Below are 72,089 nucleotides of genomic sequence, written 5' to 3' on the forward strand. Positions count from 1 at the left end.
AGTGAGAGAATATGGATTGAAAAATTATACAACATACACATTTCTCCAACCACAGTGAAAAGACAGCTGTTTCCCCAGCAGTGGTACCATGATTGATAATGTGCTTGGAAAAAAAAATAATAATAAACTTAGACCCTACCTTACTCTATGTATAAAATAAATACTAAGTGGATTTAAATGCAATAAAAAAGAAAATTTAGAATTTGGGATTATTTTAGAGTTATGAAAAACATTCTTAAGATAAAAACCCTGAAGCAATTTTTTAAAAAAAATAATAAGAGGCCTATTTGACTAGATAAGTATTTCAAAATCTTTTGGGAGGGGGAGGCGGGTACCGGAGTTGATGTCAGGGCTACTCCACCACTGAGCCACATCCCCAGCCCTATTTTGTATTTTATTTAGAGACAGGGTCTCACTGAGTTGCTTAGTGCCTCGCTGTTGCTGAGGCTGGCTTTGAACTTGTGATTCTCCTGCCTCAGCCGACTGATCCACTGGGATTATAGCTGTGTGCCACCACGCCCGGCAAATATTTCAAAATCTTATATTTTAAAAATCCACAAAAGATATGGTCACTTAACGGTGCCAATAATTAGTTAAATAACCATGTTAACTAAATTCAGACAAAGGTAATCATTCAAAATGGCAATAAGGAACCTGGTGTTCTGACTCTGACTATGAAGTAAATGTTACTGTAGTCTATACACCTGGTCCATGGTTCCCTGAGCTCTGGCCACCTGTCTCAGGATTTCTCACCCATGAGTTTTGAGGACAGCTATTCCAACAGACATGGGGTTCACTGGAAGCTACCGAGTCACATACCTCTCAGTCTACCTGTTAACATTCTCAAAGGTTGTCAGAATATAATGAGAATGTGACTGTGAATTCTTTGTACAGTGAAGAAGAGGGAGGAAGGAGCAATCAGCCTCCAAACAGAAGTTCTCATCCTCAAAATGGTTGTGATAATAGTATACCACTATATTTTTTTACTATGAATACGTTTATTGGTTTATAAAGTATATAAATATTTTGCAGAGATATTCTTTATAAGAAGAATAAAGGAACAAGTAAAAATGGAAAACAATCACGTTAGGTCTAATTCCTCCTCCTTCATTTTAGCAATGAGATAAATGATAGGGTGGTATATGTGACCTTGCAAAAGAATTCCTTCAAGTGTTTCAATTTTTTTTAATAAAATGACGTCAGTTGCCAAAAGCATCACATCCTTTGTTATGCTACATAATACTGATACAAAATGTGAAAAGTACAAAGATTGTTATATATAATATAAGGTTTTAATATATTACATTTGTTCTACATAACAGACTATAAATATATGTGCCATAGCATGTTTTATAGTCATTGTTCCCAGCATCTCACACTATGGTACCAAATGAAAAAATACATTTTCTTTCTGTCTTTTCTTTTCTTTTTTAAAGGAAAAAAAAACAAGGGCAAAAACCAGTAGAAATAGCTTTATGTGTTAAAAGTCTAAATAATACAATAGATTTTGTTAAAACTTTGGCTATAAGGTCATTTTGAAATCTGGCTAATAATCATTCAATGAGTGAACAAACCCAACCAGGCTATCTGGAGTGTAGAGAAGCCAAGTAACTAAAATACTGAAGGGTTGGGGATGAGGATGGGGGAACAAAGGGAAAAACCCTTCCTGCAGCTTTGCCACCGCAGCTGGACACTGAACCCACGGCACTCAGTCTTGGACACATCCCATCAGGACACATATGTGGGCATTCATCCAGATGAAACCAGAAATTGGTTGGTGCAGTTGGAGTCCGTCAGCATGACACGGAGCCTCGGGCTGAATGTCCCTTCTTTGTGGCGCTCTGACTAAAGGATCGGCCTGGGAGACAAGGAGCCAGAGCCTCATCATTTCCTTCCTGGGGCTCAGCCAGGAGACACATAAGGGTCCGGAAGGAACTCTCATCAGGAGTAGGAAACAGCACCAGGAACTCGCCTTTAGCCCAACTGGGAAGCGCACGCAACCTTCTAAAACCAGAACAGAAACCTTTCTGAACCCTTTACATTTCCCAAGGGATCACGCACCACTTCCCCAGAGCCACACAGCGCATCCGCAGGCTCCGATGCTCTCTCCATAGCAAGCTCAGTCTTCCATTCCTTCAGTCCACATCCTACACGTGAGGTGGACTCGCAGCCCGTGTGCTCAACCAAGCCTCCTAGGTAGACTCGGCCCTGCAAACCGGTCCCATCTCCAACACCTAAGGCACCTACACTGCTTGGTTATCTTCTAGTTTTTAAGTTGTGCCCGCTCCCCAAGTATTGCCACTTCTTTAGGAGGGCTGTTCCTAGAACTAGTCTCTTGTTCTAATCCATGGTGAGACCCACCGCAGGGAACATTATACACGCTTTTTAAATGAATGAAAAAGAGAATACGGTCAACACTGGGAGAAGACACAAACACATTCTTAGGTCACAAGCAACCTCTCAGGAAATGCCTAGAGGACTAGCCCTGCTGTCCGAGGTCCTTTTCTGAAATGAAAATCAAATGCGGCTACTTCCGGGTGGTGGAAAGAACAACACTTGACAATCTGAGCAGCACCTCTCATGTGATTTACAGGAGTGGGGGGGGAGCACGGGCACCTCCTTTTAAACAGGAGGACAGCTCAACGTGGTCCCCGTATCAGGCTGGAGAATCTGGGCTGTGCTGCCACCTTGCACTCCAACCTCCACCAGCTTTAAGAGTTCTGCCTCCTCGCTGGAGTACACAGTGGTGTCCGTGTCATCGGAGTGATACCCAGACTGGTAGCCGCTGGTCTGGTTTGAGCCTTCAGATGCCACCGACTCCCTGCTCTTGCTGGGCATCATTCCACTGTGGAAGAAATGGCAAGCAAGTGAGTTGGAAGACACAGGACAGTTCTTTGGCTTTTCACCCTAACCCCACTCCCAGCTCCACGTGGGCCATAATCTCCCTGGAGACACCAGCTCCCTATCTCTCTCACTTGCTAATCGGCATATCATGTTTGCTCAGACAAGGTCTATTTTCAGGTACTAGCATGAACTAGTAGATGCAGATAAGTCCTCTTGATCGGGTCCAAGTCTTTCAAGCCCAGGATGAGATGAAAGGCAGTTCTGTTGAGTTGTGCACAGGCTCCAACCAATGGAAGATTTTTATGGTCTTGCAGACTGACGAGTTTGTATACAATGATAACAGCCAAAGGGCCTCTTTCATGATGTTAAAGGAAACTGGGACGTTCTATAAGTTCACTTGTGCTTTCCCCATTCTGTCAATTAGAGGACCACAAGGCATGGGTAGGGTGTTAATAAAGTTCTTGAGCAACTTTAAACTTTACTAACTTCAAGCGTGTGTGCAATCAAGCCAGACATGTCAAAAACTGCTCTTTGCTCATCAAAACCACATTCCTTGGATGGACTGAGGCCCCGATCACTCAGCAGCAACTGGATAATGTGCTCAATGGCATAGTTAACAAGGTCAAAGCTTAGAAATACAGGCTGTGTGGATCCAAAACTCAGGATTTACCCTTTCTCAAGCCATTCTAAGATGTCTTTTCTCCTTAATAGACATTCTGCTTAAATTATTCATTTTCACAACTTCATAAAATGGGTTTTGTTAACTCTGTGTTCACTTATGATTTAAAAGTTATTTCAAAGAACTACAAATACAATTTTTCTTTCAATCCAATTCACAGTAAAACTAGTTTAAGTGTCTCAAGCAATGGTATGGTGCCTGGCACATAGGAGCTGCTCAATAAATATTTTAAATCAATATGTGAAGTATATAATTGGCTCTCACAATTTCTTATTAGGCACTAAATAAAACAATAAAATCACACAATGACATTTGTTATTATTACTATTATTGCAATAAGCATCACTCAAAAATCCATGGGTGTTCCCATTTTATACAGCAGTTATGGAGATTAAAATCACTTTCTGTTCTTACATAGAGTGAACCCTCTAGCAAATGAATAACTACTCTTATTCTATTACTTTTACAAATATAGGTTTTCATAAATATTTTATGCTAAAAGCAGGTACACCTATTAAACAACAATAAATTCCTACTGAACCATATGGGGGAGATTATATTCAAAGTCAAATTTAATACTTTTCTCACAGTTAAATACTTAATAATTCAGACAACAGCATTTAAGCATATTAATTAAATAGATATGTATCTATTGACATACCATATTCTTAAGAACAGATGCATTCATTTATATGCCAGTTTGAAAATTCTTCAGAGTCCACAAAGATTTTAATCATATCTCAGGGGTCACATCCAATGACCCTTTTGTTATTTAGCCAATACCATACAAACTACTGGCCATAGTAAGCATACTCAGAAATTCCCAAGTGTTCGCATATTTGGTCATAGAAATTGACCAAATCTTTTTTCGTGGGGGAGGGGGGGTATATGCTTTAGACTGGTCGCTTAATTTCATTGGTTTGTGTCTATTCTTTGTTAGGTTGCTAATTTAGGATGCTAATTTCCCCAACCATCAAAGACACTACAAGGAAAAGCTACACTTACATTGGAAGTCCTAAATTTCTTCCAAAACTTCCTATTGAAAATGGTCTGTTTTTATTTGACTATGTCTTACCTAAAAGATGGAGCTAATTTGGTTCTGTCTTCCAGAGTTTTCAGCTCTTCTGATGCAAGAACCATACCACTGTCCGTCTGGTTGTCCTTTTTAAGAGACATTGAGATGGTACAGTTGATTGAGTGTATTCTGATTTCTTAACCCAAATCTATCAGACAGTATCCTCCAACTTCTTGCCAAGGAAGGTAAAGGTACCCTAGGCAGGAACTGTGCAGGATATTGAGGAAGCTGCTGCTAGGCCAAGGAGAAGATAAAATGTAGGAAGAAGCTGAGGATGCCTGCTTCCATCCCTCTTTTTCACCAGAATCCCTTTGCACGTAAGTGAAATTGAGCATAAAGCTAGACGACCTTGAACCTCAGACCAGGCACGGTTCTTATGAAAACACCCAAGTTCCATCTCCATAATGACCCCATGACACATACTCTCAAGGACAGCCTTATAATGAGACTCCAAGACTCTAATGCTTAGGCTAATATTTATCTAGCTAGTGTTTCATCGTTGGTATTATTTCTAAGACTATTTTTAAAAGATGTACTTACATCTGGGATTACTTTTACTTCTGGTTCTTCCAATGGGATATCTTCAAATGTTTTTACACTTACTGGCCGGCTCTTTCGCTTACTGTTCTGCAGATACTGACTGCAAAAGAACAAATATTTATATTTGAACCGTGGTATATTTGGCTGCAGATACCACAAGCAATACCTAAGTTCATTATCTTTCAACCACAAGTTTAATAGCAACCTTCCAAACATCCTTTAGAAAAAGAAACACAAAACAAAACAAAAAATCTTTCTTTGCTAGCACACACTGAAGGCTTAATTTCCTGTGAAAGTCCATTTAAAAGTATAATATAACTGCAGAGCCTAGAGGAGGCCCTGTTCCTTTGAATCTTTCTTCTGAGGTCCAGTACTTGGACTCTAGACAACAACAGCAGGCTGAGTGATCAGCTACCTTCTCCTTGGCCCTGTCTGTAGGCAGTTCCCCCATTGAGCTCCAGGTATTTAACAAAGTCTTTCACATCTTTCCAGCCATCTCCTAGAAAGCTGTTCTGGATAACGTTCACAGAGCAACCTGGGCAGAAGAAACACCTGTAGTTCTCCCTAAAGGAGACTGACTCAGGAGTGATCTGAAGACAACTCCTTCCTTCTGCACATGACAGGGGCCTACTGTACGCCCAGGAAGGTGGGTGGAGTCTCACCACCCACTGTTTCTATTCCCCACAGTAGCATTTCTCAAGAAGGGCAGTGGCTTGAGGGTTTTAAGATGTTTGTATTTCAGAGTCTATCATTGATAAGTAACAGGGCAAAGGCTGAGCCTAGTATTTGGTAGGAAGAGTAACGCTTTATCAACCAAAGCTTATTTTCCTTTTGAATTCCAAAGAGTGACAATTTCCCTCAGAGGCCTAAAGAATGAGACTTGGCAGGCAGCAGATCACCTCTTCCCTGGGAGACCTTCCTCCCCTGACACAAGGCCTTGGGTGAGTCTAGGTGATGCTAGCAAAACCACTTACAGTCCCCAAGTGGAGAGAAGGGAAGGTCTTTTCACGGGGACAGAAAACAAGTCTTCCCTCATCTCCACCTACTTCTCATCACAAATGGCTTATGGAACATGTGGCACAGATTCTGGGCCAAAGGAGAATGGAAGCTGAGTCTCTCTCCTCTTCCCCAGCAGCCTGCTTCCTCCCCTTAGTGAGGGGAGAATGAAGTTGACCAGTGACATCCTCACTCTGACAACTCCACAAGGAAGAGGACATGACACACAGAGAACAAGCACGGCCCATTTTCTCCATGTCCAGTCCCCAAAAGTAGTGGCTGCCAAAAACTACCAGTACCATAGTCAACCATTCAGGAAGCCTTTACTGAGAATCCGCCACACACCCGACACTGCTCTGGATGCTCTGCAACCATCATCTCATGGTATCTTCACAACAGTGGGGGGCGGTAAATACTCCAGGGGTGGTATGATCAACTCAGCTCTCCAGATGAGAAAATTGAGGCCTACAAAGGTTAAAGAACTTGTCCAAAGCCACACGACTAGAATGTCTGGAATGATTTTGAAGACAAGGATTTTAAGCACGAGAATGACGGTCAGATGTACCCTTTAGGAAGGTGAGACCAGAGGCAGTGAGACCAGTTAGGGAACACTGCATTTATCTGGGAGAAAGAAGGTCAGCCTGACTGAAGAAAGGGATACCCACTGGCTTTGGAGAAGTGAATGGATTCCAGAGACACCTGGGCTCGGGCAATGACGCAGCCGCCTTCAGTTCCTTGAATTCTGAGCCCACTAATTTAAAAAGTAGCATGGTCCCACACAGTGGACAAAGCATCTTCACAATACTATGAAATAGAAATTCTTATTCCCATTTGGAAATGAGAAAACCAAGGTTCAGAGAGAAAATGGTGAATAAAGAGTAGAACTGATTCAAGCACATTATGAACTCCCAAGCTTTGTAATGTTTTGAACAACTAATAATAAAAAAAAAAGAGTAGAACTGAGATTCAAATTCAAGTTGGCAAGAAAGTGGTTTCTTTCTTTCCTTACTCCACATTGACTCTCTTGGAAGAAGGAGAAAGGAAAAGGTAGAAGAGACTGGAAGACAAGACCATTCAGGTCTTTATTAAGCACCTATTATGTGCACAGCCCTGTTCTCACACCTGTGTGCGCCAATCACGTAGCGGGCAGAGGGAAGGCTAAGTATGGGGTGTGGAACAAATGAAAGCTGGAGAAAGGACAGTCCCACTTCAAGCAGCCTAACCTCAGAGCCAAATGCAGCCCTGCCGGCTGTCCCAGATTTCAATCTACCAGAGGCATTTAATCACCACCAGCAATTAAGCAGAATGAAGAAAATGGCATGCACCAAAGCCTTTCTTTGGGAGAGAACTGTAAAGAAATCTTTGATAAACTGCTGGGAGTGGGAGATGAGACTCCCAAAGGAAATGACAGAGTAACCACAGATGGTCCCCAAACTGACCTCAAAGAGATGAATCCAATGAATATGTGTTTTTTTTTTTTCAGGAAGCATGCAAATTTGGGGCCAGAGCTGACCTACAGGGGAAATTAGAGACAAAGCTAAGTCTAGACAGAAGTGGTCCTTTCCCCACACACTTCTCAGCCTCTTCTCTAAATAAAGGCTGAACAAATATTTTTCAGATAGTTTAAAGGGGCAACGAACCAGGAGCTGGCTCCCGCAGTGATGTCTCTGTCCAGCTCTATTTATAATGTGATAGAGTTGAAAATTATAAGGAGAAAGCAAGTGAGAAATCAGCTTTTCGACTTGGCTGGAAAGAGTAAAGAACAAGTCCCCAGAAAGGTACCCCAGCCCCGTTGCACTCTCCCCCAAAAAGCAGTGCCCCAAGATGAAGTGCGTGTGTAGATGCGTCCAAGATGATTAGAAGGTCAGTGTGAGTTTTATTTGTAGGAAAGAAAAAGAGGTAGAGAGAGTTGGGAGGGGACGCAGACAAAAGATTCCAATTTCCATTTTTTTTTTTTTTTTTTTTTTTTTTAATTATAGCTGTCTTAAAGAGAAACGAGCCTGGGAAGACCACTTCAAGACAACTCACAGGCAGAAAATAGGAGCCAGGCCTGTGCTGGGAGGATGGTGTCACATTTGTCCACGCTTCTGGGGATAAATGTTAACAGCCCTTTTTTAGATACAGCATTGCACTTGGCACTTTCATCACACACACATGACTTCATCTTCTGTTCAGTGCCGTATGCAAAGTGCCCAGGAGAGCCAAGAGGCTGCCAGCTTGGATCTCCACTCAACTTGGTCACAGAAACACGCCGAGTACAGCTCACCCATCAAATGGCTCTCTGATGGAGGAGAAAGCAATAACCGTGTTGCAGGAATGGGGATCAGGCTAGAAGGGCAGATGAACTTGAACCAGGAATTCGTATAGTCTCTCCCAAGCCACTGAATTCACAGTAGGAAAAGCCTACGTGGGGATGAATTAAATGTGGAAAAATCTTTTCTCTCTGAAGGCCCCTCCTTGGCATGGGAAAAAACAGCAGAGTTAGGTACCAGAGAAACTAGGTTTGTCTCAAGGACTTGACTGTAAGTAACTCACTTAATCCCTGTCCTTTATTAAGCGCTCTCGCGTGCCAGGCACATTATAGCACGTGATTCTTCAAACAATCATTTTCAAACAGCACCAGTTGCCTCACCGCATTTCACAGATAAAGAAACTGAGGGAGAGGTTATATTATTTGCAATATGTCATGGAGTGCTAAAAGCCAGCCTTGGAAGTCCAGTTCTACCTGACTCTAAGGCCTGGATCTTTAATCTCAACACTGAACGGCCCACAGGCCATGGGGCTGAGCCTCATGGTCAACATCTACATCCAGAAGAGATCACAGTATCTACCTTGCCTGACTCTGAGTTGTCACATGGGCAAAGTCTGATAATACATGGAAGAGTTATTCAAACAATGCAGGATGCTCTTGACACAAATGGAATGGCGGCGGCTCGCTTGCTGGCTTCTAACGGTATCACAGGACTCCCGCTGCCCTGCAGGATTCCATGAGGCCTCCCCAGCTTTCCTGGGATGTGGCAACCTGGCCACGGGCTGGACACAGGAAGGAGCTCCTTGCCTCAGCATGCAGGAGGGAGGGCTGGGCCCATGCTGTCAGGGGTTCCAGTTAAAAGAGGAAAACACCAAAAGCAAAGTGAAGTGGCCCCAGCCTTAGCAAAGGCAATTTTAATATTATGTTGGAGAAAATGGCACCAACTCTTTCCTGATGCACAGGTGCTGGGAGACAGAAAAAAAAGCAACCGCCTGCAGACCCTTTACAGCTCAGGGCAGGACTGCAGAGCATGTGTTTTAAATAAGCCCAGAAGCCCCATTATGCAAATAAAATGCTGAAAATCAGATGCAGAGAGGCTTCTGAGATGTGGTGTCCAGTCTACCTCAGGACAGAGCCCCATGGCATGCTGTGTCTTCGCCAGAGAGCCATACGTGTGTTTTCATATATGCAGAGAACTCTTCCTCCCTAAATCTCCCCTAAGCCATTTAATTCACATTAATAAAAGCATGCATGGGGACGATTTCAATACAGATGTCTTGGTAAAATTGTGTCTCTCTCTGGAGATTAACAAACTGTGGCATTCCAGCTATTTGCAGCTGCAGGGCTTAGAATTCTTGAAGGAAGAGCTGGGCAGCAACGTGGGCTACAGATGGACAAGCAATCAGCTCCCCAGACCCTCCTCAAGGAGCACGGCCCGTGATATGAGTGTCAGGGCTTGAGGTCCCTGGAGCGTGATGCATGTGGCAGCTTTATAAAATGTCTTCCTTCCATGCCCCCTCCCAGAGATGGCCTTGAAGCCCCCAGAGGAAGCCGGCCATATACCGAACCTGATTCCTGCTGTGTTGTCATAATGGAATTTGGGGTCACACACTTCCTCTTCCTCCATACAGGAAACAGGTGAGGTAGGCAGAGAGAGTCCAGAATCCTCTTCCATGCTCAGAGTCTCTGATATTGGAAGAACAATGTAGTCTTTGCCATCCTGAAACAATAAACACGGAGCATTATTGTTATGGCTTTGGTCCTTCAAGGGCCTTTTCATGAAAAACACAGGCCACGGGGGGCTTGGGTATGGGTGTGCTGCTCTCATAACAACTGAACTGACTTTCAAGACAATGTTAAAAACGATTTGTCAAAACAGAAGGGTGCTTGGAAGGGATGTGTGCATGAGGGTATATTCAAGGAGTCTAGAAAACACAATATGGGTTAAGGGGCCACGGAGAACCGTGGTTACATGGGACGAAGAGGTTGTAGTTGTGGAGAAGGAGAGAAACCATTTCTCGACCATCAGACCCTTCAAAGAGCACAGCATCCAATTTTAGCCTCTGCCCTTCAAGGCAATGGAAAAGGTGATGGCAGCCTAAAGAAAAGCAAGAAATGGATAGCAACATGGGTCTTCTGAAAAAAGATATCACAATTTAACAGTATTTTTCAAGAAAAAGAAAGAAAAGGTAATTTGATATGTTTCAACGCTTGCAAGGTTTATTGATTAAAAACAGATTTGTCCCATCTTTCCCAAGTGGTTCAAAAGAAAAAAGAAGGAGGAAACTGGCTTCCATTGTAGTAAGAGATGTTGACTGGAGATCAACTTTCTAATGATAAAGGCCACGACTATGTGTTATCGGGGAGTTATAATAGCTGAGATTTTTACCAAGAGGGGAAATTCATCTATCTTCCATAGTTGGGATATAGTTTTGCTTGCAGAATTTATTACAAATTACTTAAATTTCCTTCCACTGTTGATATTCTGTGGATTGACCAGATTTTTTTTTTTTGTAAACTTTGGAAGACTATTTGAAGAGGTAACAAAAAGATAAGTAAGTAGGAATAGGAGTGATCTGCTCCCAGATTATGAATTAGGATCTCATCTGTTTAAAGGGTAAGGATAGCTTTTAGAAAAGTGCCGTCGCTTACATCTAGAGACCAAGGCTCCTTGTTCAGTGGCTGAGAGAGAAGAATGGTAGCCTTGAGAAAGGACAAGCAGTAGAGGAGTCTTTGCATCTGAGTACGCTAGTGTGGAAGTTGGAGGCTTACAAACCTGCTGAGCGTTCGCTTGTAGAAGATTTCCCAAATGTTCCACCAACTCTGAAAACGTGGGTCTCTGGTTGGGCTCCTCATGCCAGCAGTCAAGCATGGTCTGGTACCTAGAGGAGCAAAACCCCGTTTGCATTATCTGCCTTTTTCCTCCCGGATCTGATGCTCAAAACAAGCAGCCTATTGGTGAGCATTTATAAAAAGCCTACCATGAGCTGAGATGCTGTATCTCTGTAGCCTGGGGCCCTATCCTTGGAGGTCCAAGTGTGTAGAGAAAAGAAAGCACATTCCATCTAATAAGAGCTGTTCAGTATGGATAATAAAATGCTGTTGTTTCAAGAAGCAATGGTTCTGTGCTTGAGATTATGGAGAGCTTCAAGGGGAAAGGACACAAACTAGGCCCAAAAGGAAGATGAACGTAAAGGAAAGTCCCCTGGGCAGGGAGATGTGCAAGGAAAAGGAACAGAAGGGGACTTTGTAAAGCCTTACATTTCTGGTGTGGTATAATCAGGGGCCCTCATTCTTGTTCCCTCTTTCAATCGCCTACAAAATTCTTCATCAATCTTTACCCCCGGATATGGAGAAGCACCTAGAACAAAACAGGAAAGGGGCATAACATGACTTCATTTTCCCTCACAGGAGGCCCTGAGCCTGATTCTTGAACATCCTGATCACCTATGTGTCTTTTTTTCCTTCTGGATTTTACAATCTGCAGCTTCACTGAAATTCCACGTGATGGACTCAGAATACAGGAGAGAAAATGACATCCTGACATCACCGACTTTTACCATCCTATTGGGAGTCTGGGGGCTAGGGACAAAGAGAAGCAACTTACCTAAGGAAAATATTTCCCAGAGCAAAACACCAAAGGACCACACATCACTCTGAATTGTATACACTCTGTCAAAAATTGTTTCCGGGGCCATCCACTTCAAAGGGAGGCGGGCCTAAGAGGATGGGAGACAAGAAATCAGAACCCGAATTAGCAAATAACTGAAGAAAACACTTCCTTTGTTCTTGAACACAGGTCCTGTAGCATACTGTTAAGGCATTTGAATTCCGCAATTTAACAGATCACAGGGCTCATCATTGGAACTTACATCTCCTTTTCGGACATAATCTGGGTCTTTGTAAATATCCCGGGCCAAGCCAAAGTCACAGATTTTAACCACGTTCTTCTCTGACAAGAGGATATTTCGTGCTGCCAGGTCCCTGTGAATACACTGAAAAGAGAATTTTATATATATATTAGGTCTCTGCACAGCTGACCTTCTCTTCTACATCTGTTGTGACCTCATGCTTCAAAACAATCCCACACCAGAGAAGCAACTGATTAACAAGGACTGGGCTAGGATCTTTTATCAACACTTCAGGAAAGCAGTCTGTGAGCTTTGCTGAGACGCACATCTGTTTATTCCATAAAGAGCCCAGCCTTCGGAGCTGAATAATTTAGTTGTAGTGTAATGATGGGGTCATAAATAGACTTCTCTAGGCCATTAAAGAATGTGTTTCTGGTCACATCCACACATCCCTTTTGCCGGTGCCATGTATGGTTAAAAATGTACTATTCTAAGGAGGTCCCTGAATGGATTTATTTTGAATGAATGCACGGAAGTCCAAAACAAGGGCCTCTGTTGGTTTGGTGCTCTCTGTTGATTTCCCTATTTGACCTGGACTGAAGTTGGACTGGCTGAGACAGGCAGTTCTCAGAGGGGCTCATCCTGTTTCCAAAGTGTTAGGTTTTACCATAAGAGTAGATTACATAGCAGCTAGGGAGGCTGAGGCAGGAGGATTGCAAGTTCAAAGCCAGCCTCCGCAATTTAGCAAGACTCTGAGCAACTCAGTGAGACCCTGTCTCTCAATAAAATACAAAAAAAGGGCTGGGTATGTGTTCAGTGGTTAAGTACCCCTGAGTTCAATCCCCCAGAACCCTCCCCCAAAAAACTATTACAGCAAATTCAGCCTATTATAAGTCAAGGTGATTCTCTAGTGCACCGAAAAGCAGGATGAACTCATCTTGGCTTCTAATAAAATCTATTTTTTTCTGCTTATTGATTTTCCTTTTCTATCTGCTAACTTCATCTAACTTCCTTCAACTAAGCAGTTCTCATAATTATTATCATAATTCTCATCTAAGATTACAGGATAAAGTCGTGAGGGATTAAGAGTCTTAGAGGACATGAGAAATGAATGAAAAGCCTGGATGAGAGGCTGAAGTCAATGCGGCACGGTCACAGGGGCCAGGCCATTGCTTACCCTGCCATCCTGCACCTGGACTGCTCCCAGAACCAGGTGCATTCAGCAGCACCTTATCTAGCATGATGAAGCACCAGTACTACAAACACAGTACTTCCTACTCTCCTTCCAACCAAAGAACTTCCTTTTTTTGTTTTTCTTTGTTTTTTTAGATATACATGACAGTAGAGTATATTTGGACATATTACACCATTTATTAAGTGGAGTATAACTTATTCTAATTAGGATCCCATTCTTGTGATTGTACATGATGTGGAGTTCCACTGGTCGTATATTCACGGATGAACATAGGAAAGTGATGTCCTAGTCATTCTACTGTCTTTCTTATTCCCATCCCCCTCCCTTACCTTCATTCCACTTTGTCTAATCCAGTGAACTTCTATTTTTCTCCCTCCCTGCCCTTCCTTGTTGTCACGTATTAGAGAGAACATTCAGCCTTTGGTTTTGGGGGGACTGCCTTATTTCACTTAGCATGATATTCTCCTGCAAATTGGTGCGACCACTCTGGAAAGCAGTATGGAGATTCCTCAGAAAACTTGGGATGGAGCCAGCAATTGACCCAGCTATCCCACTCCTCAGCATATACCCAAAGGACTTAAAATCAGCATACTACAGTGATGCAGCCACATCAATGTTTATAGCAGCTCAATTCAAAATAGCCAAGCCATGGAACCAAGCTAGGTTCCCTTCAATAAATGAATGGATAAAGAAAATATGCCATGTATACATGAAGAAATTCCCTTTTAAAACCCAGCAGCCAGGTAATACTCAAGAAACCATCTGGTAGATCCAAGAAAAGTCAAAGGACTCCCATTCCCATACCTTCCAACCCCATTTCCTTCCTAGTTGCCAAAAGGAAGCCTGACTACATGGTGAGCTTCAGCCTCAAATAATAATAATAATAAATCATAATACACAAGAAGGGCAGAAGGCCTTTCTCTCGGGGAAAACCCTGAAAGGCTCTGGTTTTCTCCCTTGCCATTGGGAGAGAAGACTCCAGAGACATCTGAGATCTGGAGGCTTTAGAAACTGTGATGGGCCTTAAATGTCAGGGGAGAAAATGGGTTAGGGGTTTCACTGGAAAACAAAACACTTAAGCCTTTCCTTCCCTAGTAAGGGCAGAGCCCATACGTTTTGTCAACAGACAGCTTTTACTGAACATTAATTTGAATTTTTTTTAAAAAATTTCCTGTTTAATGCAAAGCTAGGCATCTTACCCTCTGCAGTGTTGGTGGTGGCTTTCCCCTCCCTCTCCTCTCCGTGGTGTTTACAACCTTTGGAATATTTGTAACTTGTCACGTCCCCACCTCAGCCTTTGTTTGCCCTACTTTTCTAATTTTAGCTCTTTTAATCGCTTTCATCTGAAGCCTGTCCTTCCTGGTTTCTAATTATATTACTAACAAATACTTCTTGGTGGATGGTGATGAATGTAAAATAAACCAAATGCAGACTGCCTTACACCAAGCTATCTGCAAGGCCCAGCTCCTCACCTCTCCTAGGTTGTTGCTCAAATATCACGTACTTAGGAAAGCCCTCCTCTTCCACCTTGTTTAAAATCAAAGTACAAACACATAGAAACACACACAAACATAACTCTCCTGTATATACTGTGGGCTTTCCTGCTTACTTCCCCCTACAACAAACACTCCTATCTAACCTGCTCTGGACGTGACTTACGTATATTGCTATGGTTGGTTGCTTCCACTAGAAAGGAAACTCTATGAAGCACTTTGCTGGTTGGTGCTTAGAAGACTGTCTGGCACTTAGTAGATGCTCAGTAAGTACTTACTATATGAATGAATTTCATAAAATTCCTAACCACCCCCTATTAGCAGACACAGAGCCTCTCCAGCAGAGCTTTTTCATGAATCCTACAAGTAATGCAGGAATTTCTGCCCCAAACAGACATAATGACTGGCTCTAGACACCTTATGTCCATACCTGTGATCTGAAGAGAGAGGTCTCCTCCCCCAGATCTATCTTACCTTCCGTGATGCCAAGAACTCCATGCCCTTAGCCACTTGGAAGCTATAGCAGATGAGATGCTCCAAGGTCAGGAAGTCCTTGTACAGATCCTCTGAAGCTGCCAGAAAAGGCAGAAGGACAGAGGTGAGGAGTCTCATGGGTTGGTACATTTTGTTTCTAAATCTGCTAGAGTAATGATCTTTTTTTAAGACTTGGGAGGTAAATTTCAGAAAAGAGAAGCACAGAGAAAATCCTTCTATCTTCTGTCAATTTGCTGAATCCCAGTATTATTAACCTTCATCATACCCTTAGGAGAAATACTGGTTTTTCCATTTTAGTCAAATTGAACTAGTAAATACAGGAAGTAGAATGGAGGTAAAATTGGCCTAGAGAACAGGGAGCAAAAATAAGACCTTTCCAAATTTGCTGTTTTAAGCAATTGCTTTTTTCATCTACCCAGAGGGATAAACAATAGTTTCATATCAAAAACTCTAAAAATAAAACAACAATATTCAGGGTCATCAAATCATTTTTTTTTCTTTCCAGGCTTTGTCCTGGGACAAAGACCAAAGGTCAAACTATAATCTACAATGGATAATTAAAAATACCAAAAACAAACTTACTTCTCTCACTTTCACACTTAAAAAGTGCTTTTAATACACTAAATCTCCCCCGTGAGGATGTTTTTTCCTCCAAGGATATGAATGAGAGATAACAGGAACATGACAGAAAGATGAATTTACCTAAATTGGTAGGATTTACTTCAGTGCAAGGGATACAAATAAACCCTGTGACATTCATGAGGGTTTCAAAAATGATCTGCTAACTTTGGTCAGATAAGATAAGACTTATGACCTCTTTCCTGGACCTAAATACCAGAGTAAACACAAACTGAGTTGTAATAATAACCTCGTAAGTATTAAAAAGGCTGTAACCTTTTCCTCAATGAATTTTTTTTTTTTTTTTTTTTTTGGTACCGGGGATTGAACTCAAGGGTACCAAGCCACATCCCCAGCCCTATTTTGTATTTTATTTAGAGACAGGGTCTCACTGAGTTGCTTAGTGCCTCGATGTTGGTGAGGCTGGCTTTAAATTCGCAATTCTCCTGCCTCAGGCTCCTGAGCAACTGGGATTACAGGCATGAGCCACCGTGCCAGGCCCTCAATGGCTTTTATACTTAAGGGGCTCTTCAAGGACGATTAGTGAGACCACTTCATTTTCCAAAATGGAGGAAAAATTTGAGGCCAACACCCTTTCTACCCCAACACCCGACCTTAATCCCCTTGGGTTTCCAGCTCATTGGCCCCCATTTTGTGAGAGAGAGGGAGCAGGGAAGAGATGGTTCCACTTGGTTAGATGAGGTCTAGACAACCTCCCCACTCTCTTCTAACCCAAGGCCTGACCTCACATTGCCTCCTCAGCGTCTTAAGAGGAACAAGTTAGATTTAAGTTCTACCTGTAGACTTATGTCAAGGAAAATGGAAAGGAATCTCTTCCACTGTTTCATGATTGGGTTCTTCTAAACTCACACCTTAAAAGGACCCGATGTCTCCATCCATGGAGCTGTCTCTGCTCCTTCTGAGGAGAAGCTAGAGGAAGACTTGGGAAGTAAAGCAAGTCCTGGAGCTGACTAAAGTCTGGGTGGTTAGACTGAGGCCAGAGCTCCACCCACAAAGAGCACTAAAATATCACTGGGAACATAAGTAAATAAAGACAAGGCTCCATTGAGGAAGTAGGGCTGGGACAAGATGTGAAAAGCCACTTGGAGCAGAGCAGAAACGAGAGTTGGCTCCTAAACTGTCTTAGAGAAGGCTGCATAGGGTGGATGGACTCAAAGCCTTCCATGTTGCTGATGAAGTGTGCAACGTGGGGCTGATGGTTTAGAGCAATGGGGAGGCCACTTAGGCCCCAGGGAGCCCCTTACCTCTCCCCACTGAGCGTTCCTGCCAAAAAAAGGCTGATCCAGTATTTTAACCATATTGGTCTGATTGTTAGCAGGTGCTAACTTGGGCCACCCAGATTTCTCAGCATGGCCCTGTTCAGCCACTCTACCTAGCCTAGTATTTATTTAGGGCTTTCACACTTCAAATTTGGGAAGACTGAATAGAAGCTGCCTAGGAATTCAGATCTCTTTCCAATATGAACCCCTTGCCATGACCACGGTCCTGGTAACGCCTACCACCTCGTGTGTTCCTGTGAAAGCAGGAATCCGGCATGTAGCTAGCAAAGGCAGGTACCTTCTTCTCCCTCCACGTCACTGAGGGATCTCTCCTCAACAAACCCAGAGCTGGCTGAGCTCTGGCTACTGGTGATGCTGTCCAAGCGACGCTTCAAATCCACAGAGATTTCCCCAACATAGTCTTTTCCTTGACGGAATCGTGCCCCTTTGGTCTAAAAAGGAACAAATGAACAAAACAAATTCTTGGGAGATGAAATGGGTCCTTAAGATGTCTTAAACTGTAGGAACAACTGAAACTCTATAAAAGCAGACAAGAACGACATCAGGATTATGCCATTGCTGGACTGAAATGTGGGGCACAACTTGTATATAATAGGGTTTCTTCCATAAAACCAAGCTCCCAATTTAGCTCAAAGAGATAAGTTCCTCTTTCAGGTTGCACTCACACATGTCCAACCCTGGTAGGCCTTAGACGGAGGGGACATAAACTTCACAGGGCCAACATGGTGAGGGGAGAGTAGAATCTAGAGATGTTTTCCTTCCGCCCTTCCCTTTCCTTAATCAAAACTGTCTTCTCCCCAACTCTGGCACCCTCTGTAATGGGTCAGGAGATTCAAGTCACAAAAATAAAGCACATGTACCCCCAGAAGGCGAGAGCGGAAGTTACAACAAGCAAGAGGGCACGTGAGAAGTTTGCTCACAAGCTCTTCACAGAATTTCAGCTAAAAACCTGATCTGTACCACTTTGATTTTCCCTGACTACATGGCAAAATTGAGTTAGGAAACAACATACCTTGTAGGGAACAAATTCATTTCTCTTGCCTCGTAAGTAGGTTGACAGGTTCCCAAACTTGCAGAATTCCACAATCACCATGAGAGGGCCTGCAAATGGCACAGTGTGTCAAGAAAGACCCATTCCCATTTGTTTCTCCCTAAGAAACAAATACAAATACTACATAGAGAAGCCCCAAAGAAGAAGGCTTCATACAACCTTTCTTTGAGACAGAATTACAGAAATCAGCTGGTCTCAACCCTTTTATGCTATAGCTTTTCTTTTCCTGAAAAGCAACTGCATGGAGATTAACCAAAATTTCTGAAGAAAACCTTTTTCCTTTTCAATGTAAGCACCAAGGTGTCTCCTTTTGGGAGGAGTTTAGTTTTCTTATCTGAACACCTTTTACACAAGTAGCAAACTGTATCATAGTGTTGTGACATTCCTTAATTCACAGGAAGTTTTAGAATATTTTAATTACTATGCTCATTAAATTTCTGTGAAATGTTAAGTATATCCAGGAATCTGCAAAGTACTCTAAATTAAGGAAATAAGAGCCGTGGGTAGTGATCATTTCCCTCAAATACTAGCAGAGAAGCATGAGTCAAAATCGGCCATCCAGAACCATCCACAGGTACTTACCTCCTGGCTTTGTGCAGGCACCTAGAAGGTTGACCACATTGAGATGGTGGCCAATATGAATGAGGATCTTGAGTTCAGACATAAGGGCTCTGTGTTCACTGTGTGTTGCTCCTTCTACAAATTCAGGATAAAGAGGAAAATCATCCTTGTGGGTAATACATCGGGATAACTGATGCTCCCTCCCCAGTACATGCAATTGTGCAACTTATCCACTCTGGGTAATATAACTGTAACCTAATTTAGAGATCAGGCACATTTTCTGAAAAATCAAGTGTATATTCTATTTCCTAATTCAAAATCAATTTCTTACTTTAAGTGAGCCCAGAATGTTTGGTATCGTGAAGCAGAGAACCTGTCTGCCACAGAATCGTGTTCAGATTCTCTAACTGTACAAAACTGGATTTTGATGTTCCAGGATTACTGAGGTTCTTAAGGCCTGGTCATTTTGCTGCCATGCATTCATTATTCCCGTGTGCCAACAAGCCACTTAACAAGGGCCAGCTAGTAAGGCCAGTTCGCACATGAAGCTGATGGAGCTAATACTATGCATTTGATCCTGGATGGACAGCTGCATGTCCCTCTAATTCACAGGCATGGTCTGCATTTCAGGGCCTGGTGAGCCATCTCAAAAATTACATACCTCTCTCACCAGTAGAGGAAAGGCATAAGGAGAGAGAGGGCCCCTTCTGGCAGAGGGTCAGTAGCACGATCATCATCAATGAAAGCACATCACAGTTGAAGCATAAAAACTTCATGAGCATCCCCTCCCCAAATCAAAATGGCAGACGAGATTCATTACTATTAGGATGAACAATTCCTTACGAAGCTTTTAATTTTAAAAGAATAACCCATAATCCTTTATTCCTTTGCATAACCATTTTTACTTTGCAAATTATGTTTTATGTGTGAAGTTCTTTTACATATTTTCCAATTCTAGAGAACATGTTGTTTTTGCATTTCACTATTTTTACTGATATCAAATTTCCTTCCCCTGTTTCTAGAGGGTCTATAATTATCTTACACCACGATGTATTAAACATTTTTAATATAAACAGATTTTTTTCCTCATGACCCAGAATCACCCGAATAATTGTACCAGCTGAGCCCTGTATAAGAGCTTCAGGCACGGTGGGTGACTCCATCCCCAAATTTGCTTGCTAGTCATGCACTCTGGCATGAGGTTACAAAGGAGGGAACTTATTCCAACTTGCACAAAGGTGTTAAAGAGACTGGCTTCATGCTTGCCAGTTGGCCCACATAAGCACAGAGCCACTGATACAAGCCTTACATCATATAACAACAGGATGCCACAGATACATCACCATATGATTTTGCTTTTACCTTTCAACATTTTGACGGCCACAGTCTTACACGTTGCTGTCTTGTCAATTCCAAAGGCATCAGCCTCAATCACTTGGCCAAAGGCACCACGGCCAAGAGGTTTACCTAAAAACAACAGCAATGACAATGACAAAATGGGCTTGGATTATCGTAGCACCAAAGCCACATGCAAAGATTCCAACTAGACAGTGTGATCAGACAGCCCATGTTAACACGGACAATCCAGTTCACTCCCTTGTCCTGGCTTAGTTAGTCATTTAACGACTACTACTCTCCAAAGGTCCTGCTTTGGGTGATTATACAGGGACTCTCCCTCTATGAGGCTAAAGGGATGATTATCCAAAATCAAGAGGTGGAATTAATATTTCTGAACTAGATGACATCTAAATAGCCTAGGTTTGTCTTCATCCCAAGGGAGGACGAGATGGCTTGGTAAACCCAATATCAAACTGATAGCAACGGAAATCGCACCTAGCTTGAGCCGGTCCCTAGGGAACTCCCATTTGCTGGCATCATAAGGCAGGCGTTCACAGTGCTCGTCCAGGGGCAGCTCATCTGGATCCATGACAATGGACAAGTAGCCCGTCTTCAGTTCCCCTCCATTGGCCTGGAAAGCATCAACCCTCCCAGTCACACACACACACCCTGTTGTTTTGTGTACTTATTATTGTTGTTTAATAGGAGCCTCATTCCTGATGTCTCATTTTCCAATAAAACTCTAGGAGTTTCAGAGTCGTCCTATTATCATACTGCTGCCAGTGTCCCCTCCTCTCCCCAAATGAGGGCAGAATTAAGTTTTCAAATCTTAATTACGCTAGACAGTCCCAACTCTCCTCTAGTGGCTTCTATCAATTAATGCCCAATGGTCTAGCCAAAGAAAATGGGCAAGAATGTTATTGTATTGAAATGAAAATGTGCCCATTGAGCCAATAACAATGGGAAGAAACAACTCAAAGAACCCCAGTCAGCTTTCATTAATCATGAAAACCAACATGCATGGGACAGAAGGGAAATTATTTTGTTACCCGCTTAACGGTCCGCAGAACGATGACAAGAAGTAGCCAGAAGAACATGGCAATCACTGCAGTGCCTACTAAAATAATGACTTCCAAGTTGGTCTTTTCCTGGGCACCTGGGAGACACAATTGAATGAGTGTCAACAGCTGGTGACAAGGTTCAGTAGGAAAAGACAAGATCTCAAGCCTATCCATTCTGAAGAATCCTAGAGAGAAATAACCACGCACCCTGAAGTTGCATGGAGTCTAGAGCATTCAATGGAAAACTTAAAGCTTAAAAAACATTGCTCATGAAAACTTCCGGCAATAAAATTCTAAAGTAATTAAGGATAGATGTACAAATGTCTTAAAAGACACACATAGAATATGGTTGGAGAAAGTATCATTTGAAGGAAAGAAAACCGATGACATTCTACAGGGAAGGCAAGTACATCCATTGGGGGATAATAAAGTCTGGTTTCGTGCTGAAAGTCAATGTTTTGATGTGTATGAAGTTTGAAAATAGATCGTTTAAGAAACCACATTTGGAAATAAGTGAAGTTTAAACAGAGGGCTACTTGTGACCATGCACCTACTCTGCACTTTAAAAATATTGCCCCACTTAATTCTCTCAACAACCTGCAGTTTTCAGAAGAAAAAAAGAAAAGATCATAGAGGTTAAGCTACTTGATTGGAAGTACACAGGCAGTAGACAGAGGGCCAATCAGCAGTTAAACCAGGTTGGTCCAACATGAGCTGACCATTACACTCCCCTGCCCCCTGCACAGGGGGACCTTGAGTGAGGAAAAGAGAGCACTGAGATGAGCACATTGTGTGCCACCTAGGAAGAGGAGTTTAAAACCACTTGTGAAAGGAAAGAGAAAAGGAAAAGCTCAATGTGGACAGGAAAGCTGCCAATGCTCCGGACTCCAGGGTGTAGTTCCAATTGGGAGAAATGAAATGCAGAAGGAGGCCCTTGACTACGAGTGATTAGTGAAGAAGTGATAAGGAAGCAATTATCACTTGGGGTCTCCCATCCTAGAGTGGTGTGGCTCAAATTAGGCTGCAAGCTGTGGGAAAGGTCCACAAGTAATTATTAGTTGGCAAAATAAGAGTTCAAGGGACACGAGTCCCAAGTGTCTGGAAGTAGGCTTTGCTTCTCCAGTGGTCCTAAGGAAGTGGTTCCACATTTACATACAAAGATTTAAGATCCATCTGTATGGAGAAAGCAGAGACTTCAAAGATTTCGGCTGCCTGTAGATGTGTACTATCAGTATTTCTGTTAACATCTGGGAACCTAGCAGGAGTACTGAACATCTACCTCTCCTTTTCTTGGCATTCTCTGCAGGTAAGAAGCTCCTGTGATCTCAGTGCCAATGTTCCCTCGTAGGTATCTGTAACCAGCTGCAGATAGCTGATAAAGGGAGGCAGAGCACAGCAAGGCCACCCTAGGATTCACCCTAGAACTTGAATTCCTTTGAGAGCAACAAAACCACCACATCCTTTGAGATGTTTACTTGCAAGTGCAGTTTATGAAACAGTAATAAACCTACAGATTCAAAAATATGTCCATATGTCTAGATGTAGTGCTTGGATCTGACAGGTTAAAGGGACCAAGAGACAAGTTAGGATGAGTTCATAGAAACCCCTTAGTCTCTCTCCTGTAATCATCCTGCTGTCCTACACCATTACTTCATCCCGTACACAGTACGGTTTCGTGTTCCCCTGGTGGGTTCCAAAAAAGACACAAGAATACACTGCTTACGAAAAAGTATTCTGTCACAAATTACTTTTCCTAACTGAGAAAATGCCGGATTTCACCTCACTCCCAGGTTTCCATCCATATTTACTTAAGAACCCAACATTTTCCATTTCAGAAAAGCAAAGGTCTATTGTTTGCAAGTGCATCTTGATTATCCTTAGACCAACGAAAACTCTGCACCCTTGCAACTTAGTGGACAGCAATGATCTTCAGGATTAGACAGCAATTTCTAACATTTTTCCATATAAATGCAGAAGTATCACTTCCATGAATCAACCCTGCCTGGCTAAGACTTTTTCCACAACGGGAACTGCAAGGATAAGAAATGTGATACAAGAAGAATTCAAAAAAGCATTATGTTTTCTGTTAAAAGAATATATGCTTATTGATGCAAATTTACAAAGCACAGGTTGAACATCCTTAACCCAAAAGTCCAAAATATGAAAGTTTTTGAACATTGACATGACACCAAGAGAGGAAAATTCCACACCCAGCCTCATCTGATGGGTCTTATTCAAAACACAGGCACACTAAATATAGATCATATAAGATTGCCTTCAACTTATGTATATGAGATTGACATGAAATAGAAATGAATCTTGAGTTTAGTTTTGGGTCTCATCCAAGATTATCTGTTTTACATATATTTATATGTGTGTATACATATAATATATATATATATATATATATATATATATATATACATATATATATACACACACACACACATATACACACACATACACATATATACATGCACACATATATATGCAAATATTCCAGACTGAAAAATCCAAGCATTTTGAATAAGAGACACTCAGCTTGTACAAAGAACACTGCCAATCAACCACTAGTAATTCCACCCAAAGTTTATGAGAGTAACATACACACAAGCAAATCTTTAAAAACCAGGTGATGAACCCATGACTTCACACTGACCTTCTATTATGAAAAACATCTCCCCTTTGGCACACCCAAGGACATTGCAGGCCTGGCAGGTGTAGAGGCCTTCGTCCTCCTTCCTCACTCTGCGGATAGTTAGGTTCCGGTTCCCGTCTTTCAACACAATGCCTAAGAGAGGATGGAAAGAGTTCTTATTTTTAATGATGTGATCTATGGAGTTGCTCAGTAAAATTTTTTTAAATACACATGCTGCCCTTCATCTTGGGCTATTCTCTAACTCTGAAGAGTCCCACGGGACCCAGTGCCAGCTCATCTCCCATGAGGCTTCCAGGAGAATTTGGCAAGGCTCCCAGGACTCTGCTTCCATGTCTATGAAGTGAGCCAGACCAGGGACACTAACACTGCTTTTCTGTCTAACTTAAATCAAGAAATAATATGGGTGTTAAGCAATATTCCTGGAAAATTCTATAACCAAAGAGATACACAGGTTCTGTTCACCTGAGTCTTCCACCAGGGTCTCGTTGTCTTTAAACCACATTATCTGTGGAGGGGGGTTCCCAGACGCTGTGCAGGCCACTTCGATGGTTTCACCGATACTCGTCGTCTGATTCTCTAGGTTTCCTATGATCATGGGTGCCATGCGCTCTGTGCACATAAAAATAAAACCAGAGAACCTGTAGTCATAACTTTTGGAATGGTTTGAGTATCAATGAACGGCTAAAGAGCAACCTGTTGATTGATACTAAAACTGAAAATACACAGAAGTTGATGACAGCCTTGCTGTTCACTGAGTAAAGCCAAATATAATCAGTTCAGTTCGGACAGATCACGGCATGCCTTTGAACGTTCGCCTTAGCAATTCTTTCTGGAGATCACACGGGGGCAACTTTTTTGATTTCCCCATGCAAAACTCCCCTCTCACAAAAGTTCTAGCTGATGATACCCTAGAAGGCCACCATTGTTTTCTCTTGGAAGTTACCAGACTTCGGTGTAATTCCACAACAAATGCCTAATATCTGTCCAATAATTTTTACATAATTTGCTTATACTATTTGTAACTATATATAAACTATATGTAGTTTATAACTATAGTATAAACTAAACTATATTTATTTATACTATCCATTTTATGATTGAATATGTTAGGTTCAGTACCCTTATTTTTAGGTGAAATAACTATAGTTCAGTGGTTCAAACAACTTGTTCTAGTCTTTATAACTAAGTAAATAGATGAACTAATAACAGAACCTAGTAAACCTAAAAGCAAATGCTATCTCCATTAAAACACAAACTAAAAGAACAATATCCTGAGGAAAGTCAGGGATTTAAAGCACATGATTGTTTTTTGTTTAAATATACAACAAAAGCATATTGTTCGGTATCTTGTTTTTTAATCCAGTCTGCTAGTCTATGTCTTTTCATTGATGAGTATAGGCCATTCACATTCAATGTTATTTATTGAGAAAGGATTTTCATTATCTGTCATTTTGATTTATTTCTGGTGTTTAATTTGAATTTGTTTACCCTTTGATTGACTATTCTTCTAGGATAGAAAAACTTTTCTAGTGTAAAAAATTAGATTAACCCTTTCCCTTTAAATTGTCCATGTGCTATGGAACTGTCTTGTCCAAACCAAATGAACATCAAAAGGAATCATGCTGGAAGAATCCACTCCAATACTTAAGAAAATGAGATTATCTCAGTGCAATACATGGGAGCAAATGTACAGGACTCCAATCTATTTCTAAGAATAGATTTCAGGACAGTGACTTGGACATCCTTAAAGAAGCAAACCCACTAACTGTGAGCTCATATTTCCTAGGCAATTCCAGGAACCTCCCTCACATCTCTTTCTGAATTCTTTCATTAACTTGAAACCAGTCCAGCCACCAATGTCAACAGAAAATGTGTGGTCATATGTGTAGCATGATTTCAAGGGCTATGGGGATGATCTGACCCCTAAATATCTTTTCTTCTATCACCTGAGTTTTTAAACCAGCAAATCAAATATGACTGTCTATCTGAAGATGCCTCCTAAAAAAAATATACCAAATCCCCGAGCAAGATACGATTCCTTTAAAACTTTCATATAGTTAAGTTTACCTGTGCAGTTCCCTTTCCTAACAGTAAGAGAGAGAGAACACATTCATTCTAAGCACTGGAAACGGGCACTAAAAGGAGGAGAAAATAGAAATGGCACAGAGAAACTCTCCAAATTCACCTGATTTCCCCAACAACAGAGCTATGGCTGCCCAACTTTCAGGTAAAGCACAAGATTAAATAAGCTGTACAGAGCAGCTCCAGCTAGAAATTTACAAAGCTTTCTGGTCACCAAAAGTATCATCTTATTGACCTTGAGCTGTCCTCAAGGACCATATGAGATGCCTCAGAGGTACTGACAGTGAACAGAAAGCCCCTCCTTGACTCTACTAGGTCTAAACTCAAACTGTCGTCAGTGTCCACAGAGCAGGTATCTCAGTGAGCAGCTAGTATATGCCACTGTATTCTGTGACTGGAGCTCCAGCAGCATGCAAAACAGGGACCAATCCCTATCTTCTTGTACATGGAGAGAGCTCACTGTGCTATGACTGAACATGGTTGCTGACATTCTCATCCTGTCCATCTTGGCCATCAGAACCAACTTCTAGCATTTTCTTGGCTCATAGTGTTGAATCAACAAATGTGTTGATTCAAATAAGTGAATGCCCAAGAATAAGGCAGAGAGTTCCCTGGTTCAAGCGAATCCCTCGCAGACCCTAGTGAGTTCCCCCATCATAAGGCTACAAAGAGCTATGTTATCTTCTCTTTTTAATATATCCCTTCCTCATTACTAGCTTTGTTCTGCCTTGAGGTCTTTCAGTGACTCGGTGTGTACCAGTCTACTTCACAAGCTTCTAGAAGACAATGATCTTCACACAGCACCTGAAAGCACTATTTTTATGCCATTCCTGCTGACTTGGGACAATGATCCAGAGCTGCCTCTTACCTAGGACTGTGAGTTGCCTGACCACACATTGTCTCTTCTTGGTCTTCCTGTCTTGAGCAGAGCAGACATAGTCTCCTTGGTCCTGCAAGGACACATTCTGGAACTCCAGGGTCAAAACATCATTTGTGCTATTAGAGAACACGGTGGCATTCAGTTTCCAAAGAGCATCCAAGTTCTTGCAAATAGGTGTGAGCAGCTCTCCTGTGGGGATAGCCTGTGGGCGGAGCTTGTACCACGTGAGATTCTCAAATGTGGTTCTGTCTGCAGTGCACCACAGAGACATGCTTTCCTGCTCAGTGGGCTGGCTGGCAGGTTGCGAAGTAATTTCAAGACCCTCTGAAATATAAAGCCCATAGTTAGAGGATGGTGGCTTCACTTGGTACAGTATTCTACCCTCTTCTTACTGCCTTCAAACCATGATAAAGTGCCAAGTGAAGTTAAGTTCTAGCTGTCTCAGAAGATTTACTACAGAGAGACAACCAAACTGGACAACTCAGGTGCCAACATTTATTATCTGGAAATGCAAATTAATTCCCCAGATATATATCACATTTCCACTTTGAGCTCTAAATACAGCTTTTAAGATTAAAAAAGAAAAACCTAAAGCAGACTATCCAATCATATATCATGGAATTCTGAAAGTTAGTTGCTTATTAACACACAACACTCAATGACAATAAAGCTACATTTATCACAACTAATTAGCCTAGACCAAAATATTTTATCCAGTACAGTCAGCTAAGGTTTATTCCTAAACCTAGGAGACACAGGCGAAAATCAGAAGCATTGGACAGTACTGTTCCCATGTCATTCCTATGGCTTCCAGAAACCCCAACCCCAGCAATTGTTCACAGCAAACCTACCAATATTTATTGAGCCTTAGTAAACCATGCATTGTGTTAGACTCTGATGAGCATGAGAGGTGACCTACATATGGCATACAGCTTGTGATCTGAAGCATACATGAAACTCTTCTCTCCAGTGAAGGTGTACAAACTGACTTCACATAGCCCTGACTTCACAAAACCTGAGTTTTCCTTTGTGAACAAAAGCACCAATTCTAGATCCCACCAAGCCTTCTCCCCACCACACACACCTCTCACATGAATGGCAAGGACAAGAGAATTTTCAAACCTAATAGCCACTTGTGAGTGGTGAGTGATCCAGCCCACCCTCCAGAGAGGAGTACTCACTGGTCACATGGAAGGAGATAATCCTCTCTCCTCTGCCGGCTTTGTTGACGGCTTCACATTTGTACAGAGCTGACACATTCGCAGCTTGGATGACAAGAGTACTTACAGTCTGTGGAGAAAACAATTCCCAGGCCATAAACAATGCAGGCTGTGTTTGTGCACATGCATTCAGACTAAAATTCAGCAGTCCACATAATTGCTACAACCTGCCCACTCCATTCACACTACCACACTGACCACCCCCAAATGGAAGCAATTATAATTATGCAGATGTGTAACTCACATTTTACACAAAAGTGTTTGAAAATCATTAGGTTAATGATGTGTTTTAATATAACACATCATTAATATACATATTTTCTCATTCTCATATCTATAAAATTGAAATCACTTCACAATAGGTGCATAAATTAAACAGCATTCATATTTCTTTTTTTTTTTCTGGTAAGTTATTAGTTAGCTAATGGCAGCACCAAAAGTCAATGGTATTTTGAAACTGACTTAATATGCTATTATCCATCTACCTATTGGATTATTAATCTCCAATATGCCTCATATATTATCATACCATCCTTCCAATAAAGAGAGATAAGGAGATTTTCAAGTTAAAGAACTTCAAACTCACTTTGTTTTTTCCTTCGATGAGGGCATATTGTTTTTTGTTGACTTCAATTCTATTTCCACCCTGGAAGTCTTCCACATTTCTCCATTCTTTACAAGTATATTGGTTTGTCATTAAGGCAGATTGGCTACAAAAAAAAATAACAGATACATTATGATTTAACCTCCTTATTTGAATAAATAGTAAGGAAAAGGGTCAGACTTTGGTGACTGTGTTCTTAGAAATAACTTTCCATGCAGCCTACCACTTTACAAGACTTGGCGCCAATTAAAAATAGGCCTCAGCACTGAAGGAAAAGGTCTTAGGTAGATTCATTCAGGATACAGGAGGGAAGAGCTATTCTGGGAACAAACCTCCATTCATAAATTGGATCGACAAGACAATTCAGGCTAATTTAGTTCAAAGGAAGGTAAGGAAACTTAGAAGCCATTGGGCTTCTTAAAGTCATTTCTTGCTGGGACCATGGCCTTTGTGTAGGAAATGGCCAGCAGCAGAGGAAGAAACTAGTAGTGGCCATTTCAAAAACAACAACAGGAAGTGGACTTCTTGGGGTGGTGGTGGGTTGGTTGTTGTTGGTTTTTTTTTTTTCCTTAAGGATGTCTGGATTTGTGTTGGGACTTGATAAGCTAGACCTGAGGCTCTGAGGGCTGAGCTAGGTTTATCGCTGCCTCCCATCCATCAGCACTTCCTCTGAGAGATGGACCTTCTCTCTGATAAGAGGGAGTTCAGTGGTGGTCTCCCATGGACTGGCAGAAGAAGAAAAGCCAAAGATTGGCAATTAGCAAACGGAGCAAATAACTGCTTTTGGAGAAGTGCATATGAGGACCAAGAAAAGAGAACTAGCTAATCACATGTTGGGATGCCCTAAGCCAAAATATCTGCTAAAACTTAACACCAAAAGGATGAAAGGAGATTCCAAGTTCCATTAGAGGAGCCTGCTTAGGGACAGTTTCCTCCATGCAGAATGGAGTCATGGCATAGCTTGGCTATAAGAAAGGCAAACTGGCAGGAAATAGAGCATGTGGCCCTACTCACCTGGGCTTGTAGGAGCACTCTCTCTCCAGCTGCCAATACCAGTGGATGTGACGAGGGGGAGGAACAGCATAGACGGTACACGTCAGGGTTTGTGTGGAGCCATACTGGTAGGAATCCACGGGAGAGATCAGGGACTTCTCACCAATTTGGGGTGGGACTGGAGATAGGAAAAACAATTTTTAACTGTCAATCACCTCTGGGGAATAAAAGTAAAGAATTTCAGCTCAATATTGAAGCTAGCTTTTTTTAAAGCATTGGATTTTGCCTACACTTTCTTTTTGAAAGAACATCTAAATTTGAAAACAGAAGTTTTGAGTTCTGGTGGTACTCATACTAATAACAATAAACCAGTAGTAATGAAAACTAAGACGCTGCTTTAGGCAAGATTCACACCCCTATGTCTTGGTTTGTCTCATCTGCATTTCAGAGGTAGTTTTCCCTGTCTTCCCAATCTCACAAGATCAGAGCAAGGCTACAGAAAGAAAAGAGAATAACATAGTAAACATGTTGATTATGTTCCAAGCATTGTTGCGTGTGCATTACACTGTTTAATCCACTTAATCCTCACAACCACTGTTACTGTCCCCCGCTTTACATCTGAGGAAAAGAAAATGGAAAAGTTCAAGGACTTGCCCAAGGTCACCCATTCAAATAGGCGGCCAAACCCAGCACAAACCCAGACACTCTCACTTCTGAAACCAAACACTGATAAACCACCACATTAGAAAGGAAGTTGTAAATCCTTAGATTGCATCCTGCTCTCCCTTTCTCCCTCTCCCTCCCTCCCTCCCTTCCTCCTTCCTTCCTTTACTTTTTCCCTCCTCCTTCCCTTCTTTTTTTTTTCATTCTTTTTTAGTTCCAAAGTCATGAATGTAAAACTGTGACCTTATTATCACAGTCCACCTAAATCCTGTCTCAGAGAGAAAGAGAATGGAAACCAAGGCTGATGGCCACAAGGCTGCATGCTATAAAGATTCACTGCTTCCTCTCTACTTTCAAAACCTGCCTTCTTTTTTGCCTTTATTTCATATAGGAGGGTAAAGGCTGGGGTTGATCAAGTGTCTAGTGACTTCATAAATTGATAATATGAGGTTATTTGCTGTTAATTTTTTTTTTTTTATTTTTGGCTTGATCATTTCCTTCTCAGGTCCTTCTTATCAGCTTTCCAGTTTCTCTCCCTTCCCCAATCTCCCATACCCAGGAGGATGCTAAACAACTTTCTAGAACCTATTATCTGTGAAATACTCCCTGAACAAAGAAAGAAAGCCAAGTTCAGCAGACATACAGAGGAGTATCAGGACACGCGGGGAAGTGCCTTAATGTCATGAGGATATCTTAAAGTTTTCATGTGGCATGTCAGTAGGGAAGGAACACAAAGAATTACAAGGGAGAAACATTTCTCTAACTATGTTTGGAGTGAAACATTAACGGATTTACTCAGGGAGAAGAAGTGCTCTGTTCAGATATATTTATTACATCTTGAATACTCTGTCTTTCCTCCTGGAGAATGGCAATGTTCATTAGCCTGGTAAAGGTCCTGAGAAGTCCGGCAATAAGGAAACTCTTTCAGATCACCTTCATACCCCACCCCATACTCACTTGACTACGGCAGTACCTTTCTCCCCATCTCCAAAATAATTAATATCTTTCAGTGTGAGGAAAAAAAAACATTTAAATCCTCCTAAATCAAATGCTTACTATCTTTACTTTACAGACTCAGAGGCAGATCCTGGACTCCAGGCAAGCCATCAGTGTGACCCAGCAAAAGCCTTCTGAGTGGGATCTGTCCATTCGTCACAGATGCATGACACCAAACTCAAGAGTCTTCCCCATCTACAGACCACGCGAGCAATTCCCTAAGACAGGAGCAAACTGGCCCTGTGGGCATTCTTCCGTCACAGAATTGGACCACCAATTGCATCATTTACTTTAACCTTGCATTTGACCACCAAATAGCTCGGGTCTATGGTTTCTTAAGGAAGCATGGCTAGAGCACCCTGGCCTATGTCTCATCTCAGCTCCCTCAGTTTGATACAGTGGCCCAGTCATGAAGAATGAGCAAGGAGCAGTGGGTTGGCAGTTTAGAAAGACACAGCCATCCTCTGATAAATCTTCGGCAGAGGGGAAAACTGAATGGACTCACCATTCACCACCAGAGATACCACGTGGCTCTGCTTCTCCTTTGAAATGGGATTGGTAAGGATGATAGTGTAATTCCCTGTGTCTTTTTCACTCACTTCCATAATGGTCAGAACATGCCCCACTTTGATTGTGTGATTGGATTCAAGGAGTCTTCCATTTTTATACCTGTGGGAGGGGAAGAAATTTCAGAAATTAGTGCATTCAGAGGGCGTGCACTCATGTGGAATACGCTTTGTCCTTACTTCCCATAGTTACCATTTGATTTCAGGGGTTGGGTAACCGAGGTACTTCACAGGGATTCTGACACGGTCTCCCACTGTGGCTTCCACCAAAGATTCCGTGCCACTATCAAAAGCAACAAAGGGTTTTGCTAGAAGAAAATGAAAACAATTGTTGTCATAAATGTCAAGTTACTATAAATGAGCATTTGGTTTAGTTTTTCAAGTGAAAAGTGAAAGACCTTTGGGGTCCAAGTGCTGCAGTTCAGAGTCTCTCTGCACGCGCCAGTTTTCCTCCAGCCTCTACACTCACTTTCCTTCCCCTCCAGTGCACTCCCAGTATCACAAAATAGTCACTTCTCTGTGTGGCTTCTCCAAGCCCAGGGCCCTGTGGGTGCTTCTGGTCCTCTGCTCCATGACAACCTCCACAGGCCCTCTCTGTGTCGATGTGCCCCAGGACTCAGTCCTCAGACCTACTCCTTTATCTAGAGGTTCAAAGTACCAGTTGCATAATCAGTTTCTCTCTCCTGTCTGGACTTCTCTTGGGTTCTAGGTTTACATAATAAATATCTCCAGTTGGATGTTTAACTGGCATCTCTGAATGATCATACCCAACCTGTTTCCCCAAACTCCCTCCTCAATCTTCCCTGTCTCAGTGATGACTTCACCTTCTCCTCAGCTGCACAAGCTAAAGCTCAAGTCACCTTCCATTCTTTTTCCCCAGCCAGAGAATCCATCAGCAGGTCCTGTTGACTCGACCTTCAAACACAGGCAGAATCAGAAAACTTCTCCCTGCCCTCGCCTCCACTACCCATGTCCAAGTCATCCACCCTTTCTCAACTCATTATTGCAGTGAGCCCTGCCTGGACTCCCTTCTTCTGCCCTTACTTACTTGCTTAGTATTCCTTATAAGTTACAGAGTAATCCTGTAAAAACAGAAGCCAGAGCCTGTCTCTCTCTCTGATGCATTTCCATATATGAAATCTGAAATCCTTTCCAAAGCTTGTAAATAGAGAGTCATGTGAATTATTTAAACTGAGAAATTTACATGAATGAAAAAGAATAAGTGAAAAATCAAGGTGATTTGAAAGGAAAAGCAGAGCCACGTGGTATCTCTGCCCAGAGCCCCACAGTAAATCATTGAATCTGAGTTGCCCCAATTTCAAAGCTCATTGTTACTCAAGCAGGCCTCTCAGCTTTATAGCAAAGTGAAAAATTTAAAAACTACCTTAGATACTAATGCTGTGCTTACTGTAGTAATAATTGTAATTACAATTAACTGTAACAAGCAATGTTTAGAGAGCACTTACAATATTAGTTCGTCATATTTTAAAATTGGGATTTGAAGCCAAGTCCCTCACTCCCAAAACTATGCTCTTGACCTCTAGGTCATAGAACCTCCCTGGCAAGAGCTCAAAAGTGTTTTCTGAAAGAACAAAACAGAAATCTTTAGGTGACCTAAATATATTTCAGTTACCTCACTGTTCTAGGTATAGCTTAATTCCCAAAGGAGATCACAACTTACCATGGACTCTTACAAAAGTGCTATTCTTCTTGGTCATCAGCCCACTGGACGCTGCACAGGTGTACAACCCATGGTCACTCCGGGTGACAGCATCTATGGTCAAGGTGCTCAAAAATTTCTTCATCACAGGCATAGACTGGGTTTTAAGGTCCCGGTTTATAAGTTTCTTATGCTGATGCTAAAAAAAAAAAAAGTTTTCTAAACTTCCAAAGCCCAGCATAACATTAACCAACAGCTTCTAGAGGAAGGAAATCAAGCTGAACTATTTAATGTTACTAACAGGGGCTTTTAACATCTTGTAGACAGCAAATTCATTGGGATTCAGGAGACGTAAATGGAAGCAATGGAATTAGGATGTAAAAACCCACCTGGTGAAAAGGAGGTGCATGTGAACTGCAAAAAACACAGGTGAATGTGACCACTGTTTGAGGAGAAGTGGCCTTAAAGGGAGACTCATGCAATCGCCTAGTGAAAATGAATATTCAGTCTGATGACAGCAGAGTGGAACAGAATTCTTAGTACTGCATCTTTTCTGTGGTTTGCTGTGTTCTGCAATGCACTTAAAGTGTGTGTGTGTGTGTGTGTGTGTGTGTAAGAAAGATAGACTGTGTGTGTGTGTGTGTGTGTGTGTAAGAGAGACTGTGTGTGTGTGTGTGGGGGTGTGGGTGGGTGTTAAGGCTCTCTTGCATCTGGCCAGAAAGGGTCCTATCTCTTAAGGAGAATTTGTCAGGGCTTATTATCAAAGTATTTAGAGGTCTGGCTTTGAATTGTTAGTGTTACCTTCAAAGAAGGGTATTCCCAGTTGAAATCAAGCCCCACATTTAGCTCAGTTCTTGCTGTACAATTTAAGACAAGCTTCTCTCCAACAGAGAGCTCCACTTCATGAGGGGGGCTCAGAACCACATCATAAATCTTGTACCCTAGAGCAAGCAAATTAAAAACACAGAAAGTGAGAGGGAAAAGAAACCTCTAAGTTGGCCCAAATTTATTTGAAAGTGATACAAAATGTGTGATATCAGTTTCCCCTACGGGTCTCACTAATATATACTTGGTAACTCTTGGCTTATGGAGATTTTACAAAGCACTACCTTGAAGGATCTCAAAGATGTTATAACCCAGTGGATAGAAAAGTCTAGGCCAATGGGGTCAGCTTTAGTAAACTGTTGAACTTTCCACAAAACAGGCACAATTAAAAGAATTGATGCCAAACAATGCCACGAATATTGAGTTTTCTCATAAAATATGCTCTGAAATAACATAATTTTTCATTCTTGGTGTTGATAAAAAAGGAGAAAAATTCAATTGCACATGGGTATATAGGATAGGAAAGGGTAGTTGTAGTGAATCACCCAGCACCATATCCTGAGTTAATATATTTCCTAATATTTAATATATTTCCTAATATCCCTTGTCCTTCACTCTGTAAAACCTTAATCTCCAGAACCTTCTTGCAAAAACCACCCTTTATTGTCCAACATTAATATTATGGGAAGGAAATGTCCTCTTACCTACAACCACAACTATGTACATAATAGACTGGTAAGTCTCGTCATTAATTTTTGCTTCACAGAACACCATGCCAGCATAGCTGATCATGTAACTGGGAATAGTGAAGCCTTTCGTGCTGTCCCAGGAAATTCTGTTGCCATCAGGAACAAACCTCTTTTCTGGATACCTCTGGGTAATAAAAAAATATATATTAAATATTTAATCCAATACAATCCAAAAGTGAAAGCCGTGGACTGTGATCACTAAATTCATCTTATTTTTTTTTTTAAATGCAAGTTGATTTTTTTTATTCATTGTCATTTTGGCTCTTCCTAAATTCTTTAAACTGTTTAATATTCTTTGTGGGTGGGATATTGGAAATGGGTTACCCATCTTAATATTAGTTTGAAATCATGAAAACCTAAGAGATGACTGGAAAAGACAAAACTTACTGCACAAAGAGACACGTTGAGATTTGAAATGGACCCCCGACAGGGAATCACCACAGTTTTGTTTTTGTTTTCAGTAATGTACACAACTCCATGCTGGTCACTAACAGAAGCAATAAATGGTGATCTGTAATCTAGGAAAAAAAGAAACCGTAATTCCATCAGTGAGTTCCTAGAAGAAAAATTCATAAACTTTTAGATTCATAAATTCCAACCAAATAAGAGAATGATTGGAAATGACACTTCACACTGGTAATGCTGTCCACAGGTTAATCTGCTGGGAGATATCTGGCTCCAAAGATATACTCCAGGAGGTGTGTGTGTGTGTGTGTGTGTGTGTGTGTGCGCGCGCACGCGTGCGCGCATGTTTGTGTGCAAGAGTGCATGTATGAAAAATTTGAAAGCTCTGACAATGAGACTGATTCTTTTCACAAGGAACATCAACAAGTAGAGTATATTTTGAAGGCTCTCTATTTTGACATTTGACTTTTTTTTTTCGAAATGAAGAAGCATATTTAGTTTAAATTTTAAAGTTAAATCTACACACTTTACGTACACATTTTACTGATACCAAGAAAAATTCACCTTCTGTCTTTAGGCAAATAATGTAAATGCCATGAAAACCACTTAAAATCTTTAAGTTAACAGAAAGTAACTAGGGATTTTTATACAAGGAAATACTTTATATGACATTGAAAGACTGTGAAGATTAGAGGTAAAAGTCTCTATAAAATAATGCTGAATAGTTACTGCATTTGGTTTGAGATTCAGCAAGATATTGATATCTCCAATAACAAACAGCTGAAAAGCCACAATGTCAAAGACTGAGGAAAAAAAAACAAAAAGATTTTAATGTCTCTCAGACATTATTCATATGATATTAATGCTCTACAGACCACCTACTCCATTCCCTAGAGAGAAAGATGATGCTTAAAAGCTCAAAGATAACATTTCATCTTGTTATGCCCAACATATCTGACTGAGCATTTTCAGAGGTGAAGAAAGTGTTAATTGAACCAAAGGGGAGAAAAGCAGCTTATTCTCTGTAACAGCAGAAGTTTGATTTCCTTCCCAGCTGGAAAACACAGAAAAGCAGCCAATCTAGCCCACCACATGCCACAGCCATTATCTTAGGAGGCCGGGGCCTACTTCCTGGCTCCATCCATTGCTGGAGGGAATGGGGTCAAAGACTAAGGAAGTAAGGTGGGGGACCATGGGGCACATAAAAGACCTGTCCCTAGGGAATACTAAAGTCAATGTATTCTTTCCCATTGTTAAGCTTCATGACCAAAATCTTGGATAGCTCAACTTAGAACATTAAGTTTAGACAGGAAGCAAAATGTACTGGTATACCCAAAGGCAAGTAATATACAAATAGTGCCGAGATCGGTGCTGTTCAATACCATCTACGCTTCATCCACATGTTGAGAAATATTACATAACTTGCTTATAGAGGAAACTTTTGGAAGCTAAATTAATACTTTGACGTAAAACTAAAGCTATTCAGTAAATCAATTCTATTTTCAGTAATCGAAAAATAGGAAGTAAACAAAAGAAACCCAAACAACCACCCATCCTTTCAAAATAAAATATTTACTGTAACTCATGAAATGCATCTTCACATGTCTCCAGGTTTCCTGACTTGGGGAGAAGGAAATAACGAGATATAATGGGAGAGGCTCATCTTGTAGTATTTCCAGACAGGCCGAAAGCAGGAAATCCTTACAATCTTCTGAGAGAGCCTCATCTCCCAAGACTGCCAGATCAAAAGGAGCCAGAAATGCTCCAAGATCTGAGCCCTGCCTCTTTCAAATCCTGCAGAAGGGAGGAGGAAGGCACTATCTTGGACTGTGTTTACCCTGAGCAAAAATCATTCTCAAACATTGTGCAATGCAGGAGTGACCTAGGTTGTTCTGATGTGGCCTCCACTCTTCCATGGCACTGATCACACTGCCCCACGGAGATGTAAGTGAAGATATGCAAGGGTGTTTCCCAAAGCTGAGAAATTCCTGTCCTGTAAAAGTCACTTCTGGGAAAAAGTTTAAAGTCACGTTCATCTGCCTCAAATCCCCTGGGATGTAAAGTTGCATGTACACAAATAAATAAAATGTCTTTTAAAATCCATCCTTCACTAAAGAGATAAATACTTTCCATAGCCAAACAAAATATGATGCAACCCTTACATTCTTCAAAATGACACAGTATTATAGGTATCTCATTAGTTAGGATGCAAGAAAATTAAGATTGTATCAGATTTTCACAATATAAAAGAAAGCATAATTTGTGTTCAAATATTAAATACATGCAAGGTTGGATTTTACTTTATAAGGATGCTAAGGTGAGTCCCTGGTATCAGTCCCAAAGTGAAACTCTGTCAAATCACACAAGCAACAAAAAAAAAGAAAAGAAAAATAAATGCTGTCCTCATAGGACTGTTTGAGGTAGAGTCTGTTTGCACATAACTGTGTGACTTATTTTTTTATAAAGTGAAAGTCAGAAAAATAAAGCTCCTATGTACAAAAATACTCCAGAGCCCTTGGTTGTTTTCCCATACATTCTTGTGACAATCTCCTACACTGCTGTAGATAACCTATCTCACCACAGAAACCTTGCTATAATTCACTCTCCAATCTTTCTTGATTTCAAAGATTTCAGCTTTTTTCCCTCAAACACCAGAAGGCTTTTTATGAGCCTCCACAGACAATGGGGAGCATTGGAAGAGAGATCAGAGCTGAACTAATTGGGCAAAAGCAACGAAACGTGGCCCAAGCTCCAGACCCAACCAGTGAGTCATTTCTCAAAGGAAGCCCCAGGAGAGAAGAATTTTGTAGATTCCGCTTGGCAATCAGCCTTTGGAGCAAGTCTTTTGTTGGACTCGATTCTTCTTTGTGCCTATTGTGTTTTATAACTGGAAAATTAACGTGGGAAATGAATTCTGTTCCACCACTCACCTTGAACATAGACATAGATGACAGAGGCCACGTCAGTGTCCCGGTAGAAGCACTTGTAGGCCCCAGTATCATTTCCGATCACTTTTGGAATTGTGAGTGTCTTACAGAAGAAGTCATCGCTGCACTCCGTCACCTCCACCCTTTCCTCCGAGCCACTCTGACTATTGGGCCAAAGCCAGTCCAAGTCCCTCTGTCCCCTGAAAAATTAATTCCAGGAAGGTATTGATGGGAAATGTCACACCATGAGGCTGCTTCTAAGAAAACAAAAGGTTCCTCAAACTTACATCAACTCCTCACAGACAGATTCAGAGCCTCCTACCAATGACAAGTTGGATTGACAAATGACAAGAGGCCATAGACTCAGCTTCAGGAATCAACTATCAAGAGTCCTAAGTTTTCTACTAATTCACACATTCATTCCTTCAACAAATATTTATTGAACATCTATTATGTGCAAATCATTGTTGGGACAGGGGATATAGCAGCCAATAAGTCAGGCAAAAATCAGTGCCTTCAGAGATTGGGGGAGCTCGGTGGTAAAGCCCCTGTTTTCAGTCTATAGCCTCTGGGTCTAATCCCCAGAAACATGGAAAAGAAAAATCAATGTTCTTATAGAATCTTAGTCTAGTGGGAGATAGTCCATTTTAAAATGTAAGTAAAATTTATTGTATAAAATAAGGATTAGTACTATGCCAAAAAATATAGAAGATAGAAAAAGAAAAAGAGAAAAAGAGAGAGAGTGAGCAAAGAGTCCTGGAAGGAAGGAGCTTGATGAAACTGGCCATACAAAAATTGAGAGGAAGAATATCTCAGGCAGAGGGAAGAGTAAAGTCACCTTTACTGGCAAAGAGTAACCAGTTAAGAGTGGGCAAAGCAGGGAGTAAGAGATGAGGTTAGGTAGGAAGGAGGTGGAACTAAGGGCCAATCAGGACCTTAGTAAGGACCTAGTAAAAACTGCATTAAAGCATAGATTAATTTTATTATAGCATTTCTCTGCAAGACCCCACAGAAAATAGTTAACATCAAGAAGAACACAACCTTATTCAAAGAACTCACAATCTCCATGAAGTCATAGCTCTATCAGGGAAGTTACTTTTAACATGCTCCACGACCTTTTTCAGACTCTAAGGAATTTTTATGCAGAGTTTCAAAAGAAAGTGTGGAATCTTGGTGGATTTTAAATAACCTTTGCTTCTGGGAATGTCTCAAATTAGCAATGCTAAAAAAACAGCACCTGCTACTATGGTTTTTTTCCCAAGGAGTGGGCATCAGGGACCTTCCACTGAATAGGGGGATACCCTTTCCACTCTGCAATCTAAAATAGATCTGTGTTATTCTGTTGACCAGTTGGTATTCTGTGAGTATGAAGCAATGGCAATCAGCTGCCCAAGATTCTTTGTGGACCTCAGCACTCTTCTCAGAGGGCAAGCTTGCCTCAATCCATCACAGTCTCTGCCAAAAGCATACTAGTCTTGAGAAGCTTCTGGGTCTTTTGTGAATGATCACTACATTCAATACACGGTCTTCTAGCTTTCTTTTATTTATTTATTGTTTTGCTTTCTGGTTAGAAAGCAAAGTTTAAAGCTCTCTTCTTATCCAAGAGATCTGTTTTCCCAGTTATCAAAAATCAATAGCATGACTTCTTGCTAGCAAGTGGGAGGAGAGACATTCCAGAAAAGCAAGCCAGAGCATGAAGTCCGTGACCTGTACAGGACACATACTCAGTAATATCACTGGCTTAATGTTAAACTGCTACTACTGTCAGAATTTTTTCATGAAATAAAGTTCCTATGAAGAACTAAAAAGATGTTCAAAAGCCATACTGAGTAAAATAAATGATGGCTCTTACTTCTTCAGCTCTATTCTATAAAGTTACGTTCTCAAACTTCATTTATTTATTCAACACTCATTGAGGGTCTGCTATATGCCAGATGCTGTACTGGTTTTTGACATGTGTGTGTGTGTGTGTGTGTGTGTGTGAGAGAGAGAGAGAGAGAGAGAGAGAGAGAGAGAAGAAGAGAAGAGAAGAGGAGAGGAGAGGAGAGAGAGAGAGAAAGAGGGATACGTGCATACTGAAAAGTAGTAGAAAAATTACCAGCAAAATTGTACACAATTTTTGAGAAAAGACCTTCATTGTGGTTTACATGATTACATCACTGCTTAGAAACCTCACAACTGATGAACAATTACTACAATGCTATTATAATTGTACTGTAATGGAAATTGTTTTTCCCTCGATAAACAATGAGTTCTTCAACATAGGAAATCTGAATCTAAAATGAATCCTTACCTGCAAGTGATTTGAAGAGTTGTGTTAGCCATAATTGTAAGTATGTCTTTTTGTATGCTGAGCCTGGGTGGATCAAGGGAAACACTAGGCAAACCTAGAAACAAATTAAATAAATGAATGTAAGTGCCATTGAGTTAGACCCAATAGGAAACACCTTCCATAAACAATGCATACTCTACACTTTAAAAGGCCTCTTCAGCAATTCATTGTATGAAACTGGGATTTGCTTTTCACCATTCTCAGTAAAAGTTCACAAGCTGTGTCATAACAGGAAGAATGGGCAGATGGTCATAAACCAACACAACAGTTCTGCAATTCATGGAGCTAGGGTGGAGTTCCTGTTTTCCTGCATTGCCAACTTCAAGGTCTTACAAAAGGATATGGGACATTGAAACCAAATGAACCTTCATTGGATGATCTCAGTCCCTTGGGAAAGGACCCGCTGACATTTCTTATAAAACATAGGATGTACACATTTGACTAAATCGCTGATTAATGAAAATCACTTGGAGGGATTTCTATATAGCTTATCTACATACCCTGAAGGGGTGAGAGTGTCTATGACCCCATCACATTGTCCTCTGTCAATTTTCTAGTGCTGGCAACTGAACCTCAAAAGTTGAGATAATGGCTCATGAAGATCACACATTAAAATGGAAGCAGAGGAATTGAGGAAGAGAAAACATCTCCCAATTTCACACACACATGCATATTAATATAGTTTTCCTTAAAGAGCAGGACTAAAAATAGTGGAATACTAATGAACTCTAAGTGGGAAATCTCAACTTATTAATCAAAGGTCTAAGCTTATCCTGACATCAAGTTTGAAGCCAAAGAAACCTGTCTTTACCTAAAGGCTGAGGAGGAAGCAAAATACCTTCACATGGGTCACTTCATACCAACATAACTGAGTTGAATTCTCTGTCAATTAAAGGAGAGGAGCCAGAAGGTGCTGAAAAGCTTCAGAGAAAGAAGAATTGTCCATTCTGCTAGGCTCTTAATGGACATCAATATCTTCAAGGTATCAGCTTAAAAAAGTAACTGATACTGGGCAAGCACCCCCCCCAACCCCACCCCGCTTTCTAACTCACGTCAATTAAGAACAAATGACTCCCTAGGCCTACTCTGGCATTGACTGATGGGAAAATAAGTGAGGATGAGCAAATATAAATAAGTGTGAGACAGTACAAGTAAAGAGAGTGTAAGTAAATATCCATTGGAAATGTCTAGTGCATTGAATCTTTGGCTCCCAATGTGAACAACTGGAGGAAAAATGAACAACTGATGGCACAGTTTCTCACACCCAAACAAATGTGCAAAATAGGTGGCTGACATCACTGTAGATTTGTTCAACAATAATACAGTTTTGAAAAAATACTGGAAATTAAGTTAGATCAATAAAACTCAGAAACTAATTGACATCAGTGTTGACTTATTGTACTGTCCATGATATTCCTAGACCTACAAAATCTGCATTTAAAAAGCATTTCAGCTGACCCTAATGTAGAAGGTCTATGGGCCACTCTTGGATAGCTAGGTACCTAATCATGGACAGTCTGTTTTACTTAATTAGCATTCTTCACCGTGAAGGAAATAAATGTCTCCAACATAAGCAAAACATAAAGCAAAGTGTTTAAAAGCAAAAGAAAAGTCTTTCAATAATGGAGTTCCCCTTGACACACTAACTTAATACAATTCACACAAGGATTCAAATGAGAAAGAAACCATTAATTAAACACATTCATGTAAGAAAAAAGTGATAGTAAAATGACTGGCTGCTCAATAAGTTATGTCCACTTCTCCACCAAAGTAAAGTAAAAGACTTGTTTTTGTTTTAATTTTCTGGGTTTTGTTGTTGTTGTTGGTGGTGGTGGTGGTTCTTTGGTAGTCTTGGAGACCAAATCCAGGGCCTCATGCATGCTAAGCAAATATTCTGCAACTGCACTACACTCCCCAGCCCCTAAGATACTCTTTAAGTTCTATCATAAATTATTGCCACAGATCATTTCATACTCCACACACATTAGCCATGTAATTTTTTTTAAAAGGCATGTTCTTCATTCATAGGAAGCCAAGACAACACCATACTCTTCTAAAGCCATATTTACAACTAAAATCTATTCAACAATGCTATCAATAATAACTTCAGATTTATCTCTGTAGACCAAGACTTTTTTGTTGTTCTATTAAACTTCATTTGTTTTCATTGGCAAATTTGATTCTTACTCTTCAGAAAGTTCTAAATAAAATGACTGTAAGAGGTACATATGCTACTACTCAATAAAAAGCCCTTTTTATGTTCAAATCCCATAACCAATATTAATTAATTTGTGCACTCTTACCCTTCCAGCTCAAAGACGGGCAGGAAAAACAACAGTGGCTCTGTCTCTAGAATTCGATGGCACCAATTATAGCCCAATCCAATTAAGCAAGTTGCACACTCCAAAAGGGCAACCTCACCATTCTATTCAGGGCAACCAGATCACAGTTACTACTGCTGCACTAGGAAACACCCCAGGCTTTAAAGCAACTCACTTCTTTTTGGAATACATGTTCTGAACCTTCATTCTCTTCCAAGAAAGGGGGACAGCAAGGCATTGAGGTCTTGTCAGGGACAAATGAGTGTCCGTGGTGGAGCTAGCCCCAATGAACCAAGTCATTATTAGGAAAATTCAATAAGTGTAGACAGATGATCTTGGTACTGTATGCGAGTGCCAGTGTCTTTTAAGACATAGGATTCTTTTCTTTTGATATAAGGAATTTTTTTACTCCCCCGCCCCCTTTCTCTCACCCTCTTCCCTTTCTCACCCTCCAAAGGGTGGAAATCTGGAAATTGGAAAGCTGTAGCTATAGAAATGAGCGGGGGGGGGGGGGGGGGGAGTAGGAGGAGGAAGGGAGAGCTACAACACCAAGACCTTGGGTGTTCCTAATCTAAAGGACAGGGAAATTTTGCCTGACAAGGAAAGCAGCCCTAGAACTAGGTACTAAGTTCTGCAGAAGTTCGCAGACCTGAACCTCTGATGATTCTCTTAACCAAAAGACCAATGATGTTAAATTGTTTGGCACAAAAAGTTGATAGTCACTTTGAGACCTTAGGGAATCTGTCACGGACCTGCGGACAAGTCCTAATGTCCTCCCTCCTCTCTCTGTTAGAAAAGCGTCACCCTGCACGGAAGAAGCAAAAAAGTCTCCCTCCGTTTGGACCCCACCTTGTAGGATAGGTGCGCATGTGTATTCCAGCTAAAAGGGAGCAGCAGCCTGAGGGCCCTTGCTCCCTTTGGGACCTAGCAGAGAGCACTGTGAGATCCAGATAGCCAGATTTGCGCTCCCTTCGGGATGTTGTGTACAAACAAGCAAACAAGGTTTCACCGCTTGTTCTTGCCTGCGGGAGCACCTCCTGCCCTCCAGACCAAGGCACCTTCCCACTCTAGCCTCCCCAGAGCCCGAGGGTGTTTCGGCTCCGCTGGACACGCTCTTGGCGAGGCCCCATAAGATACCATAGACCTGAAAAGGGAACTGGACTAGAGCTCAGGAAACAGAGTAACCTTGGGCCAGTCTCTGAGCCTCAGTTTCCCTTATAGATAAGTGAAAGAATCCAAAGTGTCAAGTCCTTCCAATTTCTCTGGCTGTATGATTCCAAGTTAGATCTCACATGCCCATCTCACCGCCTGCACCCGACCTCTCCGCCTTCTCCTACTGAGTGGACTCCTTACCCACAGTGGTGGCTCTGGTCTCCACGCAGAGCCACAGAGCGATGGCCAGCAGCGCCTTGCTCTCCATCCTGCACCTGGAGCGGGGCATAGTGCCCAGAACTCAAGCGCAGGCTCTTTCTGACCGCGCCTGTGGTGCAAAGAGGACGCAGAGGTGGAATGCGCTCCCCAGCGCAGGACCCAGGGATACTCAGGGCGAGGACGCCCTGACTCCGGCCGCAGCTGCAGGGGCTTCTGCGGGTGCGGGCAGGAGAAGTTATGCTGGCTGTGGGAGGGGATCTGGACTCTGTAGTGCGCAAGTAATGTCCTGCTCGGGCAGAAGAAACGGGAGTGTTCTAGCCTGTTCTCCCGGAGTCCCGGGACTCAGTGCCCGGTGCGAGCGCGGGCTGAAACTCTAGATCGCGGGGGCAGGGCCTTGTGGGCGGGGCGGGGCGGAGCTCCCCTGCGACCAGCCCAGCAGCGCACTGGGTATCTGGCCTGGATTCCCAGCTCGCGGCGCGCACTACATCCGGTGTTACAGCACCTGTCCTGGACTGTGCCACGAATCGCCTCGGGGTAGAAAGTCCCAGTGCTAAAACTTCGTTTCTGGTGGAAATAAATTGTAGCCGATAATGGGCTCTGAGCCCCCCAAGATTTAGTCGGTTGTTGACCCAGGGAATCTGGGGAGCATCCGCAGAAGCTCAGCGAAGGACACTGCGCCCTCACCAGGCGCGTCAAAAAGCGGGACCTTCTTCGTCGCCACATGCGTCCCAAGTGGCAGAAGATTCGCTGCATTTTCAGACAGCCAGTGAGAAGTAAATAATGAGACTACACTTAACAAGGGTCGTAAACTAGCAGTGACTCATCCAGTAGTTTTGAGTTCTATATTGAGTGCTCGTTGTAGACAATTTTGGCCGGCACGATTGTTTTAAAAATCCCAATCTGAACGGCTTTATTTAGAAAGTTCGCTTGTCCAGTTTGCCAACGTTCCCGTTCTTTCCTCGCCTACCCGGTTTCAGATATTTTGAAGTTACCTGCCTAGACCCAGGAAGCACATCAGATCGGGACTCCTGCCAGGTTCTCACCAAACACCTACAGGAGGGCTCCCTGGAACTGGGGGTGCTCAGGGCTCCTGCACAGTAACGGCATGGACATCACGGTCCTTCCAGTGAGGATGTCCTCGTGGAGAGGCTTTTGTCCACTGTGCTCCCAGGCGAGGAACCCCTAGCATGACTGTGACCAGGCCCTTTTCAGAGCAGAGCTTTTTCCAGCCAAGATATCCTTCGGCTAGCACAGGGAAAGGTACTTGGCCAATTAGTGTAGCTGAAGGAACAATGAAACCAAGGCTCCTAGACTCTGGGGACCCAGGACACCCTCACCAAACTTCACCACTGTCTCATCTGTGGAGGTCATGTGTCGCTGTTTGGAGGGGAACCTTGGTTCCTTGTAGACCATTTGTTCCTTCTTTTCTCTCCATTTCTTCCCACATCCAAGGGGCGACATCAGATGTCCCCTAACTTGGTCATATAGTCTTTTACTTCCTAGATATATGCAGGTGCTATTTAAATGACAAGTTGAACATCGTTCAGCAGAATGAAGACACACAATCACTGTTTCCATATCTAATCCAAACTAGATTAATTGTGCACAATTATTGGAATCTGTTTCTCCTTCTACATTTAAATGTATTTACTGTATTTACTCTACTTTCCAGGTTGACAATTGAAGTATTTTAACAGTGTTGAAGTGCAATAATGTATATTATGGTTACATTTTTTGAGAAAAAAAAAGTTTGGAGTTGAAGGATCTTCCTTTGGCAGTCAAGCATTTTTATGATTCCTTTTTCTAAGCAAATTCTGTGCACATATGGGTATAGGTATTTCCCACCCTTCTTTTTACAAATGGTAATTTGGTGCAAACACTGTTTTAAGGCTTCACTTTATTTTATTTATTTGCTTTAAAATATATCTTGGAGATTATTCTCCCTCAGCCCTTCTTATTATTTTAACACCATTAAAAATAGTGTTCTATTGTGTAAATGTACTAATATTTTTCTAGGTTTTTATTGTGGGGAGAGGGAAAGATCCTTAAAGAAACTCTTTCTGCTAATTTAGCAAATAAACCAGGATGGGGTCTGGCAGAGCTGGATAAAGAAAAGGGAAGTGGATCCCATCTTGGAGAAGGCAATGTTTCTCCATCTCCATCTCCAAACAGTTCTTCTCTCTGGAAGCCTTATTTACAATTCATGACACTTCCTCTTCCATGTCTTACTTAAGAAGATAGTGTCTCCTCTAAATGCAAACCAGAACCTGCAGGCCCCATGGTAATAGCCCCTTTAGAAGTCTTAGAGGAAATGATGTATCTTTGATGGCCACAGGACCAGAATTTGGCAGGATCTCAATGAAATCAGTCTACCACATTCCCTCCCACACAGCATTTGGAAATGCCTTGTGATTGTGAAAAATGGCAAAGTCTGTTAAAAAAATGTGCCATGTGCTGTGACTCCCGTTTTCTGGCATTGCAAAGGAATGATATTTGTGAGCTAGTTTGCTGTTATAAGATGGCCATCACCTAGCAAAGTCTCCCAAGTATATTCTGTGTTCCATAGATGGTACTCAGAGAAACTGCAGAGGAATGATTAAATGCAGTCTCCGGGGCCAGGCTGTCTAGGTTTGGCTCCCAAATATATATCACTTACTGTCTATATGATATTGTCTAACTTACAGGTTACATTTCTATAAAACATGCAAAAGATTATAATAGTGTTTTCTCCATAAAGTTTCTACAAGAATTAAGTGAATTAATATATACAAAATACTTACATTAGGACTCAGAAGGTGGCATTCCCAGATACAGTGTTCACCAGATACACCTTGAAAAACATTCTGTGAAGTTTGGTTATACTATTAGAGTGCATGGACTCCTTCAGCAGCCAAGATTCAAACTGCAGATAAGGCTTACTCGTTCCTTTTTGAGCACTTACTATGTGTTAGGCAGTATTCTAGGAGCTGGCATTACAATGATGAAAATAATGGTAATAGAAACAGTCATCACAACAACTTCACCCAGGGCAAATTTATTTAACCACAGAATAGTTTGCATCTCTGGCTATTTCTTTGGACCTGTGCACAAAAATATGCAATGTGCACATCCAACACACTGAATAGGTTGCACTCTGATCCCCAAATTTGATTTCATCACTATCAGTACTTTGGATTTCATATCTTAACAAGTACATGTGAGAATGGGCAAAGATTAATAATTGAGGAAGTTGGGTGATAACTACATAAAGATTCATTCTTCTATTCTATTTGTATATGTTTGAAATTTTCCACTATAAAACTTTTTGTTGTCATTAAGTATAATCAAAGTGATGGCCAGTCCAATAAAACACTACTGACTCTCACTGACTCACACTCAATGTCTTGATATGGTAAAAGCAAGGATTGGGAGTGACCTCACACATAGCTTTTCATTGTCTCAGACACTGCTTTCTTCATCTGTAAATGAGAATCATTTACTGTACCCCAAGGATTGTTATGGGACTCCAATGAGATGGTTTCATGAAGATGCTCTATAAACTGTAAAACACTTTCTACTGATGGTTGTGGTAGTGACAAAGATTTTCTCAATAGACATTCATTTCTTTCCTAGTAGTACTTGTTACCCGGGTCTTTAATTAGCTGACTGATATCTGCTGCTCACACCTCATTTCCTGAAAATTGTTTTCAACATTAAGAATATCAACTGCTCGTGCTGGAGATTTGGCTCAAGTGGTAGCGCGCTCGCCTGGCATGCGTGCGGCCTGGGTTGGATCCTCAGCACCACATACAAACAAAGATGTTGTGTCTGCCGAAAACTAAAAAAAATAAATAAATATTAAAAATTCCCCCTCTCTCTCTTTAAAAAAAAAAAAAAGAATATCAACTGCTCAAAACTATTCCCTATCATTTTTTGGCATAGAGATAAGGAAGTAGGTATACAGAAAAATAAATGTACAACAGAAAATTTTGCAGGATAATGCACATCAAACAAGTTTCTGCCTCTGGGAAATCATGAGGTGGAGGCAGGTGAATAGGAACTTGCATTTTTGCTTTGTATATTTCTATTTTTTTTTCCAAAACAAGAAAGTGCTACTTTTACAAATACAAATAAAAATTAAGATCCATTTTCATTTCCAGTGGCTGCTATATTTTGAAATATTGCAATTTATTGGTTACATATTTATATAACACTTTCTCGTGTTTACTGCATTTAATTTGTTTCTCATATCAGTTGCTGTTGTAACTTACCAGAGCCTGTGACTATCTTGCCAGATGTTGGCTCGGTTTCATAATTTATCCATACTCATAACTCTGGTGCATTAGAAGAATGCATGTAAAACCCCTTATTTCTCATTATCTGTCTTCCTAACACACTCAATTTTATTTGAATCACTGTGTGATTTATATTTTTAACTTATAGTATATGTTTATGTAAGCTAAGTCACCACAAAGTCAAGCCAGCCTTGGATGTTTCCTTCAGTGTTCAACTTCATTCATAATATCTTACATTGTAATAAATATAAAACCAACTCCTCATCTTTTTTTGTTAAGCAAGTTAAACATCTTCACTTCTTGCTATGTGTAAAGGAAAATTTTCAGTTATTATAATGTATATTACCTACAGTGCCTGCCCCAAACTCTTTTAGTTTCTTGGAATATCTCATATGAAGGATAAGAGTAATCATTTAAAAGTCTGTAAAAGATGCATGGAATTTAAATAATCAACCCAAAGTTCACACAGCACCAGATAAAGATGCTGGAAAATGGTAAGAGTAGCCAACAATTGCTGAGCACATCATTTGAGCTGACACTCTTCCAAACACTTAGTTTTGTTCTTCACTTCATCTCCACTATACCCCATGAGGACAGCAAGTACCATAAGTACTCCTTAGAAGAGAAGAGATACTTTATTCTTAATGCAAGTATATACTCCTTTGCCTTCTTAAAAGTCTAGCAAAGGAGAAAGTGTTGTATCTTTTCGCAAACAATTAATGCTGTTTTTCACCATTAGTTATCAGTATTATGAAAGTCAAGACACTCTGCATTTTAAAGTAATAATAAAAAGAAGTAGATTTGGGGATCACTTATTGTGTGCCAGGTATTTTCTTCAGATAACCTTATGTAATGTTCACAATCTCTCAGTAGAAAAGATACTATAATTATATTAGTCCCTCATAAGGCCATGGGGATGAGGTTTAGGGGATTTTAGAAACTTCTTCCAAAGTCTGACAACTGTAAGTGGTGAAGCCAAGATTTAAAAGATGTATTAAGCTTTCAGGATAAACCCCTACCCCAAGCACATACAGTTGAGGTCTGATCTCATTCAAGACATGAATCTAGGTGAACTGCGGCCACCAGTTTCCTCTGCCTCCCCCCAAAAATCACTTCCATTTTCCTAAGCAGATGGAAGGCCAGAACTGACTTTAAAAAGGTATTCTGAAGAATGAAAGGCAGGTAATTAGACCTCCTCCTCCACAGCCTGGGGAACCCCAGGCACAATGAATCTTGCCCTCCTAAAAAAGAAAAATAGTTGCTTCTATATAAATGCTCACTTACAAATTTTGTGCATTTCTTTTCTTCCATGATGTGTGTGTGTGTGTCTGTCTGTCTGTCTGTCTTTCATACTCCTGGATTTCCAAGCTCAATGTCCAACCCATGTGATACATTTTGCTTTCCATTCATCTGTCTTCTTCACTTGAGACACCCCAGGAAAAAATAGGAAGGAGCTGAACCTCACCTGAACAAGTAACTCAGTTTAGAATGATGGTTATTAAGGTATAATAAAAATGGTTAAGAACATGATGATAATGCAAATGATGCTTAATTAAAATAACCTACTTTATATACTATAGGTCTAATTAGAGAGATTATAAAGATACTATAGGGTTAAAATTACACATTAACTATGTTAAAATTACTTTATATATGTTTAAATTTATACCTTAATAAGTCATACATATAATAAATATATCCAGACTTATACTGAATTTATACTTTATCCTAGAAAAATTAATATGGACTATTTCATTATTTACAGAACTAGAGAATTACTTTCCTTATACAACACTTACATGATAGTAATAACATAGTCATATACTTATGCAAATGTTTCTTCTTATAAAAAAGGGATTGAGTCAAATCATTTTTTATTCCTAGTGTCTAACACCACTCAGAACATTAATGACATTCAAATTTTATTTTTTGTCATTTTCACTTCTGCTACTTGTTGCTGCTGCTGTTTTTTGTTGTTGTTGTTGGTTGGTTGGTTGGTTTTCTTTTCTTTTTTTGCCCTTTGGACTCACATGGCTCTTGGGCACCCATCACAACTGACTTCACAGAGAGCAACTTGTTGAAGTAAATAGAACGATGCAAAGTCAACTTAGACACAAAGTTTTGTTAATTCATCAGTGGAGATGGAAGGTTTTGTTTTTGATTTTGAATGAAGAAAAGGGAATAAAGCATTTATGAGATTTACAGGTGGTATATAAGAAATGTGTGATTTGAATTCATGTCTGTGCCATTTGCAGATTATAACCATTTTCCGGTAAATTAATACCATCTTCCCTCATAGCTTGCCAAGTTTTCAAAAAACTAACTGGTATTCCCAAAACATGTTTTTTTTTTTTTTCATTTTTTTTCCTAGAGAACTATTGCAAATACCCAGAAAAGAAAGGTATACATACTCCAGGTTAGTTGTGCTGGGTTTTGGCATTGTTCGCATTTTTACAGGATGAAAATAACATTTCACAGTAACTTTGCTTCACCAGCATTGAGAGCTAGTCAATGACAGCAGAAAAGTTTTATGTTCTTTGTATATAAATGTAGTCTCTAGAGTTTCCAAAACATCGTTGAAAATTCCCTAGAGGCACAAATAAAAATTCTCTTTGAGCAGGGTTTCTGAACGCTCATTTCTAACTCACATAATAAACCAAACAACTCACCAAGGAATGCCTCACACAGAGGGAAATTTCAAGATAAAATGAAAACTACAACTCAAGATCTAATTGATTATCATCCAAAAATCATTCAGGCTGGTTTCAAGCAGATGAAAAGCCGTAAGGGAGTTATTTCATGAATCTAACCATGTAATATAAATAGAAATTCCAGATGTGAAGAAAATGAGTCTAGTAACAAAGCACCACATCAAAAATATTAGATGCTAAAGTGTTATTGGAGTATACAGTAACACCTGCATCTCCTTGTCCTAAGAAAACTTGACATTGCTTCTCCCTAAAGCTGTTTCAGTGTCTGGTAATTTTCCCTTGCATTTGAAAAATTTTCTGAAAAAGAAGAGGTAATCTCTCACCTTCTCTGCTACATTACAACACCTTCTCAGTCTTAATTGCCAGCCTGTCCACATCTTCATCCTTGTCCACCATTCTTGGGTTTTGTCTCTGTTTGACACACCTATCTATCCAGCCAATGCCCTTCATGGGCTTAGGCTCCTTAGCTCAACCTTAAATACTAGGAAACTCCAAATCCATCCATTCTCACCATCCCTGGGGCCATCTCTTCCATGGCCTCTCGGGGATCTCATTCCCTCTTGTGCCTTCCACTGTCTTCATTTTGGGGATTACTTGCAAAATCATGCTCTCCTGCTCTGACTTACTGTCTGAGGTCCACATTCTAACCTCCAGTCCTTCCCAGGGATTACCATGGGTCACCAACTTCTTAAACTTAAAGTGTCCAGAACAGAACTCTTCTTCCCAAAATGCCTCCTTCAGTTTTCTCAAACTCAGAGAGGCCTTCTAAATGATCATATTCCACACCACAGAGCCAATAGTATTCTCCTGCCTTTTCTTTTCCACCCAAATCCAGTCTTGTCTCTATTGTTTACATCGTTCATATCCATCTTCTATTTTCATTCATCTGACAGCCCTGATTCATAACTACTTTACCTTTTTCCCTGAAAAATGCTAATCCCTCCTCCCTCCCTCTGTACCAAAGTTATCTTCCTAAATCACGAGGCTCAACTATCTTTTGGCCATTGACCTTGACACACAAAATCAATCCCCAAATCTTAAGCCTGGTGTTTAAAGCCTTCTTTCTTCCAGAATGTCATATATATACTCTGTGTTCCAACCATATAGGGTCCACTGACCAATTCCAGAAGATGCTTTTACTTGCTCAATGTAGATTCGTTGCTTAGAAGGTGCTTTATGCCAATATCTGCCTATTAGAGGAAGCCTCCCTTTTACATCAGGCCCCAAGAAGTCTCTGTCATCCCTCCTCCTCCATCTGACTTGCTCTTCCCCATCTGCAGTGGTCAGGATCCTTCAGATTGTGAGCAACAGCAAATTAACTCCCTCTGGCAGGCTTACACATATAGGATCATTTGATGATGGATGGGCTTCAGACACAGTTTCATCCAGTCTCACTGTGCTATCTTTTTCTTTGTGATTTTCTCAGTTCTGTCCTCAGGTTGTCTTCATAAGGGAAAAATGGCAGCACATCTTCATTCCACAGAGTTCACAGAAAGGGAAAATATCTTTGCTAGTAACTCTTGAGAAATAAAAAAAAAAAGAAAATTTTGCTAGTAACTCTTGAGAAATAAAAAAAAAGAAAAGAAAATAAATAAAAACATATTACTGCCTCATCCCTAAACCATTTACCACAGTCAAGAAGGATTCAATAGACTTATATCAATCAAGTCCACCTGGGGCAAAGAGAGGGGGAAAGGGCACAGGAGTAGGAAAGATGGGCATCATTACCCTAGGTGCATGTCTGATTGCACAAATGGTGTGACTCCTACTTTATATATAACCAGAGAAGTGAAAAATTCTGTTCTGCGGGGCTGGAGATATAGCTCAGTTGATAGAGTGCTTGCTTTGCTTGTACAAGGCCCTGGGTTTGATCTCCAGCACCCCCAAAAAAATAATAAAGAAAGAAAGAAAGAAAAAAATCTGCTCCATTTGTGTGCAATGAATCAAAGAGCTTTCTACTTTCATGTATAACTGATCAGAACTCATAAAAAATAAATAAATTTTTAAAAAATCAAGTTCACCTTTGCAATGAAGAGTGGGGTTAATAACACCCAAACTACATAATTAAAATGTGGGAAAGACTGGTCCTCAAAGAAAAATCTGAAGATATTTTTTAGGACATGAGGGGAAATGCATGTTAAGGACGCAACTAATCAGTGACCACTATATAAAGCATGCTCCAAGGACTCATTGCTCAACATTTGTTTTAGCATATATGATATTCTGCCTCATACCAGATTGAAGAATGTGTATCTGTCTCCCTCATCATATTGTGAGATGGAGGACAGATTTAGCATAGTTTTCATAATTTTTTTCTCTCAACTTCCAAATAAAGACAAACTTTTTTATTCTTTTTCTCAAATTGTTTTTCCTTCATCCAACAGTAGCATCAGAACAATAATTAACGTGTATTGACTTACCATGGGTCAGGCCGTGTTGCAAGCCCTTTTCATGGGTTGACTCATCGCCAACCTACTCATTTCCCGGATGCAGAAACTAAGGCTCAGGAGGGAAGAAACTTGCCCAATGCCATGTTGCTTGTGTTCAGTGGGGCTGGGATTTGAGACAAAGCAGAGTGAATCCAAAGTCTGCGCTCTGAAGCAGACTCTTGTGTTGGTTCATATTTATTGGTTTTCTCAATGAAAAAAAAAATGTCCTGGAAAACATTCACTAAAAAGTTCTTTCTTGTCTTTCAGTCGTCCCAGAGTGCTGCCCAATCTTGCCAATTCTTCCTTCCTAACATATCTCTGCTCTTCCTAGTTCGTTCTGACGTTAAGCTGACCATTCAAGTTCTGACCATCTGTTGGCTAGACTGCTAGAAGAATGTATTTGAGAATCGGTCTCATCCCTTCCCCCAAAACTATGTCGCTATCCTCAACCGTCTTCTTCCCGACACCATCTTCAATGTTGATGCACTCTGCTCACAATCAGAAAAGAATGAGACCATCAGGAGTGAATGCTAGGCCACATATGGAGCTGCTCTTCACAGTTTCTATGGGGCAGCATGACAATTGACTCTGAGGTTGTTCATCCTCCCACATAGAACCCATGGAGCTGTGGGGACCCACAAGAGATGACACAACCCAGTCTTCTGTCTTCAGTCAACCACCATTAGCCACTAAGATGGACCTTGACTGGTTGCATCTTGAAGAGACTGAAAACAACTCTCCACAATCACCCTTGGCAACACGAACTTCTCCTGCCATGTGACGAAACAGGGTCTTCCAAGACATCAACAGCAGGGATTTCACCCAACACTCTGCAGGCCAGAGGCCTGTTCCTTGAGACCACGTGGAAAACTGCTGAGCAATCTCCATTCATTCAGCAAAGTATTAGATTATTATTATTATTATTTTGTTGATAGATCTTATTTTATTCATTTATTTATATGTGGTGCTGAAAATCGAACCTATCGAACCTCACACACATGGGAGGCACACGCTCTACCACTGAGCCACACCCCCAGCCCTAGCTTGCTTTTTAAAAGCAAGGTACTTATGACATATCTATACAAACACCCAAATTTTAGACCTTTTTAAAAGTATTACCCATGCACCAAACATACTATTCCTGATTTTTATTACAGAATTTATTAGATATTTATTATTTAACTTTCAAAGTTATTTTATTTGTTATTTAAGATTTGTTAGAGAATGTATATGTTAACATTAAGTCATTAATTCTCAATCCTGGCTACACATTAGAATTTCCTGGGTCTGGAGAGCTTTGAAAAAAACACGGATACCTGGCACATTGCTATATCAATTAAATCAAAATCTCCAGAAGGAAAGCCTGATCCATAGATTTGTTTATTTTCTAATGTGATTCTTTTGTGTAAAATGATATATTAAATTCTTATTCATGAGAACATAAATGAAAACATGGTGATAGAGTCACAGTGGACTTACTAATGAGTGCCAAAAATATGAGAGAAATTTTAAAAAATGTAACTCCTAAGGACAAAATACTTTATTCTTAACAAACTCAAAACTACCAAGAATACTTTTAAATATTTTTCACCCCTAAAAATCTATTTAATGTGAGTTGTGAGTCAATTTTAATGTTTTTTGCCCGATTTAAGGTGGATCTTCCACTAGATAAAGTAGCTATAACAAAGTCTTGAAGCATCCTTGAGTATTTCAAATTCATTCAACATTTGGCAGCATGAAATCCTCCTATCTATCAATGAAAAATGTCAAGGAAGTAAGAGTCTGAAGTCAACAGTCTGGAAACACCAATTCATTTTTATAGAAAATTACTGCTTTTCTAGGTCTCAGCTTCGAACAGAAGATAAGCTTTTTATGTTTATGGAAGCAATTCTCTCACTTTTTTCTGAGTCATGCTCTTTGTTAAATGCTATTATGACTGAAAGAAGAACTGCTTGGGAGAGGTTGGGTGAGAGGAAGACAACAAAATTGAGTTTCAAGAAAGATAAATAATCTAAAGCAGTTTCTCTGATCTGGAAACATTGCTGAATACAAAGTAGTATATGATGTCTTTTTTTTTTTTTCCCCTAGCCCTTAAAGTTAAGCCAAATTAAAAAAAAAAAAAAAGAAAGAAAGAAAAAAAGTAATATATAGAGATAACTCTTTTTTGTTGTTTGTTTGATTCCCCCCAATTTAATAGAAATAACTCTTATAGCCAGTTATAAGGATTCTTAAGAACTCAGTCTAGACTATAACCATCCTTAAAATTCTTCATGAGCTGTTTGAAAAAGATTAAAAATTTTGGAGGCTGGGGTCATAGCTCAGCGGTACAGCACTCGCTAGCACGTGAGGCACTGGGTTCGATCCTCAGCACCACATATAAATAAAATAAAGGTATAGTGTCCACCTACAACTGAAAAAACATTTTTAAAAAAGAAGATTTAAAAACGTCTGCGTATGTGTGTTTGTGTTTGTGTACAGAATATACACTAAAAACTTACCCATCAGAATTTAACAGTGATTATTCCTCAGCAAGAAAAATATGATGACTTAAATTTTCTTCAAAAATCATACAATAATTTTATACACATATTAATAGAATAAAAATCTTGAAAGGTACACATGAAACTGAAAAATAATTACCCCTGAAGTTCAGGGTAGAAGTTAGGAAGATAGAAAGGAATCTACTTATTACTCTATTCTCTTTTATGGTTTTGAATATTTTCATTGATAATTTACCACTTTAAATCATAAGATAAGTAATAAACTTATAATAATACACTTTGGATTTTTAAAACATGGGGCTGGGGATGTGGCTCAAGTGGTAGCATGCTCTCATGGCATGCGTGTGGCCCGGGTTCGATCCTCAGCACCACGTACAAACAAAGATGCTGTGTCCGCCGAAAACTAAAAATAAATAAATAAATAAAAACATCATGAAAGACCATCTCATTCTTTCTAGTTTGAAGATGTCTTGATGAATGTCTCCTTTGCTAGGATGGGTAAGGGATTCTGGATTGCATTTGCCCTTCTTCTTGCACAGGGTGGAGTAGCTCTTTAATTATACTCCTGGCTAAAATATGCTTAGTGCTAACATATATCTAGTCCTTACTGTACAAAATATTTTCTTATACATTATCTCATTTTCTTCTCACAAGCATCAGAAACTTTGACAGGCACCACTGCTAGTAAATGGAAGTGCAGTATTTCAATCTACATCTTTGTGTCTTCATAGCGTCCTTAAATGGAAATGAAAATTGTGAAACAATCAGGAAGTTTGGCTGGATATCAGTCTAAATTGGTGATAATTCTGCATTCATCGCTCTTTTTAAAAATTTTAGTTCTTCTATAGTTCTTCTTGATATTCACTCTATTAGTTAAAATCTACACCCACAAGTCTCTCTGAGCTATGTATTTCTCTACCTCAGGCATCTATTGGAACTGCCGGGCTACAATGGCCTTCAGATTCTTAGAAGCCCTGTCGTATAACTGGATAATCCTCTAAGACAACATCTTACATGTGTCTGCTAAACTTTCTGTCTCCATTGTCCAATAATATTCCCTCCACTTATCTTTAAGTCCTGACAGGCAGGCTTCTTAAATCCTGTCTGGCTTTGGCCAATCAATCTCCTCAGTCTTCTTTATGATCTCTCTAACATACTTCTCTAAGTCTTAACAAGCTCTTTGACCACTCCTATTTGAAGGCCACACTGACACTTAAAATATTTGTAATGACAACATCTCACTTCCAAGTACCAAATCCTGTGCTAGTTTTTTATTACTATATAAAAAATGAGTCCAAAATCTAGTAGCTTCAACCAATGAAAATGTATTATCTTAGTGTTTCTGTGAAGCAGTAGTGTGAGAGCAATGTAAGTGGGTTATTCTGGTTTGGGGTCATTCATGAGTTTGCAATCAAGACAGGCAGGGATGCAGTCATGTGATGACTTGACAAGGCTGAAGAATCCATTTCTAATGCAACTCTCTCACATGGCTATTGGTAGAAAGACTCAGAGCCTCATGAAATGTTAGGAGTTCTCCATAGTGTTACTTGAATGTTCCTATGACTTGGAAGTTGGTGACCCTAGAGCAAGTGATACAAGATAGAAAGGTGGAAGCTACAACATCTCTTATGATCTAGAATCCAAAGTCACACACTCATATGTCCACAATATGATATTAGGTCACAGGTCAACCCTATTCAGTGCAGGAGAACATTAACATCAGGACTTGACTAATAGGAAACAAAGGTCATTGGAGGCCATCTTGGAGTTGACTACACTTGCTTTCATTATTGTTTTATAGTTTGCAGCATCCAAATATGACCATATTTCAGTAGATTTATCTCAAAGTATTTTATGTTGTTTGGTGCCATTGTAAATAGTTCTAATTTTTAAGTTTTAATTTCTAGTTATTTGTTTTTATTATTTAGAAATATAATTGATTTTTATATTGTCCTCGTCATCTGTGCCCTTGCTAAACTCATATGTTATTTCTAGCAGATTTTTGATGAATTGTTTGAGATTTTTCTATGTAGATAATCATGTTACTATGAATTTTTTTTAAAAAAAGTTTTATTTCTTCCTCTCCAATCTGTATGCCTTTTATTTATTTGCTGAATTATTGCATAGGCTATCATCTTCAATATAATGTTGACTATAAGTGATGAGAATGTACATCCTTACTTTATATCTAAGCATGAAAAGAAGGCCAGAGGCTTTTAAGTGTGTTGTTAAAGTGTGTTGTCATAGAAGCTGTTTATTAGGCCGAGGAAGTCCCCTTCTATTCTTAACTTATTGGGAATTATTATAAATGAATGTTGAATTTCTGAATCTATTGAGATAATCCTATAGTTGTTCATTTTTAGTTTGTTGTTATGTCAAATTGCACTGATTGATTTTCTTTTAATTGAACCAAACTTGCATTCCTGGAATATGCCCTACTTGGGCAATATTTGTTCACTTTTCTACATATGGTTATATTCAATTTGTTAATATTTTGTGAAGCACTTCTGATGCATATTCATGAGTGATATTATCTATAGTCTTATTTTCTTTCTCTGGTTTTTGTTAGTTTGGTAATGGTAGCCTCACACAGTTGAGAAGCATTCCTTTCTTTTCTATTTTCTGGATCATATATAATTGAAGGTGAAATTATATTATTATCTTGTATTTGATCCAAAATAATTTGGGTTGATCCAGCAAACTCAAGAGAACTTATGTCTTAATATAATGCTTCAGATTTCATAAATGTCAAGCATGCTCGCAATTCAAACATTCAATTCAAATTGAGTACTGTTGAGTTCACAAGCTCCAACAACAGTAAATTCTGTGTGGTTCATTTTAACAAACTCTTGGGGGGTACTTCTATGTGCCAGGTTTCTGCCAGCCTCTGAAGATTCAAAGATACATATTCATACATTGTCCCTACCCCTGAGTATTTTATAATCCGATGCCCTTATCTTTTTTAATAGCTTTATTTATTTATTATTATTACTTTTTTATGTGGTGCTGAGGATCGAACCCAGTGTCTCACCTGTGTGAGGCAGGCGCTCTACCACTGAGCTACAGCCGCAGCCTCCCCCCATGCCCTTATCTTTATACCTGTTTGGCAATTTTAGAAAATTTTATGTTCACTTCTGTTCTACGCTCTTTTATTTGATATAGGATTATTTTTTAAATCTTTAAAATAAACTAGCAGTTGAGTTCACCTTGTAGTATAAAACATTACGGTGTTTTGGTTTGTTTCTACATCTTGGTCTGTATCATGATCCAAGTCATTTTCATTTTTTCCCTGACAGGTACCTGACAAATCATCTCACTAATCCATCCACCCCCATTTTAAAATCTAGTAAAGAGAGATCCAGAAAATGAGACAACTTTTCCACAGGAATATCATTAGTCCACGTTGCAAGACTTCTAATATACTGCTCTTCTCGTGATATCAGGCCTCACGACTTAAATTCCAACATTAAAGAGAATTATGGATCCCCATATCTAGGAGATATTTCAAAATTTCAGTGGAATTTTGCAACTAAGTTAAATTACTGATCTTTGTGAATTAAAGGAGAAAAAGTAGGGCTGGGGCTGTAGCTCGGTGATAGAGCGCCTGCCTCGCACATGTGAGGCACTGGGTTCGATTCTCAGCACCACATTAAAATAAATAAAAATATTGTGTCCATCTACAACTAAAAAAAAATTTTTTTAAGGAGAAAAGGTAGGAAAAAGAATGAGGATTGTAGTCTTATTAGTGATATAGTAGTAGTAATAGATAACTTCCTGTATGCTGTGTACAACTTTCTTAGCACATTGACCCTTTTAAATAACTCTACAAGGTATTACAATTATTATTCTCATTTCAGATGTAAGAAAATTAAGGCACAAGAAGTTTAGTGGCTTGCCCAAAGAGAATGGGTTTTTCATTAAATTTTGTTTAATGAATGCTGGCATAATTAATTCTCCAAATGTACCACATTCTGCTGAGATGATATAAGCAATATTTTATCATTGTGTAGAGCTACACAGCTCTTCAAAGTTCCAAATCCTTTTTTAGATATCTTAGCAAATCTCAGTAGGATAGTAAAAAAGATCAAGAAATTTAAAATTCTTTCTTCCATGCCTATTAAAAATTTAACGGTTCTGTTCTTCTCAACAGATCAAATATTAAATAAAAATTGTTCTTTCAGCAGTTGGATTCAAGACTAGGTCAAAATGCTTCACTGATAAGGAACATGCACAAGGAAGTTCTGAGGAAGTTCCCTTCTGTTCCTAATTTATTGGGAATTATTGTAAATGGATGTTGAATTTCTGAATCTATTGAGATAATCCTAGAGTTATTCATTTTTAGTTTGTTGTTATGTCAAATTGCATTGATTGATTTTTTTAATGTATAACAAGGTATGCACATAGCCAGACACGTACTCACACACACCCTTGTTCAGTGTCGAGTGTAAACAAACATTACCTTATGCCCTGAGGAATTGTTTTTAGCTATCTTTAGCCAAACTGGTTTCACTTGGCAAACTGCAACCCTCTACAGGTGGCACCTATTCTCTGTGAAGTGTTTCCTTTTCCCAGAACTGAGACATTGGCACCACATACCTCCTTGTCCTTCTCAACATCTGTTTCTACTTATGTGCCAGCTCAGGCCATCCAACCTAGGAAAAGAAACAAAACAAAAGTTCATGGTCATCATCTACCAAAATGCCATATTTTGGTCCACCCAGACCCTAGAAACACAAACTGAGAAACTCATTTTGGATGCCAAGAATTGGTCTACCTTAGAAAGAGAATGTGAAAACAAAAAATATTTTCCTTATCCATCTCTTGGTGCAAATTAAAAAATAAAGTAGAGGGGCTGGGGATGTGCTCAAGCGGTAATGCACTCGCTTGGCCTGCGTGGGGCGCTGGGTTCAATCCTCAGCACCACATAAAAATGAAGATGTTGTGTCCACCGAAAAACTGAAAGATAAATATTAAAAAATTCTCTTCTCTCTCTCTCTCTCTCTCTCTCTCTCTCTCTCTCTCTCTCTCTCTCTCTCTCTCTCTCTCTCTCTCTCTCTCTCTCTCTCTCTCTCTCTCTCTCTCTCTTTAAAAAAATAAAATAAAGTAGAGCTCTAAAGTCTAGAGAAACCAGTTCATAAAAGGATTAAATTATTCACTATTATTTTCAAAGCAGTGCAGAAAGGTACAAAACTTGACCTGAAGAGGTTCCTAAGATCAGGACATCTGAATATGTACCTTAGGGGCTGGAGTTGTGGCTCAGTGGTAGACCATTTACCTAGCATGTGTGAGGCACTTGGTTCGATTCTCAGCACCCCATATAAATAAATGAATAAAATTTTAAAAGTCAATATTAAAAAAAAACTCTATAAAAAAGAATAGGTATATTAGATAAGTACCCAAATCTAGATATCAAATTAACAGGACAGCAATAAGTGCCACAGCCACCCTTTAGAAGAAGTAGTAACCAAGGGCTGGGGTTGGCAGGTGGTGAGATTTGAAAAGGCAAAAGGTAATTGATGTGGTAACAAACAAAATCACAGTACTTTCTTTTAAATAGTTTGCCAGGATGAAAATGTTAGTTCACAACTCTGCTAAGAGCTGAACAGAAAATCCTTGTTCATACTTTCCTAAACACATTTCTTTCCTTCTTCTTTCTTTTTCTGCAATCAGCTTTCAATTATCTGTTGTATTGAAGATAGAGACTGAAGAGGAAAATCCAGAGATTATACCCTTTGTTTTTGCCTTTGGGCTCCATTTCCAGTTTTCAAAACTTTAACTAGGGTTGAGTAACAAGCACCAACATATAATGTTTTGAAAATATGCATGTCCAAGTCTACAAAGTTGCCTGAGACAGGATATTCATTGCAAAATTAGATGATTAAAAAGTTGAAAAGTAGAAAGAGTCTGAATACTTACCACTAGGGAGGAGTTAAATATATTACTAGTGGGAAAAAGCAAATGGCCAAGCAGTGATGTCTTGTATAATCCTATTTAGTTAAAAAAAAAGTCTTCTCTACTCCATATGTGTACCTCACACACAAACCAATCCCAAGACACAATATAAGAAACCATTAGAAATGATGATTTATGCAGAATTGGCAGTTGACTTATTTTTTTACTTCATTATTTTCTATGCTGGTGGAGATTTTTAAATATACATTACAATAATAATTTTTTAAATGGTATGTATATGTTATATGTATGTATATATATATATGTATATATATATATGCTGTATATACATACATGTATATATACAGCATTTACATTTACATTTTTGCTTTTCATATACTATTTTACCAACAGATCCTAGGGACTGAAAGTGAAGTAAACTATTAACCATAAACCCATCAAAATTAATCATTATACATGAAGAACAGTCATGATGCAGATTATTTTATTTAAGCTTATCAGTCATTACCTCACAGAAAATCAAATTTTCCTTAAGCAATACATGGGTGAATATTTTGATATTTTGGTGCTAATAAATAGTTCAAAGCCTCGGAATCTTGAACTTCCAGACTGAAATAATCATAGGGCACATGGAACTGATCAAAAATTTGAGAATCTAAATTTGAAAAGTGGGTGTTATGTGGCTCTGGTGTGTTACTCCCTGATGGCATTCTGTGACAGTTCTCAGCCCAAGCAAGATTGAGGAGTTCTAAACATCGAAGGGGCCTTTCTCCTGCTTCTCCTGAAGGGTTCTTGCAGGGCAGCTGGATGGCCGTGAACTCTGAGTGGTATCTGGAGATCAGTGGGAGAGGCTCCACCATCCTGCTGATGCACCAGTTCGGAGAAGGGAGCTGACACAGCCTTCTGCCTTCCGCTTGGCTTGAATAAAATCAGGAAAAGTAGTTTCGACTCAGTACTTTCTCCGCCCTCCTCAGGGTCCACATGTTTCCTGACCCTTGACCTTTGTTCTGTCCAGGGGCAGTCACCTGCACATGAGCTTAGCTGACAATGACATCCTGCCCATCTCTATGCCTGGACCCGCCACTGCAGCTCAATGATCTGCCCATGTCTTCCATAGACAGTTCGCCTCATGTCCAGCTGTCGTCTAGCAACACCTCTGCCTAACCAGACAGCCTCATTGGTTTTCTTACTTAATAGGATGGTGGCCTTTGAAACAGCAGAGTTGGAGGGAGCCCCTGGGAAACCAACGAGTTCAAACTGACCATTGGGACATAAACTAGACCTCCGCAATTCTCTTCTGATTCTTGTTAAGGAGAGTGTAATCGCCAAACCTGTAAAGCCGATGGGTGAAATAAATGTTCAGTTTGGCATTCCAGCCCTTGCTTTCCTTCGAGACAAAGACGCACACATTTGGGCCTTCTCCAGAGGTAGGAATGAGCCAACAAATTGTGCCCATCTCTCTGGTTACAACTTGAGAAGCAAATGTGTGTCATAGATGACACAATCCTAAATCATGATATAGTGGAAACAGCATTGACCTGAGTCAGAGAACCTGATTTTGTTACCAGTTCTTCCACTAACACACTCTGGATGCTGTTTCTTCATTAACAAAATAATGGAGAGGATTGCTGAGGTCTTTTTGCTATGATATGCTTTCATTCTGTCCATCAGAGTAGAAGCACAGATTCTACTTGGTTGCATTTTTACTCCATCTGGAGTCCTACCATCAGGTTGTCATCTCCCCCAGGTGTCCTGGAATGAGCTGACCCCCTTCACACTGGCAAAGAACCAAGTCAATCAGATTATCTGTCTTCCATGCTACTTTCTAAAAAGGCTTAGTGTATTTTCAGAAGCTACATTATATTTCAATAACAGAAAAGAAAAACTGGTTTATTTTTCTCTGCAGCAACCTAACAACCTTAGTGTAGAAAGATGATTGATAGATGGATAGATAATACACAGATAAAAGACAGACATTTGAATGGATGGGTGCATGGACAGAAATTTCTGGCGTGGTCTCTAGAGTCAGACTACCTTTGTTCAGATTTTCAACTTCTGACTCTATCATCTCAAGCGAATTACTTTACCCATTTGTGGTTCAGTTCAGACGAAATTCAGGTAATAATACTCTATAAGGCCATGGTCAAGATTAAGTTAAACAATAGGTGTCAAGTTTTTAGCACAGTGCTGGACATGTAGCAAGTGCTCCGTAAGTATTAAACATTATAGTTATTTAGGAAATAAATAACTCCAATCAGTAATCCCCACCACCACCACACACACACATACACACACTAGAAGAGAACTACTGCTCATAGTTTGGTACATGGTTTTCTGTTTTTTAGATAGATACATACAAGTACACACTGATCTCACACACATCCTTTGTGGTTACTACTTCCAAAAGTGGGTTGTAGAAAACGTATTGTTTTGAGATGTTTTTTATTTGTTGCTTAGCAATACGCACTGTAGAGCTTTGCCTATCAGGTGTAGATCTTATTCATATACCAAAATATGCTAATTCATGTCTCTATCTGTAGACTTTTAAGTGGCTTCAAATATGTCAGTGGGCATCTTTTACTATCCTTGTTTCTCATGTGTGAATGCCTGTAAGACAGATTCCTAGCTTTCTGAATCATAAAATATGTACTGAAACATACATACTGCCATATTGTCCCCTAAGAGCACATTATTAATCTATACTCCCATCAGCAAGTTTATGAGTTCATCTGTTTTTCTACTCCTCTATGCATATTGAATATTGTTATTATTCCAGTCTTATAGGTAAAATATGATATTTTATTTTAATTTACAATTGCTTAACAATCTTAGATTGAGTAAACTTGTTGCCAACCTATATTGTGTTTTATCCCTCTCCCAAACATGTATCTGAAACTGTTCACAGAAATTGTGAACAAGGCACCACACAATATCCAGCTGATAAAGAAATGCTCTACCACTAAGCCACATCCCCAGCCCAGGGGAGCGCCACATCATGTACAACCACAAGAATGGGATCCTAGAATAAGTTATACTCCATGTATATATAATATGTCAAAATACACTCTGCTGTCATGTATATCTAAAAAGGACACATTTTAAAGAGAGAGAGAGAAACCAGGTGCAGTGGTGCATGCCTGTAATCCCAGCTTAGGGATGAGGCAAGAGGATTGCAAGTTCAAAGCCAGAAAAAGAGAGAGAGAGAGAGAGAGAGAGAGAGAGAGAACAACAATGCAACTCATCTAACAGGAAACATCTCTTCTCCAAGCTTCCTGAGTACACGAGTACCCAGGTTCATTTGTTCTTTCTTTCTTTCTTTCTCTTTCTTTTTTCCTTCTCTCTCTCTCTCTCTCTCTCTCTCTCTCTCTCTTTCTCTCTCTCTTTTTAGAAGGACCACCCCAACATCAGTGATGTTAACAGTAACATTGACCATGAACATTAAAAACCAGCAACAAGGAGTGAACATTCATCAGTAGACTCCATAAACTGTAAAATATCCACATCAGTTATTATTATGAGGGAATTTAAACTAATGAAATGAAAGTATACTGGTGGATTTGAAGGGGCTTTCATGTGTATAGGATTATATTATCATAGAAAAATATGAACAAAAATTAGTTAGGTTATTAGTCACCTGTTGAGATAATAAAGTAATGTAGGAGGGAAGGAAAATAAGCATCAAAAAAGGGAAAGGAGCCCAGCACCGTGGCACATGCCTATAATCCCATCAGCGGGTCCCAAGTTCAAAGCCAACCTCAGCAAAAGTGAAGCACAAAGCAACTCAGTGAGACCGTGTCTCTAAATAAAATGTAAATTGGGGCTGGGAGGGCTGGGGTTATGGCTCAGTGGTAGAGCACTCACCTAGAATTTTTTTGGCACTGGTTTTGTGATCCTCAGCACCACATGAAGATAAATAAAGATATTGTGTCCATCTACAACTTAAAAACATTAAAAAAAAATAGAGCTGGGGATATGGCTCAGTGGTCAAGTGCCCCTGAGTTCAATTCCCCAGTTTTTAAAAAAAGGGGTGGGGGAGAAAGATCACAAAAATTATATACAACATGCTTATTAAACTATGCTTATTAAATTAAGACAACATGCTTATAATCACATTAATGGTCATTAATATATATGTGTGAAACATATTTAAAGAAATTAAAATGTTTAAGATGAAAAAGTTAAAGAAATAGAAGACAAATGTAACAAAATTAAACAAAAAGATCAAAATCTAGGTTCTAAACTCCCAATAATAAGCCTTTTGACTTTAAATCATTTAACTGTCCTGGATGGTAGCATCTCTAATAATTTCTGTGTTCCATACATTCCTATAATACCTAGTTCCAACATGCTGTGATTGCAGCCACTTGGAAACCAGTCTGTTGTTCCTCAAAAGGCTAAATGACACAAAACTTCCTCTCCTAGGTATACACCTAAGAGACATTAAACCATATATCCACTTGAAAACACAAACAATAATGTTAATAGCATACTATTCATCATAGCCAAAGAGTAGAAATACTCTTTGAAAATTGATAAATAAAATGTGTTCTATTCATACAATGGAATATTATTTGGCAATGAGAAAGAATGAAGCACAATTCACGTTACAGGAAGCTTGAAAGCATTATACCAAGGGAAAGAAGCCAGGCACAAAGAAACAAATATTGTATAATCAGAACAGACATATCTATATAGAGAGAAAGGAGATTAATGCTTGCTAGGGCTGGGGGAAGGTGGAGTGGAGATGGGGAGGTTACCTGATGAAGATAAGGGGTACATCTGGTGGGGTGAAAATATTCTAATTGATTGTGGTGATGGTTGCTCTCATCTGTGAATATACTACAAGTCACTGAATTGTATCATTTAGATGGCTGAACTCTATAGTATGTGAATTATTTTCTCATAAAGTTTTCCAAAAAAAATCCTATGGTTGAAATTAACTTTTCTAATGTAGAAGAACAACAAACTCCATCCATTTCTTAAGATGATTCCTAATTTGGGACTTATGAATTTGTGACTACAATTTTCTATCTTACCAGGAAATTTTACCAACTTTTGATATAATTTCAAGTGTTCATGTCAATTTAGAGAGGATACAATGGTTCCACCACATGTTCTTGCTCACCAACCTTAAATGGACTCTAGAAATCCATTATTTCTCTCTTTCCTGTTCTCCAGAACGCCCTTGTTCAATTCCTTCTGATCTTGTACTCGGTTCGCCATCATGTAAACTGCCTACATCTGTTCCTGTCCTATTTTTATTTCTTCTGACCTAAAAATAGTCCTTTCTTCTGTGCTTTGGACCCCATCCTCTATGACTTTCTCAGATCCCTAACACTAATCCCTCCTTCCTCCTACAGGTTTTATTAATATGCCTACTCTGCTTTCTTTATATCTGCAGTTGTCGAAGTTACTGAGGCTTGCCTGGGGTACGTTTATTCATGCTCTCTGCCTTTATGGAACATAAATATGTTTACCATTAAGCTTAAAGTATTCTGTTTTACTAAATAAAAAGACAGTCATTGAATTAAGGCGTACTTTTTAATAGATGCATGTTATTCTATTATGTGGACATGCTATAATTTATTGAATCATATCTATTGTCTATAGTCCTTTGGCAAATAATTCTACAATAAAAACCTAGAAACTGGTACTTTTGTTTCTTTAGGCCATATTCTTAGATGGGCACCATTAGGTGAAAGCCTAATTTAAATTTTGATGGGTACAGATATGTTTGGGCAATTCCTAAAAAGTTTCAGCAATTCACATCCCAGCATCAACACATGAAAATATCTTTCCTGTCAGCTCTTGTTCTTGATCTTGATATTATCCATATTTTAGACTTTGACTAATCTAATGGGGGGAAAGTCATCTCATTGTCACTTGTACTTCCTATGCACTACAGTAGTTAAAAATATTGACCTGTGTCAGGATAACATCTCAAATTGCCAGTCCGTGTTTTCTGTGTGCTCTCACTGGTCCCTCTCACTAGTGCTCTGATGGGTATCTTCCTATCATCCTACCCCAATTTTATTCAGTGCTTACCCCAAGACTCAAGTGCAGCATGAAAAGGCTCTAATGCACGTTTTTCCCTTCCCAAGAACCAGATAGGATGGTAGCAGAAAGAAGGACCAGATGGAAATTGGGAGATGATGATCTTTTCCATGTGGGGACAGAGAAGGGTTTGGAAAGACTATGCAACAAGGCAAAAGGGAGAAATATCTTCTAACAAGAAAACCAAAAAACAGGAAATCATTTCAAGGGAATTCATGAGTACGTGCTTTCAACCTCTCCCAACCACTGACAAGCCTCCACCCAACAGCCCTCAGAATTTGGAAAGACTCTGAGTGGAGATAAGGAATTTCTTCTAAGATGATGGAGGTGGTGGGTGGGTGGTGACAGGAAGGTAGTAGGGCTGATGGAGGAGGTAAATATTTAGAAGAAAACCTTACTTCCCTGATCAAGGTGAAACTGAACAGAAAATCTGGGAGTTTCTTTGAAAGCCTACCATCACTGTACATATTGCCCCATTATGTGTGGCAATACATTTGCATTTTTGACTATTTGCGCTTTCTCTTGTGAATTGCCAGTTCACATCTATTGCCCATTTTTCAATCAGACTGTTTTATGTCATTTTGTAGAAATCCTTTGTCTATTATGGATTAAAAACGTTTACCAAATGGGCTGCAAATGTATTTTCTTTTGGTTAATTATTAGACTTTTGATTCTGTTACAGTGTCATGTCTATGAGGTTTTGAATTTTTATGTTGTCTGAACAGTGTTTTTCTTCAAAGTCTTCTGGTTCTGTCTTGCTTAAGAAATTCTCTCTGATCTTAGCTGGGCACAGTGGTGCATGCCTGTAATTCCAACAGCTTGGGCGGCTGAGACAGAAGGATTCCAAGTTCAAAGCCAGCCTCAGCAATTTAGTGAGTCCCTGAGCAACTTAGCAAGGCCCTGAACAACTTAGCAAGACCCTGAATCAAAATTTAAATTTTTTTTAAAAGTCTGGGAATGTGGCTCAGTAGTTAGGCCCTTGTACAAAAAAAAAAAAGGAAAGAAAAGAAAAGAAAAAAAATTCTCTTCAAGAGTATAATTTAAACAGATGAGATGTTGTTTTATACATGTAGATTTTTAAAATCCATCTGGAATATAAGTTTTATGTAGTGTAAAGTAGGTAATGATCTAGTTGTACTGCCTGGGTTCATATCCTGGCTCTACCACTTCCTGGTTGCCTGATGTTGGACCCATTGCTAAACCTCCTTGTGTTTCAGAGATTTCATCTGCAGATGGGGATGATAATGGTATCTATCTCAAAGGGTTGTTATGAAGATGGAGTTAATACATGAAAAGCTCTTAGAATAGTATCTGGCATACAGTAGGTGCTCACCAAATGCTAGGTTTTAACCAACTCAGTTGAAAAGTACTGATCCATTTATTAAGTAATATTTTCAATCAGCAATTCCCTATTTAACAATATAAAGTTAACATATATAATTTGTTCTGTTCCAGACTCTACTGTTTTTCATTGATTTATATATGAGTATCATATTGCCTTATTAAATTTATTGCAAATTTTCAAATCCAGTGGGTCAATTCCATCTCCTTAATGTTTTTGTTTAATTGGAAATTTCTCATAGTATGCACCTATATAAGCTTCAAAGTAATCTTATCCCATAATATTTATCTATATAAAATCAAATTCCTTAATAATTTTGGATAAAGAAATGGAACTAAAATGGCAGCTCCAGAAATGAGCTAATACCAAACTGGTATAAAACTTACAGGTCAAATTTATCATGATCCACTCCAAACCACTCACAGGGCTTTTGGCATGAAGATGCAAACTTCAGGAGCTGAAGGAGTTATTTCATTGATTCTTTCACTCATTCATTTCATTTATTTATCTATTCAAACAAATTCCACTATTTTCCTATGTTCTTCTCCATAATAGAAATCTTAAGGTTTACACCTGTGAGGACATAGAAACAAAACAAGCCACTTACAGTTCACTATTTCACCAGATTGTTCTTAATTTGGAGAAGTGTAACTTCTTCTAACACACTACTAAAGAGTGCAACATAAGGATTCTCGTGTGTTTACTTTAAACTGTGTTTGGCACGTATGCTTTCTAGGAAAAAAATAGTTTATCTGGATTTGCAAAATCATTTCCTGTCATTCCAAGATCAAGCACCATCTTGGCTTGTAAACATGTACTCTTCTGTGCACCCAAGCAGCTTAGAGGGCACCAATTCAGGTTTCCCTTCCGATCGTGACCAGGAAGAGGCCCAATAAATATTTCAAACATAAAAGGACTGTTATAACAAAGGGGTTTTCAAATCCTCCCGGGTTATCTGAACAGTTTTCCGTTTCATTTTGTTTTTACCTCCTACCCCCCTGAAATTGGAAGAAATGTTTTGCAGAATGAAATACAAGTTTCTGCACAGATGGGTTGAGATTAGAAAAGAAGATGAACCACCACAGCAACAAAAATCTGAGGATTCCATAAACGAAGATATGGAAGTTATGTTAATAAGATGATCTGACGACAGGCCAGCCTTGGTAATCCCCTGCAGGATGCGCTTCCTGATAGCAAGCAGTTCCTGCCTCAGTGACAACTCGATGTATTTGTGTTATAAACACAAACCTATCAGAGTGTGCATTACACACACCTTACCATGACATGGCAAATGGTGCCTGGCTTCCAAGATAAGCTTTATGGAGAGTGAAGAGGAAGAGACAAAAGAAGTAGGTGAGAGACCCAGGAAAAAAAAACACTTCCCTAATCCTTTGATGTTACAAAGTGATCAGTGATGAAAGAAGCATCGTTTTTTTTTTTTTTTTTACTCCCCCCTCCCCCCAGCTTCCACAGATTGAAAATTGGAGGCTAAATATCCCCAAAGATGGCTCCCACGGAGGAAGCGGCTGCTAGGAGCCTCACACTAAAACCCAAAGCAAATGACAATTGATATGCTTTTTATTTTTAATTGACATAGTAACGGTACATATTTATGGGGCACACTGTGACATTGCAGTACATGTGTACAACTTGCAATGATCAGATCAGGGTGAGTGGCACATCCCTGACCTCAGACAGTTATCTTTTCTTTGTGCTGGGAACATTACAAATCCTCTCTACCAGCTATATTTTTAATACCCAATTAATTGCTATAAGCCATAGTTATCCTACTGTGCTTCTGGAGCATTCAAAGTTACTTCCACCCAACAGTAGATATGGTGGCTGGACACTTGCCAGGTATGTACCAGCTTTACTTTCAAAGTCACTCACAATGAGTGCCATCCCAAACTATCTCAAAGAGACTTTATTCTTTGGATCTTAAATTACAGAAAGCAAGTGATAACCCCCACATAGACACTGGAAATTGTTTTAGAGGCCCAGCAGACCAAAGTAATTTATAAGAAGCTTAAATTTACAAAAATCATAACCTGAGAGTGGATCATCGAGGTAATGTAGGGATAACAGTATCTGACCGAAATGCAATAGATTACAATATAACAAAAAGCATCAGGATATTTAATCAAGCCTGAAGTACATATTATGAACTATTTGAGGCTCAGTTCTATGACAGTCCCTGGGTGGAGGTACTTACTTAACAATGAGCACTCACTCTAGGATTTTCTAGTTAGAATAATATACAGGT

General features: G+C 39.9%; 1 protein-coding gene across 4 annotated transcripts; it reads right to left on the minus strand.

Moving 5' to 3' along the window:
• Positions 1-1,029: 1,029 nt before the first annotated feature.
• Positions 1,030-44,935, minus strand: Kdr (kinase insert domain receptor). 4 transcript variants are annotated; one of them, XM_027937320.2, is made up of 30 exons: positions 44,585-44,935; positions 40,872-40,965; positions 38,582-38,778; positions 35,634-35,764; positions 35,202-35,370; positions 34,474-34,613; positions 33,694-33,871; positions 32,206-32,320; positions 31,952-32,115; positions 29,809-29,965; positions 28,777-28,900; positions 28,152-28,260; positions 26,959-27,294; positions 24,471-24,617; positions 24,009-24,140; positions 21,338-21,444; positions 20,784-20,919; positions 20,313-20,417; positions 18,972-19,085; positions 18,351-18,439; positions 17,616-17,769; positions 15,399-15,496; positions 12,258-12,380; positions 11,993-12,104; positions 11,647-11,746; positions 11,162-11,267; positions 9,954-10,105; positions 5,139-5,238; positions 4,599-4,684; positions 1,030-2,845 (listed from the first exon to the last, which is right to left on the minus strand). In XM_027937320.2, exons 1-30 carry the CDS (start codon positions 44,670-44,672, stop codon positions 2,623-2,625), a joined length of 4,086 nt encoding a protein of 1,361 aa, XP_027793121.2. In that variant the 5' UTR covers positions 44,673-44,935; the 3' UTR covers positions 1,030-2,622. The 4 variants fall into 4 exon arrangements, with proteins under 4 accessions (XP_027793121.2, XP_071470391.1, XP_071470390.1 ...); XM_071614289.1 differs by lacking the exon at positions 1,030-2,845 and adding an exon at positions 2,865-3,257; XM_071614290.1 differs by lacking the exon at positions 4,599-4,684 and having other exon boundaries at positions 2,672-2,845.
• Between the last annotated feature and the right edge of the window lie 27,154 nt (positions 44,936-72,089).

The sequence above is a fragment of the Marmota flaviventris genome, chromosome 7 (genome assembly GCF_047511675.1).
Source record: "Marmota flaviventris isolate mMarFla1 chromosome 7, mMarFla1.hap1, whole genome shotgun sequence".
In the NCBI taxonomy this organism is placed as follows: domain Eukaryota; kingdom Metazoa; phylum Chordata; class Mammalia; order Rodentia; family Sciuridae; genus Marmota; species Marmota flaviventris.

What these genes read in the sequence shown, in the direction of transcription:
- Kdr (XM_027937320.2), bottom strand. Translation starts at nt 44,672, where the DNA reads ATGCCCCGCTCCAGGTGCAGGATGGAGAGCAAGGCGCTGCTGGCCATC. An exon ending in TCATCGAAGGAAAAAACAAA is followed by an intron (nt 28,261 to 28,776) that starts GTGAGTTTGAAG and finishes TTTTCTCCACAG; the next exon opens with ACTGTAAGTACTCTTGTCAT. An exon ending in TACAAGCGAACGCTCAGCAG is followed by an intron (nt 10,106 to 11,161) that starts GTTTGTAAGCCT and finishes TTATTGTTTCAG; the next exon opens with GATGGCAAAGACTACATTGT.